Source organism: Nicotiana tabacum, chromosome 23 (genome assembly GCF_000715075.1).
Source record: "Nicotiana tabacum cultivar K326 chromosome 23, ASM71507v2, whole genome shotgun sequence".
Classification (NCBI taxonomy): domain Eukaryota; kingdom Viridiplantae; phylum Streptophyta; class Magnoliopsida; order Solanales; family Solanaceae; genus Nicotiana; species Nicotiana tabacum.
The window spans coordinates 14,869,786-14,939,811 of NC_134102.1; the positions used below are offsets into that span (position 1 = coordinate 14,869,786).

The following is a 70,026-nucleotide window of genomic DNA, read 5'->3' on the forward strand; positions in this document are numbered from 1 at the left end:
TAATTAGTGCTGACTTTTAGTAACGGCTGTGAACGGTTAAAGTTGTGACTTTTTAAGTTTTAAACATTTTTATTGAATTGTGTATAAAAGATGAGGGAAAATGACAAAAAATGAGAAAAAAAGATAAACACATTTCTTGACTTTAGATAGTATCACCTCACCTAGACCAAGACCTGCTTTATATTAATATATAGATATAGATAATTGTATCCAAAAGGATTGCTAAAATCAATATTTTTGCCAATTCACTAATTCTTGGCAAATTGGGCAAGTTGGGATACCACCTCGCATTACATCATAAAAGTATTAAGTTGATAAATAACTGGGAGAGAAAATTGTAGGAAAGAAATTTTTATTAATTTATACTTAAAGAGAAAGGACACGAAAAAGGTAAAGCAATAATTTAGAAGAATAAAATATATCGAGAATTAATAAAGTAAAATGAATGAACTCATTTTCTTTTTTAGTCCATTTCTAAAAGAATGATCTCTTCCTAAATTTAAAAATAATGTAACTTTAAACTTTAAATTACCCTTAATGAGATGATTTATAGCTACATAAATATACTTATGGCTTGTTTTAAATCATAAGTTTCAAAAGTTTTCTATTCTTTATTAAACACCGTACAAAATCAAATAAATTCATATTCATAAGTGAAACGGAGGAAGTATGATATATATATATATATATATATATATATATATATATATATATATATATATATATATATATATATATATATATATCGCCCGAAGGCTTGGGGGTGGCGTCGCATCCCCTCTTTCCTTAATAAATTCGTTCAATTATTATAATGGTTGTTCATGACCTTAGAGAAAAGTTTAGCAGGATTCTAATTTTAGAATTGCTGGAAAAGAACAAGTTTTTAGTTGTATTAAAGTTCTAGATATTAGATAAAAATTTAAATCTAAAATTAAAGCTATCTAATTCTAGATCAACTTGTAAGCATGCAAATCTTGTTGGATTTTAAACCACAAATTATTTGGACTATATTAAATTCAAGACAAATTATTAGTCCGAGTAAATATTGCATCTAATATAATTGAGTTAGTCATTTAAATCCAAATATACTGGGCTAGTCCATTTAATTGAGCTACAAAAATGAACCTATTTTACTAGCCCAAGGTTCAAATGGTTAGTAGCACATCTTAAAGGTCAGGCTCATACCACGTGTCGGGTGATATGGCAATCAAAGCCAAATAAATGTGCCAATAAAATCATGACACGTGTCAAGTGATGTGGAATCCAAGTCAAAAGAACGAGCCAACAAAATCATGCCACGTATCAAGTGATATGTCAATCCATGCAAAATAAATTAGCCAATTAAATCATGCGATGTGTAAAAAGGGGGTGGCATACCAAGTCAAATCAACAACCAATAGAGTTATGCCAAGTGTTCAGATGGTATTGGTTAGTTCAAACGGACCAATCAAATCGTCGAGTCACACCACTCCCTACAACTATAATAGAGATCTTCATAAAGCTTGAAGACATCACAAGTGATAACAAGAAGCAAGCGGAGAGCTCGTAGATCAAACACTACAGATTTCTCTACAAGCTACAAGTTCAAGCACTGAAACTACAAGTTCAAGTTTAAGATCAAGAATGAAGGCAAATCAAATACCAAGGCGTTCGAGATCAAATTACTTGTTCATGTACAAATCCAAATCCAAGTTCAAGAAGGAGATTCAAAACCAAGCTTTACAAGCCCTTGATTCAAAATCAAAATCAAGTTCATTAAGATAGTTTACGTTCTTGAAGAATCAAAGAAATACATAGAGATTTTAACACTAATTATTTATTGGATCAAATATTACATTTGTTACGTAATTTTTTAGTCTTGATTATTTATTTACTCGACGCGAAGATTTATTGCTACACAACTACAATGTTAGAATCCACAATTAGTATTTGATAGCGTTTAGTCGGGCTCCCATGTGATAATTTAAGTTTCTTTTTAACTTTCGATTTGTTTATTTTCTCAAATAATATTGTTTTAATTAAGTTCAATTGTCAATTCTAGAAATTGTTTTCTTTAATTAAGTCAGAAATTTCAGTTTTTGAGTTAGGGCATATATGGTCAAAAGAATATTTTTTGAGACTTCTCGAAAACATTATTTGCGAGGGTTTCTCTCCTCGTAAAAAAAATATTTTTAAATCATACTTCCTCCTTATAAATTATATGAACTTATTCGACTCAGCACAAAATTTAAGAAAGAAAGATTTTTGAAGTTTATGATCTTAAACATGTCATAACAATTATGTCTATAAGAGTTTTGAATCTTGTGATTTTAAAGATGCATAACATTTGCGCAGCTAAAAAGTTTCTCTTTACTGGTAAAATGAAAGTTTGCAAAAAAAAATTCAAATTTAAGAATAAGTTACATGAATTGAACCAAAGGGAGTACGTTCTATCTCCTTTATCTTCACAATCTTGTTTTTCCTTTTCCAAATAAAAATAGAAGAAAAAAACTAAATTGAGATGAAGTACACCCTAGTATAAATTAAAGCCTTGTCCTCATTATTTAACTTCCGTTTTATAATCCCATATTCAAATGATCATATTATTAAGTGATGTTACTGTAGGGTCGACACGATATGCTGTTATTTAGGAATTAGTCAGCGTTCTGAATTTTAGTTTTTCAGTTTTCAGGACAAAAATATTCTGAAGTTATGATTTTTAGTTTAAAATTCATGACAAAATATATATTGGCTAATCTCTAAATAACATCCCTGAAAATGACTGTATATGCACTTTCCACTACTATAGGTCTATATATATAATTATTTTGACCCGCCAAAGTTTGACCCAACTCACCCATTTGTAACCCGTTAATTCCAATGGTATGGTACTTACAAGTACCAGCTAATAAACATACAGTTGCGAGTTGAGTTGACGAAATAAGTAACACAAACGCAGTTGTTGTGTTCAGAATCTTCCTCAATTCTTATTATATATGAGCTTTTCCTTCGCATATTTCCATTGTCTATGTGCATTTATTTCTGGGTCCTTAAATTTCTTCCAACCATGGTATGCTTTAAGTGTTTGTACAGTTTTCTTGTTCTCTTCAGTATTAGTTTCTCTTTGTTTCATTTTGTTCTCAATGTAGGATTTTTAGTTGCTAAGTCCTGAGTATTAAAAGGGCAGCTCGATTCACGAAAGCATTGTAATTACTTCGGTTAATACTCTAAATTTTGATAGAACTAATATTAAGAGATTACTTGGTTGGGAAACAAGTTATCCCAGAATTAGTTATCCCGCGATTGTTATTCCACCCTCCCCACGGATAGAAATAACACTACAATCTCGGGATACTGAATTAGTTATACTGCAATTTTATCTCAACAAAATTGGGATAAATTCATATCAAATTTAATCCCGGGATTAATTATCCCTTATTCCTCGTACCAAACGAAACCTAAGAGTTCAGAGTCAACTCTAAATTAACTATTTCAAAATCCTAGTCCGTGGACGGGCCCCACCCCAAAGGGGTGTAATGTAGGCAGCCTACCCGACACGAGCATCAGTGGCGTATTCGAGCTCTTGCAAATAAAATCAGGAGTATGATGTGTATATTTAATTATCACCAATTTTGGGCTTTCAGGAATTTATTTAGTTTTATACCACCAGGTTCATCACAGAGAAGGAAAATGTGTGTTCTCTTCATTGACAGTTATGAAAGAACTTTTTACTTGTGATTTGTTGTTTCGCGATATGCTGATTAAACAAAGGCGGAGCAAGAAATTTACATGAGGGGATTAAAAAAAAAGTACTAGAATGTCATAGTTGGGAGTTGAACTTGTGATATAAATCAACTTTTAAACCCTTTTTACCACTACACTAGAATTTTCCCTTGTATCAAGGGGATTTAACAAATTGTATATACTAAAAAAATTTATTTTAGCCCTATTTGCTCAGTGTAATTTCTTTGCTTGTTATAGTTTGTGGATTGTGAAATTGTTTGGATAAAATAGGAATTTTCGTGCATAGATGTGGTTTAATTGTGTATGAATTGTTTCAATGTGTTAATAGGTCTTATGTACATTAAGAACAATCATTAACCTGGTTGTAATTGCATAAAAGCCAAGCATAGCGCAAAGTTTGGCTGGATTAACTTACTAGTGAATCCACGTGTCCAAAACTCTACTTGCAATCACCTTAACCAGCAATGGCAAGAAAGAAAGAACGGTGCTAATTAAAAGCTGTCTTTCAACGATGTGAAGCTAGGGGTTCTTGCTTCATGAGCAAAGCCATGCGCCTCAGAGAAGTTTGTGTTTCAAACAGTGATCCAAATGAGAATTGGTTGGTTCTTTGAATATCAACATTCAAGAATTGAATTAATATCGTCATTATTGTATATTAGATCGAAATTAGTATTTTAATTGCAATTTGATTGTTATAGTGCAAAATTCATATATGTTTGGCATTTATTACTTTTTCTCGAAATGTGTGCTTTACTTCAAAGAAGTGTGCGCTTCCCTTCTCACTTTTTGTTTTAAGCTCCATAGACCTTGTTGCTTTTTTGCGCTTTTCACTTTTAAAAACATTCAGAAAGACTATCTGCAAGGTGAACTTAGCCTACTCAATATCGAACTAGAAGCACAGTATGCAATACAAACGAAGAAAGAAATTCTAGTTAGGCGGAAGCTACCCACTAGTTGTATATTGCTTTGCATATAACTGTATTTTAATACTTATTTCGCCATGTTCTGCAGGCGACAATATGTCTACAGTGTGGTGACAAAGGATTCTCTAACGCCTTTGTTTTCTGTGTAGAATGTTTAGAAGTTGCTGTGCATCGGTAAGTTGACATGCTACTAAATGTCTTCTTAAAGTTCAATGATTTTACTGTCTCTTATTAGCTTTTGTTTTTTGCGTTTTTGTTCTCTCTTGTGTGAAAATTTCTGGTTTACCGTTTTGCATTAGTTGATGATGGCTTGAACATACATTAGTTGTCTTTAAATACTGACAAAGATTTTAGGTTAATCTTTCAGATGCCTTTCTCTGGTTTTCTAATCCTCCGTTTTCTTTTATCTCTTCAGATACTGCCTCAATAAAATTCCGGAAACATTTGATGAATATGTATGTTGGGTTTGTGATGATTGTGAGGCGAAGGTGCCGAAACATATCGAGAAATGTCCCGAGATTGATTTTGTAGAGCATAGTCTTTTAGGAGGTGATAGCGAAGGTAGGAAGATTAGCGAGAAGGAGAAATGTGATCCTACTTATGTGATAGATAAGAAAGATGTAACAGCACGAGTAATTAGCTCTTCGGAGCAATTACAAGCAAGAACTGATTGCATTGAACGAACTCAATTAACTGATCTTTCTCCCTTGCCAACTGGGATTGATTGCTCACCTGCCGAGATGGTTGGGCAAAGACTTCAACCTTGTATTTCCGAGCAACCTCGTGAGGCAAATACTCAGCTCGACGCAATGGGTGATTGTTCTGTCATCACTGAAAAGGGGAGTATATTTTCGTCTAATGATTGTCATGGAAGGGAATCAAAAAGAGATAGGAGATCGACACCTGAAAATAGAACTGCTCTAAATGGAGACGCTTCTCAATCTTTGAAAGGCGAACTGCCAAAAGATTTTATACATGGTGTCCATGAACAAGCACAGCCTGTTTATGATCCTATTTGGAGGTCAGGAGATATTTCACGTATTATTCGCTTGGGAGATTATTTATCAGTATGGACCTGTTTTATTGTGAATGAAATTTCTTGTTTTCTTGCATTTTTTTGGCAGGGGTGGTTTTAATATATGGAACAAAAAATATGAAAAATTTGGCGGACTTGTAGCTCACCTATCAGTCAAAGCATGCCAAAAGGTTTTTGAAGAAGCAAAATTATTTCCTCCTTTGCTTCGCCTGGAAATGCTTCCGAAATCTGATATATGGCCTAAGAGTTTCAATACATCAGAACCCTCTGATGATAACATTGCAATGTATTTCTTTCCTTTGGATGCGAGGTAATTACTCTATATTTTCACTATTTTACACTTTGTTTTTCATTAGATTGAAGGGGAGCCTTGGAGTAACGGTCAAGTTGTCTCCATGTGACCTATAGGTTACGCGTTCGAGCCATGGAATCAGCCACTAATGCTTGTATTAGGGTAGACTTCCTACATCATACCCCCTTAGGGTTCGGCCCTTTCCCGGACCCTGCGTAAACGTGGGATGCTTTGTGCACCGGCTGACCTTTTTTTCCCATCATATTCGCTTGTTGTCATTATATATTTTCTCAGTACAGACATGTGGGGGATTTTGATCATTTGGTTGAGGAGATGATTGGCGAACAACTTGCTCTCCGAGCAGTTGTGACAAATGCGGAGCTGTTGGTTTTCACTTCCACGGAACTGCCCCTGCTTCACTGGAGTAAGTTTTTATTTGATATTAGATAAACACTGCATCACTGGAATTTCTATTAAGTTGCTTGAGAAAACTGGTTGGCAGGATTCCAAGGCAAACACTATTTGTGGGGCATTTTTAGAGCAAAGCAGGATTCTAGTAGCTCTCAAATGGTATCGAATGGGATTAAATCTATGATGCTTCAAACTCCAGGGAATGTTTTGGATGTCAGAGATAAGATAAACCTTGTGAAAGCCAAAAATTGGGGTGCAGAGAGTCCTATGAGCCCTTTAAGCAATAGCGCAAGCCTTGCGTCTAGCAATTCCTGAAGCATCTGAACTCCGAGCTTTTCAATAGATATACCTCGGTTATATTTCATCTCTTCAAGGTTTCTTCTAATGGTAGGCCTGGGCCTCTATTCCTGCTTTTCGGGTACCTCTTCATCTAGTATCAGACGATTCGTTAGACAATTCTTCTCGGTGCAAAACAAAGGTTTGAAAACCTAGGAGTTTAATAATGAGCATAACGGCCTGCTCGTTTTTGTACTATTTGACCGAAATGAAATTTTGAGGCCTAATGAATGCATTCAAGGGCTGTTGGTAAGTAACCCGGTGAATAAAGCAAGGAAGCTGACTCACAGGGCTTTGGTCTAGTGGTAAGAATGCAGCGTGTGATGTGTGGGTTAGACGCATGTCATGAGTTCAAACCTTGCCGCACACAAATGCTTGGTACTTAAGTGGAGAAAGGTAGAGGACCAGGCTCATTATCCACCGAGTTTGAATCGTGCATTGCTGCCCCTCGTGAATTTCTCAGTTATCAAAAAATAAAAATTTAAAAAAAAAAAAGGGGGGGGGGGGGGAGCAGCTTCTAGTAATGTCCTGTGAAATGCAACCATAAGGTTGGTTGTATTTGGAAACGATGTAGATATTAGGCAGTAGGTATTGCTATTAGGCAGTAGGCATTGCAATTTGCAGGAGGTCAGGAGCAAGATTTGTATTTTTATCTGATAGTTTTTCTTTTTCTTCTTTGATAATCGTAGAAATTGAGCCAACTTGCGCGTATCTTGATTCTTTTCACAGGGTACTACCTACTACTTCCCAACAGCACATGTACCGAGTAACTCTGTCCATAAAGACTTGGACAGATATGAAGAAATTACCTTTGAGACGTTATAGTTTTCAACACATTTCATTGACCACTATGAGCTTGAATGAAAGAGGGATATTTTGACATTTTACTTATGTAGCTGAGGTTTAATTCTTTAAAATTTATATTCCGATTCAAGAATAAAGTATAAAAATTTATTGAAATTACTTGAAAGATAATGTCCCGCATACCCATATACCAATATTGATCATAACAAGTTGCTTCTTGTAAACCATGAGCTACTTAAGGGTGGACTCGCTTCTATAATTATTCATATATATAGAGGAAATAATTAAGTTATAGATTAGATTTGCTAAATGTTAAAAGTAATCAACTAGAAGAAATTTTTCTTTCTTTTTCTGTTTATGTAATACTCTTATCTGCGATATCCTTGAAAGATTGACACAATTTCATTGATATCATTATTACATTAACTTTCACAACTTACTTTATTACTTAATAATCGTAGAATAGCTTAATAGATTATTATATTTGCACCATGTTCAATATGACTCCACAAGATCTAGTTTCGTTCAAGTAATGGATTCTAGCCAACCGAGAGGATCTTCTGATCAATCCAGAGATCATTTGAATTTCATTAGTAATGAGAATTCGAAATATCACATATTGATTAATCAAAGAGAGATTCAACAATGAAAAGAAAGATCGATTCTTTGGGATCCTTACTTTCTTCAAAAGGAACGAAAGAGATAGAATCAAGTCGATTTTTGAAATGTCTTTCTGAATATTCCTCAACGTCCCGGCTATTCAAACGTGAGAAGTAGATGATTAATCATCTATTTCGAAGAAATCGACGAATTTCTTAGAAATCCTACAAGATCCGTTCGTTCTTTTTTTTTCTGATAGATGGTTAGAACTTTATCTGGTTTCGAATCCTACTGAGAGGTCCACTAGGGATCAGAAATTATTGAAGAAATAACAAGATTTTTTCTTTTGTCCCTTCCAAGTTCCAACCGATGGAAAAATAAAGAAATAGTTAATATATTCCAGATAATTTTGTATTTACAAAATAAATATTACAACTTACATTGATAATTGGCTATTTTGATTTTAAAAAGTAATGCTAAAACCAGAAAATTAATTAACCAAAAAATAAATTGCAATCCCCATATTGAATATTGCAAAAAGATTCAATATAAGGTCCTGCAATTAAAGTGTTCCCCAAGACACCAAAACAATCTCTTCATCAGCAAAGTATACCGGAAAATATCGAATCATTTTCTAATCAGTTTACGATGTCGGTAAGTTCTTCTTTTTCTTCTTCATCTGATGTGCACAAATGCTTAATTTTGTGCTTAATAACTGTTGTAAACCTAGCTCTCATGCATCGAATATGAAAATTTATAATACTTATTTCTGAAAATTTGGTAAATTTATGAACAGATCTTCGAGTACAATGGAAGTGCTTTAGTGGCTATGGTTGGGAAAAACTGTTTCGCTATTGCCAGTGACCGGCGGCTTGGTGTACAGCTGCAAACGATTGCTACTGATTTCCAAAGAATTTATAAAATACATGACAAGCTTTTTATTGGCCTTTCTGGCCTCGGTACTGATGCCCAAACCCTGTAATTTTCAATCCCTCTCTTCTATTTAGTATTATTTTATTACTATTTTCCCCTTCCTGCTTATTGGATTGGGCGTTTTGAACATTTTTAGAGTTCAGATCCTAGCATAAGAAAAACTATTAAGTATTTCTTTCTCATCTGCCTAAGCCTTGGTCGGTAGAGTTACCTGGTACCTGTACTTGGTGGGAGATAACGGGTACCTAGTCGGTTGAGTTACCACGTACATGTACTTGGTGAGAGTATCTAGTTAGAATAATCGAGGTGCGCATAAGCTGTCCAAACACCACATTGTCAATAAAAGGGAACCCTTTTTTTTGCACCTAAGGGAATAGCTTAGTGGTCATGAAGCGTGAAGAGAACCATGAAGTCTTAAGTTCAAATATTGCAGAGGCAAAAAAACACTAAGTGGTTTCTTTCAATCTGCTTAAAATGTGGGCTGAGTTACCCGGTAGTTGTGCTAATGGGAGGTAGCAGGTACCTGGTGCAATAGTGATGTGCGTCTCCCGCTGGGCTAAACACCACCGTCATCCAAAAAAGAATATAGAAAATTATATTGCTGTAGAAATTTTAAGCATGGAAATTGACTGGTGCTTGGAGTTAGTGATAACTGACTAAGATGCTTCATCCAGGTTGGGGATGTGGGGGGTGCGAAATAAAGGGTGGAACTGTTTTTTTATCTTTCTCTTATTTGGTGCTGCTTTCTTGTTGATTGTGGGATGATGAGGGGGTGCATCAAAATCTGTTTATTAGCATGATTTCTTTGGATTTTGCACACTGATTTGTGTTTTTGATTACGGTTTTTTAGGTATCAAAGGCTTGTCTTCCGTCACAAGCTATATGAGCTTAGAGAAGAGAGGGATATGAAGCCTGAAACTTTTGCCAGCCTTGTATCTGCTATTCTTTATGAGAAAAGGTTGGTAAACTAGTTATATGTTCTGTGGCATTAACGTTTATTTCCTGAAGATTACCCACGGTTATGGGTGCTCAAGGAAAACCAGAAGACCAAATCAGATTTAAAAACTGTATAAAACTGACTTCAAAAAAACTGACATGTATTTGGTTTGGTATTGAATAAGAAAATACTGCACCAAACAAACATATAAATATATTTATTTTTATAGATGTTTATAATTTTATATGAAGTTTCTTTATATGCCTATCATATCTTTAACAAAATATTTAGAAACATTAGAACAGCTTCACCAAATTTCTGGTGAAGGACTTCAATATGCCACGTAATTTTATAGGATTCCTGGATTTTATTCCTTGATAAAGTTAAAAACGAACTGTTGCTGGCAAAAGGGAAAAAGGGCTCGCTTTTTAACTTGTTTCATGTTCCACCAAATACCTATTGGAAACTCCTTGGTTAAGGGTTTCTGATGATCCCATTTTGCCTTCCATGCGGAGCTTGAGCTGCAGGTTGCCCATGATTATTGGAGGATTCCCCACTTTAAATGTAACTAATTCCTGCCAATACAACATCTGAAGAAATATCTATCTTAAGGTTCTGTTGTTTCTTTATTGGTCAATGTGTTCTAGTCTTGGCAAATCATTTAACCTTGATCCTTAGTTTCGTTTACAAAGACATCATTATGGACAATTGAGTAGCAGTGAAGTGCTATTGTACACTTACTGTTGTATATTCTATCTGTCCGCTTAGTTGCGAGATATCGCTGGAACCTAGTTGTAGAGGCATTATACCTCTTGGTGTATATAATACTTCCTGATATATGTTGGGGGGCGGGGGGGATGAAATAAGTTGCAAGTCATTGAAGCACATTTAAAGCTGTGAAAGATTTTTCTCCTCATGTTCTTCGTATCTTGTGGTTTTTAGTTCTAGATTTGAGTAGATAGATGAAGAAAATATTTGGTCCCAGCACAGTGTTATTTATTTTCTGATTCTTATAAATCTGTGTTAGCCCCAATCTTTCTTTTAGCAGTAATCCAAACAAATTAAGCTGAACTCCATAAAGTTTTGGTTAAATCAAATGTATGTACTAACTTTGAAAGTCAAGCTCAAATATGACATGAACTAATGCTTGGTTTTGAGCAAAAGTTTGCAATTAATCCATTGGATCTTAGTTTTAAGTTGACTTCAGCTCTTGAGTGGGGTAAGGCATCATTTGCCATTTAATAGATTAGATCTGAGATCTATTATCTATTGGATTAATGAAAAGAGAGAAGATATGGGAAGATTGAAGAATGATTAGCAACAAATCAGACGAGAGCAGAAAGTACTCTTTAGCGTGAAAATGTTTCCTAAATCGTATGTAAAGGCTACTCGAGATAGGAGGATGTACCTGGAAGAAAAGAAGGATCAAATTCTAATGTCGGTAAAAAACACATCAGATGATGTGTTCTTACTTCCCATTAGTTTTTCCAACTGAATTCTATAATAAAATTCTAACCCGAGAATTTGTCAATATGTCTTGGCAATCCTCATGCAGACATGTTAAACATCCCACACAATGAATTTACGGGTATGACCCATATTAAGTGATAAATTAAAATCAAGCCGAGCTCTCGAACTTCCTTGTCGAACATCTCCTCGTTCATATTTTAGCTCAAAAATTCACCGAGCCAAGAATTTGAAATTAACAAGCTTGATAACAATTGTTCACTCCAAATAGATGTTTTGTTGGAAAAAACCTATCAAAATTCGAGTCGGGGGTGTTTGTCTGGTCATCCATGATTGATGCTTCTTCAACTTGTAATAACTGCATTATCCATTTGCTTTTATCTAGGTTTGGTCCATACTTTTGCCAACCTGTAATTGCTGGATTAGGAGACGATGACAAACCTTTTATTTGCACAATGGATGCTATCGGAGCAAAGTATGTTGAGTTTCTTCCTACTGCATCAAGTTTTAAATTATCGAGACTTTTGTACTCTGCCGGGGTCTCCATGCATTGAATGCTTACAATATTGTTACTTGGATGTTATTCTTGTCGTGCAGGGAGCTTGCAAAAGATTTTGTTGTTGCTGGCACTGCATCTGAATCACTATATGGTGCCTGTGAGGCCATGTTCAAACCTGACCTGGTTTGTTACCGCTCTTGCTTTTATTTTTTTATAATTACATAATCTCTAGATTGACTGACATATATTACATGTCAATTTTTTCTTCCCTAATGGAGATAATCATCCTAGAGTTGCTGAGGTGCTGCTTTTATTCGATGCTTATTTCAGCTGGCATTTGAGGATTAGTATATTTGGTAGACACGTTTAGAGAAAAAACGTGGAGTCTTTGTAGTCACCATTCTGTGTGTTGATTTAGTAAAACTGCCAGCAGGTTTCTCTTTCTAGAAGATGCTGCTTTATGGGTGAAAAATCAGTTTTATTAGATCTGCATTGGTGTTTTTATGTAATGAGTGGTATAAGGATACAAATCACATCGTTTTATGTTGTCAGCTCACAACACAGTTGTGGAATCTTGCACTTTTTTAGTTGATCTGACTTTGATGATGCTGATGAGGCGGCAAAGATATCACCTGTTAGAAAACACAGAGAATTGACTAGTAGGACAAAGCCGCATGAAAAAGTAAACCACCATGCGTTTTTTGGTCTATTTGGATAGAGAGCAAGAGATTAAGCCGTAGTAGTGCAAAGATGTTTCTTAAGATATTTTCATATCACATATTCTTTTGATTGTAGAGGAAGGAACACAGTGTGTGTATAGATGATTAGATAGCCAGATAGAGTATGGTGGTTGAGCCACTCACATGTTTTAAAATAGTTTCTGACACCAGCTTGGTGTGTTGTCACTGAAATGATTTTTGACTAATAAATAAGATTAAATTTATGTTAATTATTAGAGCAGGTATTTAAGTTCGCTCGAGGTTCAGATCTTCCTATCCAACATTACATGTACATGCTTTAGAATTTTTCTATCTGGTACTTCCTTGCAATGCTTCTGGTGTTTGTCATGCATTTATTTCTCATTTTTATTGGCTTTAAGGCTTTTTATTGCATGGTAACATTTCAGGAACCAGAAGAATTGTTTGAGACCATCTCTCAGGCACTTTTGTCATCAGTGGACCGTGACTGTTTAAGTGGTTGGGGAGGACATGTTTATGTTGTGTAAGTATTCAGTTGCTTTCATATGCTCATTTTATTAATCATTTCTCCTTAGTAATATCTACCGTAGTCCCTGTACGAAACAAAATTACTCTATGATAATCATCCATGTTTAGAGGATTAGGTAATATTTGGGAAAATGCCCTCCTAAAAACAGAAATAGAAAAAGATGAGCCTAAAGTATGGTACACATTATTGGGCATGGGGAGGTGGCTGGGTGGGAGTGATGAAATGATCGCCCTTCAAATGTTGGAGATATGGGTTCTTACTTGAGGCTCAGGAACGGGGAGAACTGGGTTCTGGAAGATGACGAGCTGGGAGCCTAAGCAATAGTGGAGAGAAGGGGCTCTGGCGGAGGGATGGTTGGTTGGAGGCAATAGTTATGACCTTTTGTAGTTCTCCCCCAAAGCGTGAGCTGTAAGGGATTATTATTGCACTTCTATTTTTCCAAAGATCGAGGACTTTGGTTGTCATTAACTCTTTATGTGACGCATTTCCCAGCTCCAAGTAGAGTACTAAACTTTAACATGCTCTCTTTATGCATCTCTCTCGTTTTCCTTCCTTTTTCCTTTTATGTTATTTGGTCCTTAGGGGTGGAATGGGAGCATATTTCATGATATCATATTAGTTGAAGCAAGTAATCTTTTTTCGGTACTCCCATCTTATTTGGTCCAATCTGTGTGTGGTTGCAGTACACCAACTGAAGTGACAGAGAAGATCTTGAAGGGAAGGATGGACTAAACACTTGTAGGTGCTATACTTGTTCAACATTGCACTCACTGGGAGGACATTTCACTTTCATTGATGAATACTCCACATTTCAGATTTGATACTATCGTATTCGCTTCTCTCCAGGATTGTTATTTATATATTCAGTGGTTGGTCACTAATGAATGTGAACATTCTAGTTAGTTGACAATTAGCTATTTGAGCTTTCTAACGGATTTACTTTACATTGTGCCGGCGTAGCGTGTGTCAGTTGGGCCGGTGGGGAGGATTCGCCACCCAAATGGTCAACCTTCTACATCCTGTCCCACTCGACCACCAAAATATGGTGTGACGAGGATAGATTTAGTTCTCTATAGAGCACTTACTCTGCCTTCCTACTGTTGGAATTAATTTTTATTTTTATTTTTTTGGTCGACCTTTTCTGATAAAATTTCACCAATAAAATCTTACAGCGATGTTCCTGAGTCCTGACATTACATAGTTGGTCAGTGTGGTAAATCAAATCATCTCTCACCGAGTACTAAATAAATGGCAGACTTTGGAAAGACGTTATGAACAAACAAATAGAGTTTTAAGTAGAAGGAGATCAACTTCTAGATACCGTGTTTTTGTTGGGGGTATTTGTGTTACAAAGCATGGTCTCTCAAATACAGAGCTATGGCTCAATCTGTGTTGAAATATTGGTCTTAAGATTGCTACTCGAACTGCAAATTATGTTGTTAAAACCAATTGCTCTTCATGTTGCTTGCTTCTAATCCAGTATTTCAGAAGAACCAAACACATTGAGATTAATTGTCATTTAGATTGTTAAAAGATTCATCAGAAAATTATCTCAAATCAAGATTGTAAAACAGTTAGGAGAATCTTTGTTAAAGCACTGATGGAGCTCGAGTGGAGTATATATTTCGATGATTATTGAAGGAATTTGTATCCCTAGTTGCTGAGAAATTAAGGGAAGACTATATAAATATGTCACCCTCCATTCAATTAAAAGTGTGAAATAAAGTCAACTTTTATTACAAAAACCTTTTAACAGTTGCTTATAAATCCACGCCACTCACAACCATATGTCCTTAACATTTGTATCCCATTTCATGTAAAGAAATAACAATGCTAATACCATCACTTTAAGGAAAAGGCATGCACTTCTATTTATCCTTAAAGTAATGCTTTGCAGAAGGTTAAGCTATACTAGGGGTGTCAAATGGGCGAGTTGAGTCGATTTTGGACGGGTCAAAATGAGCCGAGTCAATAAATAGGCGGGTCAAATGACCCACCCAAAAGGTACTTGGACTGAGATGGATTGGGTCAAGATGGGCTAAAATTTGGGTTATAACCCAACCCGCCCAACTCTTACGAAGCTTTAATCAGTCAAACCTCTCTATAACATCGTTTGTTCCGATATCTTTTGGCTTTTATAGCGAATGACTGTTATACACCTATAACAACATTTGACGTTCAAATATTTTTTGGCCGTTATAAATAAAACTTATCCAAAAATTAATTATTTTTTTTTTTTTTAATGTTACATATAAAAGATAAGAAAATTCTTCAAATTTAAAATCTCAGAAGATATGCATATTTCACCAGGTATATATTGAAGAAAGCTAATACAACATTAATTAATTCATAACTAAACGAACAAAGATTTAAACTATAAGGCACACATTTTAAAGCTACTAGGAAAATAAATTCTTTCAAGATTGATAGAAAAACTTTATAATTATAGTTGTTTCATAGATTTCATTCTCTTACTACTGATACAACGCTTGAATTGGCGAAGATTCGTGTCTAAATTTCGAGCAAAAAGATATCCAATGGAAAATATATCATGTGCAGATCTTCAAATCTTATGTCTTATGCAAGATAGAAACTTTGTTCAATGGAAAAGATTGTGTGCATATTTTTAGAATTATTATTAGTAATCTTAAAGATTCTATATAGCTGTTATAGAGGGATAATTTTACAAAGAGCGTTCTGCTATAGATATGGTTGTTGCTGTTATAGGTAAAAAAAACTGTTATAGAGAGGTAAAATATATCTTAAAAAATCGGTTCTAAGGAAAACTTGGTTTTTATAGTGAATGGTTGTCATACAGGGATATTGTAATAGAGAGGTCTGACTGTATGTGTTATTTTCTTATGAACTTTATAATTATTAAATAAGATTTTTTTTTCTTTTGTTATGGTCATATATCAAACAAAAAAGAATTATTTCTAAGATATTTTTGCAAAATTACTCATAGATCAATTAAGGTTAAAAATTAGCCCAACTTTAAATGGGTTGAGATGGATTGGGTCAAGATGAGCTGAGTTTAATAAATATGCGGGTCAATAACCAAACACAACCTTGGGGCGGTTGGACCGGTCATTTGGGCTTGGGCCAAATTTGATAGCCCTAACTTATACCATCTTCCACCAGATTATATTAGTAAAACGACATAAACTAAAGCTGCTAAAAGAACTTCACCAAAGACTGTTGAACATTCATTTGCTTCTATGTGTTTTAGTGCTTTAGTGCCAAATCGTCTACAACCAGATGCATATTCATATCCACAATTGCACCACATTGGAGCTCAAACTAAATGTCTTCACTCTGTATATGATTAAGCGAAACAAAACACCCTTAGAAGACAAGAAGTTTAAGAAATAAAGCTCCGGGAATGGACTTAATCCCTTTCTTACTCGGCACAAGCTCAACAGTGATGGATATCTGTAATGCCTGGACCAACTTACGTGTAACTCGACTTTTCATCGAGTACCTGCTACTTGCCACTATCACAGGTACCGGATAATTTCCTTCACCAAGATTTATGCAAATGGAAAGAAATCACCTTTTTATTTTTACTCAGCTGGGATTTGAACCCTGATTTCGTAGGTTTGCACTCATTTCATTGACCACTAGGCCACACCTTTGGATGCCAACTATGCGATAACATTTTCAACAACTAGGCCTCTGATCCAATGAACCAAATATGTGAGACTTACTATCCAAGACTAGTGCCAAGGTCTATATTCCCAACTTCCTTTCTGAACTAAGAATGATGGCTCAACCTCCTCTGGAGACCATAGGAAGTTCTTACTGACGCATAAGAAAGCCCAATAATCTCTATTACAAAAAAAGTTCATTTAGCTAACTTTCCATCATCCCAGGATGTCATTATCATGTTGACACCATTTGGTAAAGCCTTAGCCAATAGTGGCTGATTAAAAGTGACAAAGGTTTCTGCGGAACCGATAACATGACAAGGAACAAACTGTATAAGGGCTGCTAGAAAAATTTTAACATAGAACTAAGCATTTTTTTGGAGAGATTGCTTCAACAGTGAGCAGGAGAGTATCAGTGAATCTGAATGCAGTAATAACTGAAAGGAACGACGGAATCAGTAATGAGGGGGGAGATGGGTTAAAATGTTCTTTGTAATTCTAAAACTGCATATATCTGGATAAAATACACATACCAATGACTTTTGCAAGCTGATTTTCATGTGTACATATATTGCAAATGTATATCTGTGCTGGCTTGTATATATCAATTTGGTTGGCAAAGACGGTCATCTATAGATTAGGGATAAGTGTGAGATTTGGAGAACTTATGGTTTTAAAGAACCCCTACTTTGCCTTAAAAGACAAATATTTAGTATTAGAATGAAATGGACCTGAATAGAACAGAATGGATACAGAAGTTATGTAGATAACACCAAATATTTCAGATTGCGGAGTACTTGATTGATTGGAATACTCTTCTAGCTCAATAAAAACCTAAGACTTGGAGACAAGGTTGTGATGCCACTTCGACAAGTTGTGATGCCACTATTAAGTCAGAGAATTACAACACAGGACTCAAATTAAAAAAACTGGGAAAATACCTTTGGTTTTGATCCCAGTAAAAGGCATGAAAAATGATGCCCAGTGAGGGAAAAACAATGAGCTTATGAGTATTTAGGTCGACGGAGCAGTATCAAAGGAATGAAGAATCTGTTCCAACGTATTTCTTCTATCTGGGTCGATAGGACTTTCTAATCCATCAGAGTGTGCAATATTTAACAGATAGAGCTTCCCAGACGCCACAAATGCAGCAGACAATATCCTCTTCATCCCTCCTCTGGTGCTATCAATCTTGTACTCAAACTCATACACTTGAAGACCTCCTTCTCCCGTTCTTTCTGATACTGCAACCACCTCAGCCTCCTTTGTACTCTCCTAAGAGTAAGATGACATAGTATTATTAGTTGCCAATATTGTTGGGCACAAAAGCTAAAATTGTGTATAAGCTCCATGTAGCCGGGAGGCACGGGTTCAAGCCACGGAAACAACCTCTTGCAACAATGCAAGGTAAGGTTGCGTATATAAGACCCAATGTTGCGTACATAAGACTCAATGTGTCCAGCCCTTCCCCAAATCTCATACATAGCAGGAGCTTAGTGCACTGCGCTGCCCTTTACAACAACCATATTTTCCAACACTCATGGAAAACAACAACAACAACAACCCAGTAGAATCCTACTAGTGGGGTCAGGGGAGGGTAGAGTGGACGCAGACCTTACCCCTACCTGAAGGGATAGAGAGGCTGTTTCCAGGAGACCCTCGGCTCAGAGACAATAGATCCGTAACAATAACAGAAATCAGAAAAATAGTATCGGCATCGTAAAATACAGCAAATAAATGGAAAGGCCAAAATGTGAAAGATAGAAAAAAAAAATGTGAAACACAATAAAAACCGCTAGCAGTCCTGGACAAAACACTATCAGACTAGCCGGCGCAGTGAAGAGAAACGCTCGACTACCCCCTAACCTACAACCTTAATGCTCGACCTCCACACCTTCCTATCAAGGGTCATGTCCTCGGAAATCTGAAACCGCATCATGTCCTGCCTGATCACCTCGCCCCAATACTTCTTAGGCCACCCTCTACCTCTTCTTGTACCTGCTAGAGCCAACCGCTCACACCTCCTAACCGGAGCATCTAGGTTCCTCCTGCGCATGTGCCCGAACCATCTAAGTCCCGCTTCCCGCATCTTGTCATTCACGGGAGTCACGCCCACCCTCTCCCGAATATCCTTATTCCTAATTTTATCCATCCTAGTGTGCCCGCACATCCATCTCAACATTCTCATTTCTGCTACTTTCATCTTCTGAGTATGTAAAATCTTGACTGGCCAACACTCAGCCACATACAACATAGTCGGTCTAACCACCGCTCTGTAGAACTTACCTTTAAGTTTCGGTGGCACATTCTTGTCACACAGGACTCCAGACGCTAACCTCAATTTCATCCACCCCACCCCGATACGGTGTGTGACATCCCCGTCGATCTCCCCATCTCCCTGGATAATAGACCCTAGGTACTTGAAACTCTCTCTCTTAGGGATGACTTGTGAGTCAAGCCTCACTTCCACATCCGCTTCTCCCAACACGTCGCTGAACTTACATTCCAAATATTCCGTCTTGGTCCTACTCAACTTGAAACCTTTAGACTCCAGGGTCTGCCTCCATACCTCCAGTCTCTCGTTAACGCCAACTTGCGTCTCATCAATCAGACTATATAGCATGCACCAAGACAAGTGTCAGTGCGTCCAACACTCATGAAAAAGAGTTTAAAAAAATCAGGGATGGGGAATTAATACACATTGCAACATTCAACCCATGTTATCTTTTTGCAAATTCTACTTCTCCAGTGATTTGAAATAATTTTATATTTTTATTATTCTTTTCCACTAGGATCTACAGTCTTAACTTATACATCTTTCTTTTCAATCCCAAAATCTAAAAATCTCACTTGCTGATTGGACTCCTCCTTTACCCTTCTTTAGATTCACAAGTGGATTACACGTTGGCCCCCCCACAACTGCGATATAGTAGAGGGAGAGCTACTCTACTACATACAAATAGTTTGCCCACAAAAAATGACACTGCCAAGGAAATGGAGATTACGAGGACAAAATATGTGAGCAATAACCACTAGACTTTCGACCTCATCAACATTCCTACTTTTTGAGCTCTACCCACGTACTTTGTTATAAACCAATATAAGCTAGTTGAATAATCCCTTGTTAGTAAAATGGAATTACAAAACAGCAACAAAACAGAAACAGAAAGAGAAACAGAAAGAGAAGAACTGCAAAAGTAAAAGGATTCTGACCTTGCGCTTTTCAGCCAGAATTAGCTTATCTGCCACAAATTGTGGAGTCCCGAATTGGCTAAGGGTTGCTATTTTTACAGGGATAACCACAACGCCTACATTGTTGGATCCCTTGTTTGCATCCTGAAACAGGACAGTTGCCCCAGCCTTATCAACCTAAAGAACCCAATATCGCACAATTAATTTCCAAAACCTCCTCATATGATATAACTCTAATGGCGGAGCTTAATAAGAGGAAAGGAGGTTCAATTAAATCCCTTTGTTGAAAAATTATACTGTACAAATAGGATAAATATAAAAAATAAAGAATTGGTTATATGTAACCTATTGTAACATCCTACATATGGTAAAATTCTATTATAGGGGTGTAAAAGTTGCTTTAGATCACAAGTTCAAATTTCAACTATGACATTCTAGTATTTTTTTTAATCTCCTTATATTAATTCAATTTCTAGCTCCACCGCTGACTCTAAAAGTACTTCTATTTCCTTTCCATTTACTATGTGAGTGTGTGTTTCCACATGATAGAGTAAGAATTGTCTCTGTGTGAACTATGGAAGACTCGGGGTGCGACCCTTCCCCAGACCCTGCATGAATGCGGGGATGCCTAGTGTACCAGGCTGCCCAGAATAAGAATTGTCCAACAATGGTCTTGATAACATTTTTGTTATGACTACAACAAATCCGACAAGGCTAATCTTACCAATTAGACTATGCAATAACTAAAACGCACATAGTCAAAGATGACATAAGAAGAAGTAATATTTACAACTGCAAGTTTCAAAAATAGGGGCAAAGAAAGGGGGACGGACCTTAATCCAAGAAGAAGGTCTGAGGAGAGTGAAACCTTCAGTAGAATCAGTGTATCTTTCAAGCTCTAACACCTCACCACCAATGGCTACAGAGAAGGTTGAGAAAGGGTCCCACAATAAGACCGTCAAAATGGATAAATTAAGCACTCGCCTGTTTGAAACAATTGGAACCATTTCTGCCATGGATTTGTTCGTCTCATTATTGTGAGGAATGGAGAGTGATGATACAGTTAAACTTCGCTTTCTCTTTATAATCTGTGGTGGAGTAATGGGCATAGTCATAATAAGGTTTTGGAAGAAGCCATTGTACGCAATTGAGCGAGTTACTGAGCTTAAGGTAGACATTGTTCCCTTATAAATTGAGCGAAAATGAAGGGAAGTGTCATCTTATATTCTTTAGAAGCAGTTAAAATTAGGATATTCTCTTTTGGTGTCATCTTAATACCTTATTAATTCGAATTAATGCCATCTTATTTTGGGAGAAAAAACGCTTTCCATTAAAAGGTGAACTATAAAGTTTGATAGAAAAGAAAGGATAAATTTAAGCTTGAATTCTTATAATTTTTTTAAGTGATATGTAAATATTTAAAAATTATGTAAAAAGTAATCTAAAACATTAATGATTTGTTTATTTTGTTAAGCTTAACGAATCACAAAATTTATGTTTAAAGATATTTTTAAAAAGTAATATGTTTGAGTGGTAGAATTATTATTCTGTTGAAACAAAATGAGCTTCGATGATCTAATCAGTACTATTATAATAGTATTATGATGTTTGTTACTTGTGACTTTACACTCCCTTTAAGAAAAAATAAATAAAATATATATTTTACTTATATGATAACATTTCAAAAAGTCTTTGGAATCATTTGGGAATGAATAGTTAATAATAAAGATAACATAAGAAAAGATTGTATTTTTTTTATTTGCTAAAATGAATAAGTAAAAATAAATATATATTTTTAGTATGATGAACAAATGAATTGAATGGAGGGAGTACTTACAGAAAGAAGATTTTTTTTAAAAAAAGATTTTAACAAAAAGAGAAGGTTAAAAAACTACTCTCCATTTCAATTTGTGTAACCGAATGAAGGATGCGGTTAATATATCTAATTTTTAATGTGATTTTACTACAATTTTTTAATTTTTAAATTAAATTTATATATTTAAAAATTCCATAAAAAGTACTACAAATTTATTTTCAAAAATTATATAAAAAGTATATATATGTAAAAATTACGTAAAAAGTATATAGAAAGTATTGTAAAGTACTATAAATTTTTTAAAAATTAAAATTAAAATTTATATATTTAAAAATTACATAAAAAGTACTACAAATCAATATAATTAGGTTTCTGGAAAATAATATAAAATTTTGTTTTTATTTTTATGTCTTACGTTGCCTTTTAGTGTGTTAAAAATATTAATTTTTATATGTAATAATTATTTTATTCTAACATCTCACCTGTCGTATCTAACACCACAATATTCAAATGCTAATTTCTAAACACATTGTATACTTCTTTTAATTTATTAAGATCACAAGTCACAACTCTCTACTTTCTTTATTTGTCCCACTTAAATTAAGACACAAAAAATCAAATGGATCCAAAAGCTAATTTGGTACCTCCCTTTGGTACACTACTAATGCATTGTTTAGATGGTTGTTACGTATCGTTTGGTAATGTATCGTATCGTATTGTATTGTATTGTACTGTATCGTTTGATAAATATAATATTTGGATATATTGTGCCATTTGACGTCGTTTTATAATATCACAACCAGCAATATGAAGAATAAACTTGTAATATTATAAAAAAAAATTATAATACGGTATATAAAAAGGTAGGGTAAATGATAAAATAAAATTATTTAATAATAATGAAGGGTGAGATTGAGAAAAAAAATAAGGTAACGACGTGACCATACCAAATCGATCGTTATATAAAGTGACACATTTTATCGTTACGTAACGATATATTTATCGATACGATATAATTAAATTTAATTAACAATCAAAATAACAATCGGATGCAATACAAAACAACCGTCAAAACATGTTGCAAAGAAGCTATTGAAAACCTCACTTAATTTCAGTTCTGAGCGGTGGAGAGTTGTGCTACGTGGAAGACAATACGCTCAATGTTCGAACGTGAGCTAAAAAAAGGGACTTGAGACTGAGAGCACATCTCAAACACAAATTGTTCGAATTGGCCATATCCATGTCCATGTCTCTTCGACTTTGTTGCGAACCCTCAATTTCTGTAAGTTATTATAATCTTCATTCCCAAATCTCTATGTCATTTTCGTGAAATTTATGTTTTATCTTATTTTCCGGTAATTCCAATTATCCTTGATGATGCTAAAATTCCAGCACAGTTTGTTAATATCAGTAGCTAATTTTATCTGATGTTAGGACCAAATATTCTTTATTGTGGTTGCCTTTAACATGATTAATGTTTGGTGATACTTATAGAGTTATAACCTTCCAGAGATTTATATGTTTAGAAAATATACAGAACTTCAATTTTTTCTTTTTGATAACGGTGTTATTCTAGCTTGGGCGCACCTCGACTAATTCCATCGGGTACACCAGCTAACTTTGTCCACTAAAGCTTAGACAGATGAGAAGAACTAACCTGCGAGACTTCATAATTCTCCACCCACTTAATTGACCACTAAGCTACATCCTTGGGTGCAAAAAGAAAATATATAAAACTTTATTACTTTTTATTTGCCTAGTATTGGAATGAGACGAGTTTAAATGGAGTAACGTGGTTAGTGAGGATTCATATAACCGACCGGAACTTGGTTGGGATGGATGCGTTGTTGTTGTTGCTGCTGATGCTGTTTTCTAATAAAACTATGGTGATAATGTGTGTGAACTGAATGGGCAGGGCTTAAAGAATAAAAGAGATTTGCTGGGCTTAGATTTGGCAGGTAAGTCTTTGTTCAGGAATAGCAAGTTTGTAATATATATTGTACTAACTTGATTAGCTGGCTCTGATTTTCTAACAATTTGTTTTCTTGTTTACAGCTAATCATTTGAATATCCCAATGAGGAAATGGTTTAGTGGAGTAAAAAAGTTCATTCCCTTTGAGGGATATGTTAAGTTTGTGCAAACAACAGCAAGAATAACATTTCCAAAGATCTCATCAGATTGTAAAGATAATTCCCCATCGAATTTTTTGAGTCACAAAAAGAAGGTTCCTTATTCGGATCCCCCTAGCATGAAAGATGTGGACAGTTTGTATGAATTCTTTGATAGGAGGTAGGAATTGTACTTCTCGTTTTTTGGGGGGGGATTTTGAGCACTTAATTTTTTATCATAATTGATTATTTACTGTTTTTTTAGTATTTAAATAGTTTTAAAGTTTAATCTTGATTTTAGCTTTTGTTTCACTTTTTGTAGGTTATTACTTTAGTGTATTTTCTAAGTTAGAGGTTCTAAACAAATAAATATTGAGTATGTAAGAATATTAATTTTCCTTTTATTTATTATCCTTTTAAAAGAAAAAAAAGAAGAAAAAAAAGCACTTTTTGGCACAAATGGATATAAATTTAGTAACGAACTTTGTCTTACTCAAAATATTCCCTCCACTCACGTCACTCACATGCTCACACACTTTTTATTTTTGCTTTCCAATTCACACTCTCACTCACATTATAAATGAAAACACCTCTATCTCCCTCAAAAGACAGCAGCTTCACCCCCTCAAAACCACCACTAAAGGTCCATTTCTGGCCATGGGAGTAACCTGAAAACTCCAGCTCAAATCCCATAACCAAGTAGCCCCAAAACGAGCTCAAATCCTTCACCAAACTCCAGTGAAAATCAGTCCAAAACAGGAGCTCAAACCCAACGAAAATCCAGCAAAAACGCACCAAATCCGCCACTGCAACAGACCCGAAAAAACCCCAACTTTAGCTACAAAACTCCATTAAACTCCCACAAAAAGCAGCTAAAAGCAGCTTCCAAAATCCCTCCTTAAAAACAATAAATCACCTGAAAAATGCTATTAAAGCAGCCCTTTCTCACAAAAAACACCAATTCCAAAATAGCTCCAGCAATTGAGGATTAGCCAAGGTCGCTTTCGAGGTGCCGATTAGTTCTGCTCGGTTTGAAGGCCCCTGTTTTAGTTTTTTGTTCTGTTCAAATCGTTGTTGCCGGATGTTCTTGTACTCGACATCCCAAGAAGTTCTTATATCTAAAATATTTCAGCCTCTAAAGGTCCATTCCTTTCCTTTACAGAATATTTGAGTTTCACTTGGCTGATTTTATTGATGTGTTTACTATTTGATTGGTGTTCATATTCACTAAGATGATTTGTTCAAAGGTGTAAAAATATCACAGCATATTCATGTTTTAGCATTTTGGTCTCGTTTAGCTACACGATCCCTTACTCTTGATTTGCTTATTTGTTGGAATAGAGTCACATTTCACTTATTGCTAGACTACATTGATATAGATACTCATAAATTCAGTTTGTTGGCATGATATTTATTGATTTGATTTTAAGGTAAGCTCCATTAATCATGTGAGCACTATTCTGTTTTAGTTTGGTTTGGTCAAGTCTATATGTTATCTAGGTAGGCCATTGTGATTTGTCAAATTAAGGATATTCTGCTGGTTGATTTCGTGTTAATTGGATGTTGTTGTATGATTGTTCAAAGTTGCCCTACTAAGAATTGTCTTCTATGGTTAAAAAATAAAAATAATTAGCAAGTCTTTAGTACATAATTGATAAGTTCCAATACCGTATCTTCAATAAGGTTGATAATCAATTCATACCATCTCTTCCCTAATGATTTCATAAATTCTTAGCCTCACAACAAATCTCAAGTAGTTTAGGAAAATTATTCATGAACAATCGTAGTTTGCTTTAGGCGCGATTAATAAAATAAATTATCATGGCTATGGGTATGATTCCCGTGGCATAGCCGTGATACGCAACTCCAAATTCGAATTGCACGTTCGCGTGACTCGACCTACAACTTAGAAGTAATAAAATAAACATGTTGTAAATCGCGGGTACGTTTCACGTGACGTGATTTGCAATATGTACAAAAACAACAAGTGCGCGACATCGCGACTTGTTCAAATAAATTCCATAAATACTGAAAATGGCTCAAAATAAATAAAAGCGGTATAAAAGCAGCAATGCATAAAAGGTTCATAAACACGCAATAATATTAGATAATTAAGCCAAATATTAATTGTCAAGCGACCGTGCTAAAACTAAAACCACGGAACTCGGTAGTGCCTCACACCTTCTCCCGGGTTAACAGAATTCCTTAGCCGGTCTTCTGTGTTCGCGGACCATAAGTAGAGTCAATTTCCTCGATTTGGGATTTTAAAATAAACCGGTGACTTGGGACACCATCATAATTATTCCAAGTGGCGATTCGAATTAAATAAATAATCTTATTTCGAATAATGTCACTTTAATTGTAAAAAACCCCTATCTTCGAAAAAAGGAGGTGTGACACGGATTATAAGTACAAAAAGTGGATGTTTAGCTACTTTTATTGTGCTGGAGAATACTTGATTATCCTAGGTCAACTTGGGTGTCCCTTTAGCTGCACATGAGTTTTAAAATACTTTCTTTCTGATGTGTTTTCTACTGCAAAAGATAACATCTATTACACCAAATCAATTGCTGGCGAGTTTTATTCCAATTGTTTTTGTAGTACCAAGCTTGTTGTATTGACGGGAGCTGGCATGAGCACAGAGAGTGGAATTCCGGATTACAGGAGGTTAGTCAATAATTAGATGAGCAGGCGCAATGTGCTTGAAAGTTTGATCATTCTCTGAAGTTGGTCATCTGAGTTACATTTTTTTAAAAAGGGAACACATTTACTGAAAAGAAAATAAAGTTGTCAATGCTTTACTCTTATGCTATCTGAGTTACATCTCTTTAAAAGGAGTCACATTTTGCTCTAAAGAGAAGAAAGTTTTCGATCTTTAGTTTGTATGCTATTTGGTGCAGTAATACTTTAAATTGATTTTCTTTGTCATTATGATCTCCGGCTTGGGTTTTGAGGCTCTGATTGCTTTGAGTGATTTCATAAAATGTTTTACTGTCTTGGTTATCATCATATCTGAACGACTCCTCTGGTGCTTCATTAAAGAGAAGAACAAAAGACACATCCAGATTGATATGAATATTAAAAAGCCAATTTTTCCGGTGTTGAGCATTTAGCTAAATTGCATGAAGTAAGGATTAATTCTGAAAGTGCAGGCTAGATATCCTGTTCGAAACAATGCATTAAAGTATTGTGAAACATAAATTTATTTATTCTGTTTTGTCTGCACTCTTGGCCTGTTTTTATAGGGTGGTACGTCTTGATTGAGGTTAAAGATGGAGTGGGGAATTTTGGTATTACAGCTTTGTGCTGCTTCGAGATTTTATATTGGGGCTCGAACTTATTTGTATGGTTAGTTAAGTAATACTTATAATTTAGCAACTGGTAATGCTTTTCCCTCTTTTCTTGGCAGCCCAAATGGAGCATATAGTACTGGTTTCAAACCAATTACCCATCAGGTGATCTAAAGGCATGTGCTGTGATTCTTGGTTTCATTAAAGTGTTATTTTTGGCGTCATAAATACCATTTCTCCCATAACTTACAGAGGGAAAAAATGCAACAGTCTGATCCTGAAGGTAGAAAAAAAGCGGCTGCAGTTGCAAAAGAGAAGCTGTGCATATAATATGTTTGCTCGAAAAGCTTGAAAATAATTTAGCATGATCAGGCAATAAATTCTACTGTGTTTAGTTCTATATATATATATATCTTCTCCACAACAAATCCTACATGAATTTAGGTTTTGGTCTTCTCTAAACATGTATGCATATACTTTTTCTTGCAAAAGAGATTTGTCTACTAGAGTTATAAGGAGTTGCTAGAGGACAAGAAGTTTTCAATTAAAGAATTGCATTAATTGAACTGGAAGGGAACTGGCAATCTACTTGGTAATGAGATATTTTTTCCTACAAAAAACAGATCATCTAACCTTACATATACTTCATTAGAGGCCTTTGGATCCCCAATATTCACTCCTATATTGTAATATTTTTTATTGAACATGACTTTAGCATAATATTCATGTAGCAGCGCTCCTCCCTTTCAACCTATCTTATTGTAATTCTATGCATTTCATCTTTTTTCTCGTGAAACCGAAATCACTTCTCTTGAGCCGAGGGTCTTCCAGAAATAGTCTCTCTATCGTCATAAGGTAGGGGTAAGGTCTGCATAAACTTTACCCTCCCCAAACCCCACTTGTGGGATTTCACTGGGTTTTTTGTTGTTGTTGTTGTTGTTGTTCTTGTGAAACCGAAAAGGATAAAAAATAAATCCAACTTATGCCCAAAGAATAAAAAATTTGGAGCAACCATCCTTCAAACTGTTTAATTTTTTTTTATCTGGCTAAGTAATATGTTGAATTTTCAAGCTTCTACTGTTCATGATCTTCTTCCAGTTTCTGATGATTTTTTCGATAGATTTCCTTCCCCATCTCATTACCCTGTTTATTTGATGCCTCTCACAAATTTCTCAATCTGTTATTGAACTAGCATGGCTTCTTCTATTTGTTTAAACAGCCATTCTAGGAACCACCGAACAGTAGTTTGATCTCATCTCCTTCCTTAAATCTGATCATTCTTCTTCACTGCCATAATGACTCTACATTTTTTAGCATCCTTCCTCGACTTGTCAAATGCTGTTTCTTCTCCTTTTTCTTATTTATTCATGCAGTTTATGTATTTCCTTGTTCCTTAAGTTAATCCATGCATGCATAATTTGCCTAAAGATGTGAGTGTCAGTGTGTGCAATCATAGACTTGGTAAAAACAATAGCCTCAAAAGAAAATTAAGTAGATAGTACATGAACTGAAATGCGACTTTACATACTGTCCTTTTTGTCCCTGGATTTTCTGAAGTTAAAATTTTACACTCTTTTGTAGTTTATAACTTTCTTGTGTCAGCATCTACTTAATCGGTGCAGTCAAAAGATGCTTCATCGCATATTATATGCCAGTTATCACTCCGAAATCAGTTTTTCTTTAATCCTCCTGTTCTTCACAGGATTTTCAAAAGCTTAATTCTTCATCTTCCTGACAGGATTTAGAAAAAGTTTTCAGCTTTTTTAAAAATAAAAAAAAATCAGTCTGGGTCAGCACGCGCTCTCTTAGCTATTCCACCCGGTAGGTGCTACTTCCCACCAACACATGTACCGGGTAACTCTGAGATTTGAGCCTTGGTCTTCCATGATTTTATCCCAATTTATTTGCTGCTAAGCCATATCCTTGGGTGCGAGAAAAGTTGTCAGTTTCCTCTTACATTTGCAGTGTTAGCTTCTATTTGGTCTTCCTTCAAGTAACATTTTCTCACATTGCACTTGTTTATCTACACTGCAGACATTTCATATTTTCTGATTAAATTTTTCATTGTTTCCTATTGCAGGAGTTTCTCCGATCAAGCAAGGCTCGAAGGCGTTATTGGACACGGAGTTATGCTGGCTGGAGACGTTTCACTGCAGCTCAACCTAGTACAGGTCATATAGCTCTATCATCTCTTGAGAAAGCAGGCCATATAAGTTTTATGATTACACAGAATGTGGACAGGTGGTTGGCTCATCTTTTCGTTTATCTTTGATTTTATGAGCCTTTTAACACTAACTTATTACATTTCCTCTCAGGCTGCATCATCGGGCTGGCAGCAATCCACTTGAATTGCATGGGACCGTCTACATTGTTGCCTGTACAAATTGTGGTTTTACTCTACCTCGAGAACTGTTTCAAGATCAAGTGAAGGCTCAAAATCCTAAGGTTATCTTTGTTCAATTATCCTATTAATCTACTAATGCTCATATAAGCCCATACACGATATTGAAATCACTTGCTAACTATTGATTTGAGTTATGTGAATTTGACTTGATGAAAGATGAGAGCGAAATTGGTTTCAGCACTGTTCCACGGGGCACTTATGCTAATAGGCACAGGTCCTATAAGTCCTGTAGACATCGATATGCTTTTCATATACTTGGTGTTGTTAAAAGCAAAAAGCACACACAAAAAAAAGACAAGGTCCATGGGGCTTGAAGCGAAAAGTGTGAAGTGAAGCGTGCGCCTCTTTGAAGTGAAGTGCATGGTTTACCGAACCAAACATATATGAATTTAGCAATGTAGTGATCATATGGAAATTAACATAACTAATATATAAATCCAAATCCCAAAGTTGAAATTTGAAATGCTGCTCACTTCTCGTTGAGAGCACTTTGTCCGTCATTGTTTGAAGTGCTCATCCACGAAGCAATATCCTCTTACTTCGCATATCTTCCTCGCTTTAAGTGACAAAGGGATGGCTTGTAATAACACCGCTTATACTTGCCCGGCAAAAAGAAAATGATGGATACTTTGGCCGCCAAATTTTGGCGTGTAGAATGTTATTGATTTCATTGTCACAATGACTTTTCCACTAATTGTTTCATGTGTCAAGGCACGTTGGTGAATCTAGACCTTATTTAGTGCTCGTTTTCTAAGCTTTCTTAGGTGTTTCTATATGTGTTGTTCATACTTCAATTGATTGGGCATAATCTATTCACTGTTTTGGTCCGTTGGCATAAACTGAATTGGAGAAGTTATAGTACTGCAGTGGGCAGCAGCTATCGAAAGTTTGGATTATGACAGCCGATCAGACGAGAGCTTTGGTATGAAGCAAAGGCCTGATGGGGATATTGAGATCGATGAGAAATTCTGGGAGGAGGATTTCTACATTCCTGATTGTGAGAGGTGCCAAGGAGTTCTCAAACCTGACGTAAGTGTTTTTTCTACATATGAGACGCACTAGTCTGTATGAACTTGGAGCAGCCTCTCTTTTCTCTTTCTTTATGTTTTTTTTTCTACTGGAGCTTAAACTAGGTATACCCTCACTGTCTACAAGTTGTGATCACCCTCCTACTAAAAAAGGTTAAACATATAACTAAAACCAATTAAGTGTGAATCCAGAATTTAGATGTAGGTTCTATGTTGATAGAACGAGTTCTGAAGCACTGAGTTTTGTTGAACTTATGAACCTATTGCTAAATACGCCACTGATTAGGCGAATGTAGCATTTCAGCAAATTGCATAAGATGAAAACCTCCCTTGTTATTACGAATATGTTAGAAGAATATTCTGGAATTGAACAACGAGCCTTGCACCATGGAGAACAAGAACAGCCTATAGGTAGAGATTTCAAAATTCTAAGAAGTGCCAATAATTATACACACAATACCATAGGAAAGAAGTTCAAATAATAATGGTTTTCCCATTCTTACATTGGAAAAATCTCAATAGGAAAAAGTCAAGTAATTAGTCTGCTGATTTAAAATGAAACTCATATGTATAGAAAGGAGATATCCCCACAACTGCCAAAAGTTGATTTTTGAAAAACTTTAGTTGTCACTTTATACATCATCTACGGTGCTTCAGTTGCTGAACATCAGTGAATGTACTTCATTTCTCCATAAGTGAGATGGAAGTCCCAGAAGCAGCTCAATATAACTGGAGAGAGGTATTGTTTGGACAGAAGCCCAATGTGCATTTAAGCAACTGCTTATGGAATTGATATACCATTGCCCCTTCCTCGGCGACCTCTGAACATCCTCTCCATATTACAACTTGCTCATAATATAACTAAATATTATAGCAACATTTAAAAGGTTAATCTCTTGCATTGACAGTCTACTATGTAAAAACTTCCCTACCAACTTTATGGTTCAGCCAGTTTCAAGGCGCCATCTTTAAGGATATAATTCGATGGTATCTTCCCACTGTATGTTAAAAATATGAGCAGAATGGCAGGGATCAGAAATATAAATAGAGAGATTATTTGGTTGACAATAAATCAGAGGCCCGTGAAGGAGAGACAAATACAAATGTATGAGAGAGCAGAAGCAAATTATCATTGTTTTCAGGTCTGACCAGATTATATATGTCAATGCAGATGCATAAGATGAATGTTAGATAATACGATTCCCCTGTTTTATGTCACGGTTCCTATTGGTTAATATAAACATATATACTACAACTTCAAGATACTGTAAAGCATACATGAATAATCCCTGAAGCTACTTCAAGAGGTTATCTTGAACTATCACAAAATAATTGATGTTAAGTAGTACCAGTGTTAGTCCGGCTTATAACATATATCAATTCTTGCTCCATGCTGATTATAGCTCTGCATGTTAGAAGGTAGGTTTGATCTTGCAGTTCACACCTAGGAAACTTCAAACTCAATTGCGCTTTAGGATACCAGAATGCTAAAAGTTCCTTGTTATTTTTAATAGTTTGTTTAAAGTTTCTGCTACTTATTACGATATCTAGTCAATGGAATAGTTAACTTCTAAAAGTGCATTAAGAAAAGGAAGAAAAACACCAATCCACCTTTGCCTAGCAATTTTATAAATGGTTATTTGATTAATTAATTTTCCACTAAATTTATGGCTGTACCGGTAGTAGTATATTGGTATTGTCATTGATCTGGTATAATTGCAGGTTGTCTTCTTTGGGGATAATGTCCCTAAAGCTAGAGCTGATGTTGCCATGGAAGCTGCAAAGGGATGTGATGCCTTCCTTGTACTTGGTTCATCTATGATGACCATGTCTGCTTTCCGGCTTATCAAGTAAGAAATGCATTGGTTCATTCTTCCATTCTTTTAAAAGAAGCTCTAGTCTACTTGGAAAGTTTTACCTTGTTTGCTCATTGGTTCTTGTCTAAGTGCGTCATTCATGAATTGGTCCCATAAGAAATGCATTGGTTCATTCTTACATTCTTTTAAAGAAAGCTCTGGTGTACTTGAAAAGTTTTACCTTGTTTGCTCATTTGGTTCTTGTCTAAGTGCGTAATTCATGAATTGGTCCCAGAGCAAGCATAAGTTTTCGACTGGGATTGCGGTGCGTAACCTGAGGGTCCCATTTGTGAGAGTGGACCTTTCTGGTTTATTTTCTTTTGTCCTTTTCAAAAGGATTTCTGATGGTTTAGGAAACTTAACATCTTTTCTCTCTTAGCATAAAACTGTTTGATTTTCAGCATCATGACATCCATCTTTCTGTTGGTGTTTTTTTTTCACTTCCCCCTGTTTTGGGTAACTTATATCAACACCAGGAGAATAATCCATTAAATTGCTTTGCACAGAGCTGCGCACGAGGCAGGCGCTGCGACTGCAATTGTAAATATTGGGGTGACACGAGCTGACGATCTTGTACCTTTGAAAATTAATGCTCGAGTTGGAGAGGTTAGTTTTTGTATAGCAAGAGAAAAACAAGATGGGGAACTCGAACTTCCAAATACCATACTGTGGGAATTACACTAGTCTGATATACAAAATACTATATCTAAATATCGCCAAGAAAGTAAAAAAGGGAAAATGAGCTAAGTGAATTCCCCCAATATGGAATATAGGAAGTTCTAGTTTTCTCTTTAGCCATCCTCGCATTTATTTTTGCAATGCAACGCCAATGGAACTGTAGCTTTTACAATACAATTATGGTGCAGATACTCCCAAGATTGCTCGATGTTGGATCCTTGAGTATCCCTGCTCTCTAGTTCCAGATACAGAACTGTGTTATTAGTATCCAATTCTTGCTCATCAGTTGCTGCAACGGATTGTTCACTTGGCTGGGACATGCAAGCTTGCTGCATTTAACGTGTTGCGCAATCACTACCACCTTGATGTTGTTGTAGCTCTTAAAAATGAACTGCTCAAATACCCCCACACACTCGATCGATTGGCACCTTTACGTGTAGATATATCTGTATTTCAACACAGTTCGACTATTTAGAAATGGATATTGGGCTTTCCTTATTAGTGAATTGAAGCTGAAAGTCGAGCACAAACGATATTGCTTGGAATTAGCAAATCTTTAAAGGTTTCTGCTTGTATAGTTAGGATTCTATATGAACCAAGTTGAATACCGATTTCTTTTATAAGATCAACTCATAGATCTTTCGCCAAGCTTTGGAATATTGAAAACAATATCTTTTAACCCAAAATTATGATTCCTGTTGAAGTAGTTTTCTGCTTTTGGGTAAAAAGCTACAGAGAAGAAAAACAAGAGAATTAATTTTTGCATGACGTAATTTTATTTACTAAACTACTATTCCTTTTGAAGATCAAAAGGAAATTTAACCATTAAATCATTGAGTCCTCATCTATTCCTTCACCATATTTTTTCTCCATTATTCTAAAGTTCATACTGTGGAATTGTCTAATCTTATGATGGTCCCTTGCACTTTTAAGGTTTCTGCTTCTATAAGCTTTTATGTGGACGAAGTCGAATGTCAAATTACCGTTTCTGTGTGTATTTTTTTAATTATTTGGTAATCGAAATCAACTAGCTCAATTAATTCAGGCAGCCATGTAGGACTCATTATGGTGAAAATAGTACCGGTTAGTAAGTTTTTGGACTGTTAATTGAAAAATAGTCCGCGTTTGTAAAGTCATTAAAAAATAACTACTATTTTATTGAAACACGGAAAGTTCCAGCGTAATATGCGAGAGTATGGAGCTCCTGCGTATAAACTTTCAGCATATTATGTTGGAACTCTATCACATGGAAAGTTTCAGCATAATATGCTGGATTATGGAGCTTATGCGTATAAACTTTCAACATATTATATAGGAATTCCAACATATTATGAAATTCCAGCACATTATCCTCAGAGGCGGATCCAGGATTTAAATCCTGTAGGTTCAACTTTTAATTTTTTTAGCATTGAACCCATTATATTTTAAAGTTATGGGTTCATCTCAACTAATTTTTGCAATTTTAATAAATTTTTACATGTAAATTTTTACTCCGCCTCAAAAGTTATGGGTTCAATTGAACCCGCAGAGTATACGCTAGGTCCGCCCCTGATTATGCTAGAATTTCATATGTAAAAAAATTCGAATTTCATCATATTATGCTGAAATTTTTCCGGATTATCAAGCGTGTTTTTATTCAGATTTTATCTTTACATAAACAAAATAACTAAATTCGATTACTTTTGAAATAGTGTTATTTTTATTTACCAATTGTAAATCAGGCATTTCTGATTTATTTTGTTTTCCCTCGTTATGATACCAGATTTAGAACTCGAAATATCTTATTTTTTTTATTTTTTTATAAACATATTACCCAAACCATTTTAGCAATAAGAAGCTTCGAGGGGTGGGGTCCACAAACATAATCTCATGGAGCACGTAATAATGTGGTCAACACTTCACATCATCTGAGCTGTCTTATGAAAATGGAAAAATTCAGCAGTTTTTAGTTTTTTTATTTTATTTTAAATTTCTTGCTTGGTGGCCTAAAGTGCTTTAATTTCTAGTCAAAGGGTTATTAGCCTTTTGAATTCATTGTCCTTTGCCAGGTTTTAGCACCTGCTTGTCCTTTTTTAGATTTGACCAATTTCATTTAATTTTATTGGTTGTTAAATTTGCTTTTTCTGGGTTTGTTTTATCTAGAGAAAATCAGAAAATCAATTCTCATGGTACTTCATCTGTTCCATTTTAGGTACTAATATTTTTTTTCATTTTTAATATATTTTAAAAAATATTATATATTTTTATAATGAGAAATAATTTCAAGTTTAAACTTTTTATTTTTTTCATTAGTGACATGAATGTATAGCCAACGAAATGTCATAGCATTTCTAAAATCACTAGTATCAATTTTTTTTTTAAACTTTATACCTATTCAAATAACTTGACATAAATACGAATATTTGTGGAGTCTGTCTTGAAACTGTTAATCATCTATTTTTCCCTTGTGTGTTCTCTCAGAGTAAGTGGTAAAGTTGTTGTCGTGTGACCTGAAGGTCACGGCTTCAAGCCATGGAAATAGTTTCTTCCAAAAATACAGAGTAAAGTTGCGTACAATAGACCAGTGGCGGAGTCAGGATTTTCATTAAGGGGAGTCAAAATATAAGAAATAAATTCACCAAGAAGTCAAGGGGTGTCATTGTATAGTATATATACATATTTTAAAAAAAATTACCGAGCTAAACAGTGTAATTTTCTAACGAAAGGGTGTCGGTTGACACCCCGTGGGTGCATGTGGTTTCGCCGCTACAATAGACCCTTGTGGTCCGACGCTTCTATATTGAGAGTTTTTCAAGCTATATTTATTATCTGGCAAGAACGAAATTTGAGAGTTTTCCAAGCTAAACAGAGATGTCCTGAAATACTCGTACTTTTGATAATTCAAGAAGCAGTGTTTAGAGGAAGTTTGAAGCCAAAATTAACTAGTCTTGGGCTAAGAATTTCAAATTTTTATCCTTATAATGTCTTGGGTGTATAGTTGATAAGGAGTTGTAGTTTGAATATCTGCTACTACTTGGGACTATATCCAAGTTTAGTTGGCTATAGCTTGTACATATTTTGCAATTGATAAATAATATTTTGTAATTACCAAAAAAAGAATAGGGAGAAAGTAAAAAAAAGAACAAAAATAAAAACAGATCACACTTAAGGGTCGTTAGGTATGATGGATAAGTAAAAATAATTATGGATTAAAAATTTATTACCATCTTATCTCTTGATTTAGTTACTAATCCCAGGATAAACTATCTCATAATTAAAAATAGTACCGGGATAACTATACCTGCAAGATGCTGGAATAGTAATCCCATAAGAAGTTATCCTAAGATAAAACGATAAAATTGACAATACTAGAATTAATACAACATACCAAACAATCAATAAAAATAATACTCCTAATACTTAACTAATCTCAACATAATTAATCTCAATATAATTAATTCCAATATAATTAATTTTTGTATAACTTCTTTAAACCCAACGAACTCTTAGTACTCGAGTTTTACGTAAGTCATGGTGTAATAAGAAGATAGTAGAATGAAACTAGTTAAAGTTTTGACCCATGAGCAAACTAGTTTAATATTCTTCTAATATCCTTTTGACTGTATTGAGGTGGGCAGCGCACGAGTGGTCGCGTTTGTCCTTTTCAGACAGATATAACAATGACCAAGTTCATTTTATTTTACTGGTTGTTGAATTTGCTTTTTTATGGGTAGGGTATATTTGGTGACTGGCTTTAGTTTTATCTAGAGATGTCAATATTTGTGCTTTGGAGGTATTGGCTTGTATTCACATTTTGCAGGAGCTGTATATATACAACAATTGTTATTACAGATTTTGCTTCATTTCATGTGGCACCTATTCTCTTTAATTAATCTATTTATTCTTACCATTTTGCTCTTAATGATGTAATTTTTATATACAAAAATGTCACTGTATTTTAATTAGACTATATATTTTGAATTTTTTTCTTTCTTAAACTATGTATTCACTGTTTAAACACATGAATTGGAGGTAAAGATTACAACAGATCATACGTAATTCGAATACGTAAGAAATCATGGCATATTAAGGAGATAGTACATGCATTAGAGTAAGAAAATAAGAAGAGTTCAGACGCATGGAACAAGGGAGGATCCAATACATTAGTATCGAGTTCAATTGAACTCATAACTTTCAACGCAGAGTATGAATTTATATGTAAAACTAAACTAAAATTACAACAAATAATACATATGAACTCGTAACTTTAAAAATATAATAGTTATTAAGGAGATAGTACATGCATTAGAATAAGAAATAAGAAGAGCTCGGACGCATGAAACAAGAGGGGATCCAATACAATAGTATCAGGTTCAATTGAACTCGTAACTTTTAACGCGGAGCATTAATTTATATGTAAAATTAGATTAAAATGATAACAAATAATATATATGAACTCATAACTTTAAAAATATAATAGTTCAATACTAAAAATATTAAAAATTAAATATTAGTTTAAATTCTAAATGTGTGTCCGCATAAAATATTAGAAATGAGTAAAAGTTTTGAGTAAAAAAAAACTAATTAAGATTTTGAGCCATGAACGAGCAAAGTTAATTAATTATCCTAAGAATATCCTTTTCACTGTATTGATGGTGGGCGCAACACACGAGTGAGTCTCGTTTGTCGTTACTCTACCAGTATACTCCAGCTGCCGTTGAATCCTGCTTTTTCTTTATTACAGTATTATTATATTACTTTTGTTTTAACAGCCGACCTTTTTCTTTCTCTTTTTTCACCTTTAACAGCCGACTATTGACACGAGAGAATTTTTCACCTTTAACACCCGACTATTGACGCGAGAGAATAGACTGATTCAGAATTTAAGGTTTATGTTCAATCTGTAAGGCAATAAATTTTAAATTTATTATATTTTAAAGTTATGCATCTATATTTATAATTTATTGTAGATTTTATTAAATTTTTATATATAAATTGTATTTTACGTTATAAGTATCTGGTTTAAATGAATATGATACTGCAAAGCTTCATCAGTCCTTGTGGGTAGGATCAGTGTTTTAAAAGGCGTTTTTAGGATGATTCGTAGGGTGAGAAATACCAAAAATGCCATGAGGGGATGATGTGGGCGAAAGTCTCAAGAGGCGTACGACCAACAATTCGGGGCGTTTGAAGCGCGTTTTTTAGTGAGGCATAAGCCCCAAATACTTTTTCAAATTAAAATAAAATTTGTTGAATAAGTATTTCATATAATACCCAAATTCTCAAAAGTCAGCTTGTTAATTACTCAAAAACTTTAAAAAGGAACTAAAATATATTAAATTTAAAAGTTAAGACCTTTTTATTGATTGAAGCCCTAATTTATGGTCTTTCCCAATTCTTTATCTTGTCCGTTAGTCTGCTAATATCTCTTAAAAGCAACAAATATTTAATTTTTTTTACAAATACAAAGAGAACTACATTCTCCTTCATAGAAGCAAGTTCAAAGTTCAAATTACAGGTTAATTATTCTTTTTGTTCCTCCATGTAGAAAATTTTATTCTCTTCGACTCAAGTTACTCGTGCTTCTAAGTAACGTATAATAGATTGTTATGACTAGTTTTTTGTGGGGATGAAGTATATATATATTTCACATATTTATAGTTTTATTCATTTTTTATGAAATTTTACCAGTTTATAAATTTTTACTGTAATTATATTATTTTATAAAATATTAAAAATTAAATACATATGGGGCGTACGCCCGGAGCTTACGCCTTGTTGAGGCATATGTAAAACGTTTCGCCTTACACCCACACCTTTTAAAACACTGGGTAAGATCCCTTCATCTGTAAAAAAAGAATTCAAGTTTAAGCATATAATTTTTTTGATAAAATACTCCTTTTAACCGGATCCAAAGCACATCTGAACACGATAAATACTTATTCATACTAGATGCTTACAATAAATCGTATTAACTTACAATAGTTAAGTAATTTAATAAAATAATAATGCATACTAATTAATGATAATTAAGTGGTAGAATTTTTTGTGCAAACACATGATATGTATTTATTGATTTAGTATAAATATATAACTACCATGATTTGTGCAAACACATGATCGAGGATGTCACACACCGTATTGGAGTGGGGTGGATGAAGTGGAGGTTAGCATGCGGAGTCTTGTGTGATAAGAGAGTGTCATTGATACTCAAAGGTAAGTTTTACAAAGCGGTGGTTAGATCGACCATGATATATGGGGTTGAGTGTTGGCCTGTTAAGAGCTCACATATCCAGAAGATGAAAGTAGCAGAAATGAGGGTGTTGAGATGGATGTGCGGACACACTAGGATGGATAAGATTATGAATGAAGATATTCGGGAGAAGGTGGGTGTTGCTCCCATTGATGACAAGATGCGGGAAGCGAGACTTAGATGTTTCGGACACGTACAAAGGAGAAGCCCAGATACTCCGGTAAGGAGGTTTGAGCGGATGGCTTTGGAGGGCACGAGAAGAGGTAGAGAACGGCCTGAAAAGTATTGGGGAGAGGTGATAAGGCATGACATGGCGAGGCTACAGATTTTCGAGGACATGGCTTTTGATAGGAAGTTTGTGGAGGTCGAGTATTAGGGTTGTAGGTTAGGAGGTAGTTGAGTCTCTCTTAATTCGTACATTTGTGAGGCTAGTCTGATAGGGTTTTGTCGATGTCAGCTAGTGGCTATGTTGTGTCTTACTACTCTTTTGTTTACCATAGTACCGGGTCTATGTATTGTCTATCGCGTTTGCTTTGCATCTACTTCCTCATTTTCATGATGTTATTATTCCTATGGTTTCGATTGGTGATACTAATATTGTCTCTTTTCGTTTTCTTGAGCTGGAGGTCTTTCAAAAATAGCATCTCTACTCTTTTGGGATAGGAGTAAAATTTGCGTACACATTAACTTTCTCATACCCCATTAGTGAAATTTTACTGGATCGTCGTTGTTGTTATATATACTACCATAAATACTTGAAAGGGAGAGAATCCGTCCATAGAGGGTGACGAGAGCAGTGACAAAAACATAGTGTCACGTGGGGGACAATGTTCCACGTTACATCTTACTATTGGACAGCGCTCTTTCTTCTTGGTCTATGGCTGCGGTCAGCCTATAACCCAAAACCCCACACCCCCACTAGACGACTCTTGCTCACCAAGCAACTTTCTGAAAAGTACTTCTTATCCCCACTCCCTACGACTTTAATAATTTGTGTAGAGTAACACTGAAAGGTTAGTATTTGATTTTTCGTCACAAAAATAACCGAGATATTTAATTAATGTTTGGATATAGATTTGATTAAAATTTAAAGAAGAAAAGAAATTTGCGATGCAAAACATCATTTAAAAGTTGAAATTGTATTTGTACATGTATTTCACTTAGTTTTTTTTTAAATTTTATGAGTAAAAAACTTCAAAAATTTGAAAAACTAGTATAGACCACTTTTTGAAACTATTCATCTTCATAAACGGCCCAAAATTGGTCACTTTTTATAACCAAATAATGTTTTTATTTTTTTTTAAAATAAAAATATATGGCTAAACGGGAGCTTAATTTGAAATATAAAAAGTCAAAGTATTTACATATTCCAAAAGTTTTTCTCGTTTAACCAATAACAACAAACCCAGTATATTTCTACGAAAGTCAAAGTATTAACATATTCTAACAATTTCTTTAAAGAATCATTCGATGTTCGAAGCTCATTTAACCACCATCACCACCACCACCAACAAAACTAGCGTATTCCACAAATGGAATATGAGGAAGGTAGTGTAAACACAAACTTTACCCCTACCTTCAAAAGGTAGAGAGACTGTTTCCGATAAACTCTCTCGTTTAATCACAATAATTAATTTGAAATATAAAATGTCTAAGTATTTTTATCGTTAAATACTAAGTAGTTATTTTTTTAACCATACGATATTTAAAACTCACTGACGTATGCATGATTTATTTCTTTACAAACCGTAGACGAAAGTATTCTCATAGTAAATATGTTATTAGTATAAGAATTACTGCAGAATAAAATATAACTTATACATAGACTTGTTTCTTTAATTCTAACGAACATTAAAATTAACTTATGAAACGGCTTAGATATTTTAAAATATATTTTTACTTATAAAATAAGAAACAAATAAAAAATATCTGTCGACATGAATATGTCCCACTCTACAGCACGTTTCAGTTTTATTATTACACATACGACCAGTTTCAATCCACCACGTGCAATTTGGTCCCCTCTTTTTTACCTATATATACACTCACACCCACAAAACCCACAAAATACTCTACGGTCAAAGCAACTAAAACAAACAAGCCATATACAGCAGTTCTCAAAAAGCAGAGAAGCAGAAATTTAAGAGAAAAAAGGAAAGGGAAATCGGAGTTAAAGGAAATTAGAAGAGTGAGATTTGAAGGAAATGATCAAAGGCGTACTCAGAAATCAGCAGCAATTGGAATTACCAGCGGGATTTAGATTCCATCCAACGGATGACGAATTAGTTCAACACTATCTCTGCCGTAAATGCGCAGGACAGCCTATCTCTGTTTCAATTATAGCTGAAATTGATCTTTACAAGTTTGATCCTTGGCAATTACCTGGTAATTTTGTCCTCTCGTTTCTCTCCTTCTTTCAAATTTTAGGTATAAAAAAATAGAACAGATTAATGAGCTTTTTAGGAAGTGGGTCAAATTTAAGGTGAAAGTTGAGAGTGATTTTGTGGTTAGAAAAATTAGTTTGATGTTTTTTACTGCAATTATTATATTGTAAGTTGAGTGACCTTCTGTATAATTTATTATGTTTTTTTGGTAACCGATTATCTCTCTTGAAGAATTTCTAGTGGTTGTGATTTGTGAATAAAATAGTTTTCTTTCAAAATTTGTTCTGCAATTTTAAATATTTTAAAGGAAAATTCAGTTTTTACTGAATTATATTATGGTAGATTCAATTTCATGGTAGATTCACTATTTTCTTTTTTCGAACTGGTATGCATAAATTATATTAACTATTCATAATTATACACATATTATTTATAGATTATACATATATTATATATCATTCGGCTATTATTTAGGTTAATTATTCTTTCCTAAACAAATTGTATTTGATAAATGCAGAGAAGGCTTTGCACGGCGAAAAGGAATGGTACTTTTTCTCACCAAGAGATAGAAAATATCCGAACGGTTCACGGCCGAACAGAGCGGCCGGAACCGGTTACTGGAAGGCAACCGGAGCTGATAAGCCAGTGGGAAAGCCCAAGACTTTAGGGATAAAAAAGGCGTTAGTGTTCTATGCAGGAAAAGCACCTAGAGGAATCAAAACCAATTGGATAATGCACGAATATCGACTCGCTAATGTGGACCGGTCTGCTGGCAAGAGCAATAATAACGGGTAAGCACTTTAGGACTAGAATTTAAACTTTATAATTTCGAATCTAAAATTTTATTATTATAATCAAAATTTTCTTATTTGTACTCATTTAGCGAACTTTTTGCAGCTTGATGATTGGGTATTGTGTCGAATATACAACAAGAAGGGCACACTAGAGAAGTATTACAATGTGGATAACAAGGAGCATTTGGGCTTCGAAGAAGTTGAGGAAGAAGAGGAAAAACCAAAAATTTTACCATTTTCACAAAGTAATGAGTTGATAGCACGACTAGCACCAACGCCGATGCCATCGCGGCCACAATCGATGCCGGGGAGTGACTACTTTCACTTCGAAACGTCTGAGTCGATGACTCGAATGCATACAACAAACTCGAGCTCTGAGTGTTTTGTCGTCGTGTGACAAGGAGGTCCAAAGTGCTCCCAAATGGGACGATCTCGACAAGGCCCTTGATTTCCAGCTAAATTATTTGGACAACTTCCAATATGACCCTTTCGAGGCCCAAATGCAGCTGCAAAATTGCAACACTGATCAGTTCAATTCTTTCCAAGACATGTTCGTATACATGCAGAAACCTTATTATTCCGGTGCGAATCAGAATTAGTCAAAGCTCCGAATTTCAAATTTCTCCCTTACTAATTGTAATCATTGGATTTAACTGAATGTGATCCAAGGCCCTCCTCTTAGTTCTTTCAACTTTATTCTTTGGGGTAGGTCAACTTCTTATTTTGGGGGTTGGGGGTGGGGGAGGGATGGGGGTGGTGAAATATAGAAAATGCAAGTCAAATTTGGTGGGCTATAGCTCAAGTGAGCCTTGACAAGCATAGCCAGAGGACTATATAGAAGGCTTATCACTTATGGTAGGTACATGTAAAATAAATGAAAATTTGTTAATATCAAGTTATCATTCTTCAAATCCCAGAGATTACGATTTTTGCACAAGTTTATCTCAGATTACTAAGGGCAGTATGATAAAAAAACTAATTATATAGGAATATAACACATGTATTGTTATAAAGTGAACAATCTAACACTTGAAATTTTATGTATGAGTTGCAATACCAAACATATGAATTTTTTTATGCGTGTATTCACATACAAAAAATTATGTGCTATTCTAATCCTCGTACTTCAAATACTTTCAATTAACATAAATTAAACAAACCTTTAAAAGTTGTATGATGGATATGATCTCTTTATAATTAATCAGAAGTTTCGAATTCAAGATGAGAATAAAAAATATTAATAGACGGATCCAAATTAATTGAGACGAGAGAGTAGTATTGGAACTGAACGAAAATAAAAAAAAATAAAAAAAACATAAATTGGAATAGAGAGTTCTCATGTTGAACGGCCAAACAAATACGTAAGTTTCCACTTTCGACCCATTCTACACATATATTTATTTTTTAAATTAAACTCTTTTTGTTTCGATTATGTGGAGTGTTTGAATTTTGAGTGTAGGAAGCATATTTTTTTACCCTAATTTTTTTAAATCAACTTTTAAATATTTTTAAATTATTAACTATTACAAAGTTTTTGTAAATTCTATTTCGATTTTTTTTTAAAATTCTATATTCAAATATATGATGGAAGTTAAAAAGTTTGCCTTTAAAAGCAAAATAAAAAAAAAATCATATAAATCGGGATCGATTTAGTAATAAAATAATGCACTTAGGCAATTGGTTCCTATTTTCGTGAGGATACGTTGTAATCTATCTCTGAGTCTATATTCTCCCGGAATATCTCGTAACATAGTTTTGTTCTTTTTCTTTGATCATAAGCAGTAAAACTGATTTTCGATTGGAAGAAATAATCACTTAGATCAGAATTGAGATATGGACTCTGCTGATTGGCGCACTCAACTTCTACCCGATTCTCGTCAAAGGATTGTCAACAACATGTAATTTCCCTTTTCCTTGTTTTTCTTTTTATCAATGATTTTGGATTCCGACTTATAGTGTTCCTTTGTGTTTATCTGTTTCTGAAAATGATCGTTTAGGCAGAAGTTTTGACAAGTCAACTCGGGGACTTGTTTTTGTTCTGCTTTCCAGTTTATGAAAACTCACTTGTCCAGGTGAATTGGAAGTGTATGCCATAGAATTTTCCAGTATTGGTAATCACTCAATGCCACTGCTTCTTTTCTTTAATCGAGGGTCTAACTGAAATAGCTTCTCCACCCTCCCAGGGTAGGGGTGAGGTCCGCCTCCTCACACCCCACTTATGGGAATCTACTGGGTTTGTTGTTGTTGTTTGTAATCACTCAAGGAATTGGTTCAAGTGAAAAAACTAGTTTTTTTTATGACGGTGGTGTCCGGGCCAGGTTGGACTATTCCGTTGGATCCTAGCGGCACAAGTACTAGGGCTTAGGGAGATGAGAATAAATGACCTAGCATTTTTTACCTTCTGCAGGTATTTGAGCCTGAAACCTCATAGTTCTCCTTCCATTTCATTGATCACTGAGCCGCACCCTTGGGTTTAACTCTATAGTGGCTTATATTTTATTTTAGACAAGTCAAAAATTCTCTTTCAAAAAAGATATGTCAAAAATGACAGGTTGCAGCGCGAGTTATTAATTGGATGATAACTGAATAGAGGCGGATTCATGATTTGAACTTATGGGTTTGGAATTCTAGGACAGATTGCTACTTCAAGCGCTAAAAACTGGGTTTAAAATTTAATATTTGTTCAAATTTCTTGATTCTTAGCACATATATAGTTTGAGTCAAACCTACTGCGTTTAATTGAATCCATATATTACACTCTACTGAGTTAAACTGATATTGTTAAGGGAAAACAGGTTTTTGGCTTTCGAAGCAGGGTGTAATCTCAATTATATCTTATCTTTAAAAGGCATTTATATAGATTATGCTCTTTTGAACCCGTTAAGCTGAATTCTTGCTGATATGGCTGTGTAGAACCGAGACCTTAAAGAGGCATCTTTCTGTCACTAGGGAAGGAGGAGTTCAGGAGCTCAAGAAAATTGCAGCGGGGTTTGAGGAAAAGATCTATACTGCTGCTACAAGTCAAGTATGCAATCTAAACTTGCTTCTATTTGTTTGAATAATGCAATTGTTTTCGACCTGGTTGATGTTATTCTTGCTTGTATTAATGTGCATTTACATTTCAAGTAATTTTGACATGTTGTATGCATTTTTGAATTTTATCTCTAATTTATCATTTGTTGCAGCAAGATTATCTACGAAAAATATCTCTAAAGATGCTTACTATGGAGACAAAATCTCAAAATCCTATGACCAATTCGAGCAATGCTGCAAGTAGTGGTCAGAATGCCCATGACCCAGGTGAGGAATGAAAGTTCCTGTGCTGTATTTCACATTAACAAATCATTTGTCCAACAGGATTACTTAGTTATGATGTTGGAAAAGCCTGCTCTCTATGGCTACAAAGTGTAGAGGACAGTGTTCAGTCTCCCCTTTCTCGTCAATGTTCCTTTCTCACCACTGAAAATTCTCAGTTGCCGTCCGATTTCTGTACCTACCTTGACATTACAAGCCCCACCCTCTTCATCCCATCATTTACATCACCTTTGAAACATCATCTAAAGTTTTATTTTTTTCTGATCCTTTTTTTCTCTGAGGGGAAGAAAAACTTTTAGCTGCATAAAGAAGTGTCAGATTTAGCTGTCTAACGAAGAGGCTTTTGAAAGGAAATGCATATTTTGGGAGTGAAGGTACCGCCCCAGCTGGAGCTGCAGTCGGAGTTCTGGATGCCGCTGATTGGCGGATTCAACTTCTACCTGATTCTCGTCAAAGCATTGTCAACAAGATGTAATTTTCTTTTTCTTTTCTTGCAACTTGTACTTTTTTTTTTTCTTTTGTCAAGGATGTTGGATTTCGACTTTAGGTTTCCTTTGTGTTTATCAGCTTCTGAGAATAACCATTTAGGCAGAAGTTTGACAAGTCTCATGGATACCTGTTTTTCGTCTTTCCTTTAATGAAAACACACTTCTCTAAGTGAATTGAGTAATCCTATTATTGGGTGGATTAATTGGAAATTGATGCCCTAGATATTTCCAATTCTGGTAATCACTCAAGGAACTAGTCCGAGTGGAAAACCTACTTTAACTCTCTGTGGCTTACATATGTCGAAATGACAAGTAGCAGCGCAAGTTAATTGGATAATAATACTAACTAATATTGTCACGAGAAAACAGATCTTAGGCTTAATAAGGCTTTCACTGCAGGGCGTAATGTCAAAACATTTTCATCGTTAAAAATCGTCTTATCTAGATGTGCTCTTATCAACCCGTTAAGCTGAAGTTTTGCTGATATGACTGTATAGAACCGAGACCTTAAAGAGACATCTTTCTGTCACTAGACAAGAAGGAGTTCAGGAGCTTATGAAAATTGCTGTGGGGTTTGAGGAAAAGATCTATACTGCTGCTACAAGTCAGGTATGCAGCCTAAACTTGCTTCTATTTGTTTGAATAATGCAATTGTTTTCCACCTGGTTGACGTTATTCCTGCTTGTATTAATGTGCATTTACGTTTCAAGTCATTTGACATGCTGTATGCATTTTTGAATTTAACTTTAATTTATCTAATGTTGCAGCCAGATTATCAACGGAAAATATCTCTAAAGATGCTGACTATGGAGACAAAATCTCAAAATCCTATGACCAATTCGGCCAATGCTGCAAGTAGTGGTCAGAATGCCCATGACCCAGGTGAGCAATGAAAGTTCATGTGCTGTATTTCACATTAACAAATCATTTGTTTGACAGGACGCTTTGTATAAACCTAATGACTTAGTTATGATGTTGGAAAAGCTTGCTCTCTATGGCTACAAAGTGTACAGGAAAGTGTTCACTCTCCCCTCTCTCGCAATGTTCCTTTCTCCCCGCTGAAAATTCTCAGTTGCCCTCCGAATTCCATACCTACCTTGACATTACAAGCCCCACCCTCTGCCTCTCATCATTGACATCACCTTTGAACATCATCTAAGTTTTTTTTCTTCTGATTGTTTTATGTTCTGAGGGGAAGAAAAACGTTTATCTGCTTAAAGAAGTGTCAGATTTAGTTGTCTAACGAAGAAGCTTTTGAAATGAGATGCATATTTTGGGGAGTGAAGGTACCACCCCAGCTGGAACTGCAGCCGGAGCTATGGACGCCGTGGATTGGCGGACTCAACTTCTACCTGATTCTCGTCAAAGGATTGTCAACAAGATGTAATTTTCTTTTTATTTTCTTGCAGCTTGTTCTTTTTTTTTTTTTATGTCAAGGATTTTGGATTTCGACTTTAGGTTTCCTTTGTGTTTATCAGCTTCTGAGAATAACCATTTAGGCAGAAGTTTGACAAGTCTAATGGATACCTGTTTTTCGGCTTTCCTTTAATGAAAACACACTTCTCTAAGCGAATTGAGTAATCCTATTATTGGGTGGGTTAATTGGAAGTTGATGCCCTAGATATTTCCAATTCTGGTAATCACTCAAGGAACTAGTCCGAGTGGAAAACCTACTTTAACTCTCTGTGGCTTACATTTTGTTCTAGATATGTCGAAATGACAGGTAGCAATGCGAGTTAATTGGATAATAATACTGATTAATATTGTCACAAGAAAACAGGTCTTAGGCTTTTCACTGCAGGGCGTAATGTCAAAACATTTTCATTGTTAAAAAATATTTTATCTAGATTCTACTCTTATCAACCCGTTAAGCTGATTTTTTGTTGATATGACTGTATAGAACCGAGACCTTAAAACGGCATCTTCCTGTCACTGGAGAAGAAGGAGTTCAGGAGCTCAAGAAAATTGCAGTGAGGTTTGAGGAAAAGATCTATACTGCTGCTATAAGTCAGGTATGCAGTGTAAACCTGCTTCTATTTGTTTGAATAATGCAATTGTTTTCCTCCTGGTTGACACTATTCCTGTTTGTATTAATGTGCATTTACGTTTCAAGTCATTTTAACTTGTATGCCACTTGTGGGATTATACTGGGTTGTTGTTGTTGTTGTTGTATGCATTTCTGAAGTTAGCTCAAATTTATCTTATATTGCAGCCAGATTATCTACGAAAAATATCTCTAAAGATGCTGACTATGGAGACAAAATCTCAACATCCTATGACCAATTCGACCAATGCTGCAAGTAGTGGTCAGAATGCCCTTGGTCCAGGTGAATAATCAAAGTTCATGTTCTATATATTTCACATTAGCAAGACGCCTTCTATAACCTAGTTACTTAGATCTGCTGTTGAAAAAGCTTGCTCTCTGCATCTACATAGTGTACAGGAAATTTAGATGCTTGAACCAATGTACTAGTCGTTTGCCATTGGAAATCCTAATTTGGAGAAGAGACAATGATATATTAATGCAAATGAGATATATGTCCAAATAAGCAGCCAAGTCAGCAGAAAATATAATATTTTAAGCCTTTTTCATCCCAGTTGGAGTTCCGTTAATGAGGAGGGTATTTTGCATTTCTTGGCTAACGGCGAGGGCAAGATTGGTCCTAAATTGAAACAGAGGGTAAAATTGCACAATATTGAATAGTTCAGGGGCAAATTTAACCATTTCCCGTTCTATTTATGTTTGAGCAAATAACATGCCCCTTATCTATAATATTTTAGGTGACTACTGTTAGTAAGTACTGATTTGTGCTCTAGGTCATAGTCCTAGCCCCTTAAAGTGTTGCTTATCTACTTTCTGACCATCCTTTTTTCTTTGTATTAGAAAATCCCAGACGAAAAAAGAACAAAAGAAAAGCAGATCATTTAAGACTCTATCCAGTGTAGTCTGTTTGTCTAATAATAAAAACTTAGCTAGCTTTTGGCCATAGATTCCCAAATTTGTTTTGAAAAATCTGATTTGGGTGAAGTTTGGTTTGAAGATGAAAATATGTTTGGACATCAGTTTTCAAAACATATTTCACTTTTGTTTTTGAAAAAACATGAAACATGACTTATACCCACAAGTTCTAAAAACTATCACAAATACCCTACAATACCTTCATCAATAACATTCACTATATTATCGCAAGCCATAGTCCTGAACATAAATAATTTTGGTACAAAATTATCATTTTTATGATGAACTACATAATACACTATCACATGACCGAGAAGACGAAGCAACATTGTTACAAAATAATAAATAGTGGGCTCTTTTATAAAATACAAAAGTTTGGGGCAATTTTTAAATAATGTAATAGTAATATTTTGGGAGCTGGTTTTGGGATTTGGGTTTTGGGAATTTTCCAAAATATGGATAAAATTTATGAACAAACATGTATTTGCCAAAAAAAATCCAAATAAATTTTGGCAAAATCTATGGTCAAACGGGTCCTTAGTCAAAGTTCTCATTTGGGAATCAGTTTTCACAATGCAATGGTTTATGATTCTCGTACCTGTTAGTACTAGAATTGGATGCCCCTGCTAACAGTTTGATGTAGAATGTAATATTATTCATTTACACAGTATGCTAACTTTACCAGACAAAATACTAGTATTTGAGTATCTACCAAATAGTGAATGTCCGAGTATGTTTATATAGAATAGTTTTCCATCATATCAATGACCCTTGTGATATGTCTATAGAAGTGTAAAGTGCTCCAAAAACTTTCTAAGCGAAGCAAGTATTTGATAAACTAGTTTTCACGAATACCTTAATATGGTTAACCAACTCATAAAAGGTAAACAAACTTCAAAAAGATAAAGGGAAGCTTTAGAAACTCCCTTATAAAAGGAGAACAATGGAAACAAGAACCAAAGTATGAAAGGCAAAAAATATTAATCAGTTCTAATGTGTCTGAGGACAACAAAGCAAGTAAGATAAGTCAAACAATCCATAACTGTTGAAGATCACCATCTGTCCTAAATCTTGTCCTGCAAGTTGACACATATGCAGTAATCAAACATTCGGCAATCTTAAGTATGAAAACTAAGCTTCAAATTATGGAAACACATCCAATCACTTTCCAAATATCATTTCTTCAGGAAAGAATGAGTAGAGTACAAAGCAACTCCTATTGCGTACCTAAATCTTTTGTTCCCTCACTGGGACTTCAATTAACTTGTATCTTGATGCTATGATCAGCCGTATGAAATTCAAATTTTAAAAAGGATTAGAATAGATAGGATCTTTTCAGAGATAAGTTAGGGATAATCCATCAATAGCTCCGATTACTAATTCATACAGAAAAGGATAAGAATCAATAGTTATCCTATGAATTCGAGTTTTTATTCCAAGAACGCAAGGGCATGTTGCTTGAATAAGTAACTGCAGCGTTCTCTTTTGCTTCCTCAATAGATGTAAGCTTTGAAATGGACCAAATTCAGGATTTTAATCCTAAATGGGTTTATCTCGTGAATGTCCTTGATTTCGAGCTAAATTATACAATGGACGGTTTCCAAGATGACCCTTTTGGACCCCAAATGCAGCAGCAAAACTGCAACATTGACCCGTTCAATCCTTTCCTACCAAAATTGTGTAAATTATTGGATCTAATTAATTATGATCCTTGACTTCTTATTCGTTCTTTGGTGTATGTCAACTTTTTAGGTCATGGGGGTAGAGGCGAGAAGTAAAGTGGAGGATGGTTAGAAAATAGAAAAGTCAAGTCAAATATGGTGGGCTATAGCTCAAATTAGCCTCGACAAGCATAGCGAGAGTACTATATAGAAGGCTTGTGATAGAAAATTTGTTAATCTCAAGTTATCATTCTCGAAATCACATTGATTACAACTATTTGGCACAATTTAAAAGGAAAATAATCAAAATTAGCGGATATGTTTTAGACACTAGTCTTTGAGTATGCACGGTGTGGGATACATGTACAAAAAATCTAAAAAATCACATAAATATTAAAGAAAATAAAATAAAAAGTAAAAAAAAGTGTAAGTTTCTGTAAATGATTAACATTTATCCTATTTAGTTAAATGGATAACAATCTCTTGTGTCTCTCTAGTACAAGTATTTGCTTGTCATGAAGTTATATTTGTTGCTTAACTGCTATAGAGAATTGTATACTTCTGTTTGAATAAAGCAATTAGAAGAAAGTTGCGCCCATAAATTTCTATGTGATTTTTCGACAAGTGTGGGCTTATTGGTTTTGGCTTACTGCATTTTTGGAAGGAACTGTAATTATATTACATAGTTTAAATAAGTACAGGATTTTGTATAAGGCAAAATCTCAAATTGATTTTAAAATCCAAAATATTAGGGTTTCCTAGTACAAATAAAGAAAGATCTAATAAGCAAGATTTTAGTTGATTTCAAATTTCTAAATATTAGGAGCATAATTCTTCATAAAAATATTAGGAAAATATATTGAAATATATTTTTAAAAGGTAACAGAGTTGATCAACATTTCGTGTTGGTGCTTCGTGCTTTTTCTTTCTAATAGTTAAAATATAGATTTTTTGATTGTTTATAATAGATTAGATATAGATTCCTGCCAGGAAAGGGAAATTACTCAAGGAAGCATGAAGAGAAAGAGAGAAAACTCGGGAGATAATGTTGAAGAGCATAATGATCAAATTCTACCAACATTTACATGTGAAATATGCACTGAAGTTGTTCCAATAACCATGAAATTCAACAATTTCCATAGTTGCAATCATTCTTTTTGCTCAAAATGCATAGAGAGGCACGTCGAAGTGAAAATCCAACTAAGGATTGCTGATATACAGTGCCCATATGTAGATTGTGGGAAACTTTTGGACCCTCTAGTATGTAGAACGATGATTCCCTTATCGATTTTCGAGGAGTGGTGTGACCTTCTCTGCAGGCAGGCTCATTTAGGATTCGAGAAATGTTACTGTCCTTATCAAGATTGTGGAGAAGTCATTGTTAAAGAGTGTGAAGATGTTGTTGGAAAATCGGAGTGTCCTAACTGCAGAAGATTGATTTGCTTTCAGTGTGGGCTTCCATGGAATGTCTGTGAAGAAAATGGATGTTCAAAGGTGAATGATACTTTGTTCAAAGAACTTGTGGAGCAAAAGCAATGGACTAAATGTCCTAGCTGTAATATGTATGTCGAACGAATTGCAGGCTGCAATCATATGCAATGCAGGTTGTCTCTCTCTCTCTCTCTCTCTCTCTCTCTTTTGTTACATATGGGTTTAACTTATACATTGATATAAAGAATTTTTGCACTATCGATAAATTTTAACCTGTTGTAGCAGGATATCTGCCTTATTTTTCGAATTATTAATCTCACTTATTATGGAGAGCCACTTGTAGTATCTTTTAGATAACTTGATAGTAGAAAAAAACTCTTATACATCAGTTAAAAAGTAAATTCATGCACATAATTGTTTATCCTATGGCTGGCATGACGGTGAAATTACTCTATTATACACACATGTTTCTACCTACATATGACCACGATCAGTGTTCCTTTTCGAAACAACTAATAAGGGAGGAGACACTTTTCACATCCCTTCTCACTTAATTATCTAACATCTCAGCCACCTAATAATATGTCCATAATAAAATGTATGCTCTGTAATGAGTCTTCTTCCACTGTTTCGTGGAAATTCAACTATCACTCATAGTTATCACTTTGAAGTTGATAGTAGCTGGAATGATAATTTTGATGGGAGTGCCGGGGTGGCCAGGCAAACACAACCTCTTATCGATGAAAAGTTGAGGTTGGCAGTTTAAGTTGTTGCTTCCCCAACAACTCCCATCCCCCCACCCCCACCCCCCATCCCACCCACCCGTTCCAAATCTTTTTTTCCACTTATATGCATTGACAATCTAAAGAATGTAATTTAACGTCTTGTAATAGGTTGTATGTCTTATTTTTCAAGTTATTAATTCTAGTTATTATGAACAACTACATGCAATTATCTTTTTAGGCGATATGATAGTGGGAACAATTTTCTTACTGTCAATGTACAAAAGTTAAACCAAGGAAAAAAGTCCCATATGCTGTATGTTTTCAATTTCTTCCTTTAGTTTTACTCCTACATAGAAATCTGAATTACATAGATTGTTGAAACTACATATTTACTGGATGAAACAACTCGAATCCTCATTAAGCTTTTAAGGTTTCAGATGTGCAGATGAGTAACTCAGTAAATTTCTATTTGCAGATGCAATTTCTGTTTCTGCTACAAATGCGGGAAAAGCCCTACTGCTCAGAGGCGCTGGTGCAGGTGCAAATAAGATTGAAGATCCTCATTTTGCACTTGTTAGGTTCACCTTTTTTCATGATAAAAGGTTGTATATATAATAAAATAACTATAAATGGTTTGATTTATATACACTGACGTTGTTAAAAATAATTGCGCTATCAAAATGTTGCCTGCTATTTATCTGCTTTATATGTTAAATGTTAAGGATCCACAAATCATAGATATATACATATAATTATCATGTAAATGACTTGGTATAGATGGTGCAATTATTTTCACTGTTCTTGAGCGGAGAGTCTTTCGGAAACAGTCTTCTACCTCCATAAGGTAGGGGTAAGGTCGTACACATTACCCTTCTCAGACCTCACAACTGAATTTGTTGTTGTTGACTTGGTAGTTTGATTATCTTTTTTGTTATGTCAGTGTATATATCAGTTAAACTCAAAATGGATTGGCAGTAACCTATACACATGTCTAACATGACATAAAAAATTTAACCTTGTTTGAAAATGCTTGTAGGAGTCGTTTGATTTAAGGGATGTGATGAAATGATCATGGTATATATTTTGGTATTGCCATGGTTTGTATTTTGAATCATGTATAGCTAATCTTGGTATAATTTAGAGCCCGTTTGGACATACAATTTTTTTCCTTTTTTCCAATTTTTTTTTTGAAACCAATGTTTGGTTATCCCATTCTTACCAAATTTTCCAATTTCAGTTGAAAATCCATTTTCAAATTTGAAAAACTGGTTCTGACCAGTTTTTCAATTGAAAATGGGAATTTGCTAGTTTTTAGTGTTACAATTTTACCCTGTATTTTTAAAATTTATAAAATAACCCCAGCAGTTGTTCATATTTATGTTGTTTTTGGCTTAAATTCCTTCTCTGTGTATTAGTAGAATTAGAAAATGTGATATTGATTTTGCATCTTCTGTGTATTGCAGTAAAGCAGAATATGATAACAGTTAAACAATAGTATTTTGATTGTTTATTTCAAGTAGGATAATCAAATTGGGGTAGTTTTGATATTATTTATAAGTTGTGGGTATAAATCATGTTTTATGGTTTTGAAAAAAAAGACATCCAAATATGTTGCAAAAATTATAACCAAACGCAACTTCATCTTCAATTGAAATTTTAGTGAAATTCCAAATTCCAAAAAAAAAATTGGAATGCATGTCCAAACGCCTACTTAATATACCAATTGGTGTTTTATTTTATACCTTATAACATGGAATAGTAATACATGGATTAAACACCAAAAGATAAAATTACCTGTAATCGCTCCCTGAAATCCATTATCAACACCCTTAATTTTATGAAGTTTAAAAACTATTTTAAACTTTACCCTATTACCCCATCTTTCGTATAAGAAACCAAACGTATAATTAATTAATTGTTGCATTACAATCCCACATTATAAAGTCCATGTATTACAAACGACCCCTTAGTAAAAATTATAGATTTCCTTTTGTCTTTTCAGATTTGCTTCGTTAGATTGCAGAACTTTACTGTTTGCTTTTGTCCAAACCTTCATTTTGTTAAGGAAAATATCATTCACTTTAATTAAATTAGAAGTAAAATAAACAAGTTGACTAAACCAGAACCAAATTCCTTCTAAGAGACTGAAAATCACATATATGATATTTGGAGATGAATTTTCTTTTATATATCGGGGAATAATAAAAAATGAGAAATTAAGTAGCTTTTAGTTTGTAATGCCAAATGTGAAGCTATTGATTGCACTGGAAATATGTAAAAGCAAAAGTATGTTCAATTTTGTGCGAAAGTTTTTAGATTATTTTATATCCTTTTACTTTAATTTTGGTACTTCCAATTGGAAGCTTTTAAATTTAATCAATTCTCAAGGCTGTTATTCTTGTCAGAAAAAAAAGATGGTACTCTTTGCTTGTGAGGGTCAGCCAAATTTAAGTTTGATGAAATTCAACTTTCGAGCAAAAGTTAAAATGTGTTGTTATATTTGACATGTGTTTTTGAATTCGTAAAATTTATTACTATTTTAAATAAGGTAATAATTGTCTTAGATTAATTACCTTTTAACTCTTGACGCATACAAGAAGAAAAATATATTTAAGGCCACAACAAATATCTACTTATCGTTAGCAAAACAACAAATACAAGAGGTCATATATACCGCTTGATTATTTTGTGGCTAGGCTTACGATATGTTTAAGTTACGACTAAATGTAAATTACATGCCACAAAAGTGGCTATAGTTTAAATAGGAGTAAATGAAAAGTGTTAGAAGAGACATCAGACATTACATATTTTTAGCACAAACCAAAAAAACTTGCGACCTACAACGTATCCCTTTTCTCAACTAATTCCTCGAAAAGCGCGCGAAAACAGTTGGAAAAAATTCTTCTCTTTGTTTTTCTTCCTTATTTTCTTTATATTTATATAGCAAAATTCGTTTTTGTCTTTCCCTTTTATAGTTTCTCTATTTCTCTATTCATATAAACAAATAATGTGATTTTGAGAATTGGTTCCTCTTTTTTTGATTTTCAATAGGGAAAGAGGTATTAATTAGATCAAAATTGAGATGGATGGGAATAACTGGAAGGCTCAGGCCCGGGCTCGGGCTCGGGCTCGAGGTGGTGGTGGTGGTGGTGGTGGTGGTGAAGGTACCGGCCTATCAGCTCCCGCCGGCGGATTGAAATGTAATTTCCTTTATCGCTTGCAACTTGTACTTGTTTTTCTTTTGTCAATGATTTAATACTACTATATACTTTTGTTTATTTGTCTTGTAAATGTAAAAGACGTAGCCAAAGTTCTCATTTAGTAATTCCGAATCAGTTTTGGCAGAGCAATGGTTTGAGAATTGTAGGTTTAATTGAAATTACAAAGCAAAATGGAATTTGTACTGGAAATCTAGTTCCACCTTCCATTTGAGAAAGAAGATACCCGTAGCATTCATTAAAATTTTTTTAAAAAATTCAATACAATAATATTGACGGCACAGAATCTAAGGAAGTGGCAAGTTGTTTGTGTTAGTTGGTGTTTCATGTACAAGGAAAGGGGGTGGGGGTGGGGTGAAGATGTCAATCATTTCCTTTAAAATTGTCTCGTCGCCTCGAGGTTATAGTGGGAAATTCTGATAGGAGTTTTGGGCCTTGGAAGAGTATTAGTTAGTGGGCTCTCTTTTATGTGTAGTTACAGTTAGCCCAGAAATATAGTTATCATATTTACATATTAAGTCCGTTATTTCTTTTTATTTCTAGTCGGTATGAGAAGTTTGTTATGCCAGCTCAGCCACCTTCTCGTTATATACTTTGTAGCACAGCTCTAGGAGCATCATTGGGAGAGTTAATACAATTTCTGCTTTTGTTAGCTTCTTTTCTTCTCTGCACTTTGATTCTTTCTATCAGTGGTATCAGAGCACTTTCCTGCTCAGGGGTATTCTGCCATGGGAGGCGAGATGTTGGAGGTTCTGAATCGTCTTGACCGCATAGCTTTGCGACAAGACCAACTCGAATCAGTGCATGAGAGTATATTCCGTGAGTTGAAAAAAACTATTGGTAACAATCATATCATGGGTAAAGACAAGCAGCAAGCATCGCCGATGGGAGGGTCGAAGGAGCTCTATTCTCCGACCACCGGACCTGGGGGTTTGTTAGGTACTCACAATGCTTCTTCCCTACAACAATCCTCCAATATTAGTAATTCAATTCAACCTCCAGAAACTCTAGTTCAACAAACCTCAAAGCCAAATCTAGATCCCATTAATCTGTCGCCTTTAACCTTCCCATTTCCCAATTCCCAGACTTCATCTAATGCCATCTTAATTCACTCTCCCCAATTTGCCCAATCGTTCATTCCAGAGACCAACCCCTACCCAGATCCCTAGTTCTCAGCCAGTCTACAATCCAATCTCAGCTCCCATGCATAGTCCTTATTTTACCCACAAGCTACCACCATATACCTCACCCTTCCTGAACCCCTATTCTTCATACCCACAAAATCCGACCTATCAGTATAACCCAGTTCAATATAACCCATATTCATTGTATCAACCTAACCCCTCTCATCATTATTACCACTCAACTCCATATAACACTCTTCCACCTCTACCAAATAACCAGACCCTTACCAGATTGTCACGAATAGAGTTTTCGAAGTTTGATGGGAAGGGATTCCAAGGATGGTGGTATAAGGTGGAGCAATATTTTTCGTTAGATGAGGTCCCACCTCATCTAAAAGTCACTGTGGCATCTATACACTTTGATGATCTTGCGCTTCAGTGGCATCAAGCATATATGAGGAGTAAAGCACATCTTCCATTTCCTACTTGGGAGGAGTATCTCTTTGCTATGGCTGATCGATTTGGGGCAGAATATGATGATCCAATGACAGAACTGGTGAAACTGAAGCAAATAGGGGGTGTCAAGGAATTTCAAGAGGTGTTTGATAGAGCTATGACTAGGTTGAACTTGGATCCTAACCATGCTATAAGTATATTTTTGAATGGGTTGAAGCCAGAATTAGGGTATGCAGTCAGAATTCATAACCCCTTCTCTTTACCCCAGGCTTACCATTTGACGAGGTTGCAGGAATCCATATTTCTTAAGCAATCAAGAGCTATGAAGCATTCAGCTGTTTACACCAGTTCTACTGCTACAGCCAATCCCACTTATGTTCAAACTAAACCCATCACCTACCCAGAAATACATCTACCTAAGCCAGTAGATACCAAGGTAAGGAGGAGAAGATTGTCCCCTGCAGAGTTGAGTGAGAAAAGAGCTAAGGGTTTATGTTATGCCTGTGATGAGAAATTTGAACCAGGACATGTGTGTAAAGCCAAGGCACACTTGTTCTTGTTGGAACTAGAAGAGGAGAGTACATAAGGAATTATTATAGAGGATGTCTTGGAACCGGATGAATCAGCTGAGGCATGTGAAATATCCCTTCAAGCACTTAATGGCTCTAAGAAGTACAAAATCTTGAGGGTTACTGGTTATTGCCATAAAAGATAACTTAACATCCTAATTGATAGTGGGTATACACATAATTTCCTTGATTATGACTTGGTGGAGAGCATGGGGTGGCAGATTGATCAATGCCCACCCACGGAAGTTAGCTTAGCTGATGGCAATTCAATACAGGTTCACAAGGTCTGCAAGGGACTTGAATGGCTTTGCAAGGCAATGTGTTTAAAGCAGACTTCCTCTTATTACCATTAGGAAGTTGTGACATGGTATTGGGCATCCAACGGCTTAGTGACTTGGGAGATATTATGTTTAACTTCAAAAAATTAACTATGAAGTTTGAGTATCAAGGGAGATTGGTGGCATTACAGGGAATGGCACCACAGTTGAAGATGGTTGACTCGGAGTCCTTACAAAATATCAAAGGGGGAGATGTTCGGTTGTTTATGATTAAAGCAGTTCCAATGGAGAATGATAGTTCAAATGTGAAAGGGGAAACTTCTCAAACCCAAGAAACTGCAGAAATCCAAGCAGTTTTGTTGGAGCATGCAGAACTCTTTGGAGAGCCCCAGGAACTTCCTCCTTCCAGGGCATTGTTTGACCATAAGATACCATTGCAGGAGGGAGCCAAGGCTGTGAATAGCAGACCTTACAGGTATTCTCCATGCAAAAAGATGTTATAGAAAAAGTGGTAGCTGAACTACTGGATCAGGGGTTAATTCAACATAGTTGTAGCCCTTTTGCTTCCCTAGTGGTTTTGGTAGGGAAAAAGGATGGGAGTTGGAGGATGTGTGTGGATTATAGGGCATTAAACCAAATCACAATTAAGGATAAGTTTCCAATACCTATTATTGAGGAGCTGCTAAGTGAATTAGGCGATTCTCAAATTTATTCTAAGATTGATTTAAGGTCAGGGTACCATCAAATTAGGATGGCCCCTAATGATATTCACAAAACAGCTTTTAGAACACATTCTGGTCATTTTGAGTATCTAGTCATGCCCTTTGGACTGACTAATGCCCCTTCTAGCTTTCAGAGTTTGATGAACCACATTTTCAGGGAGCAACTTAGAAAGTTCATCTTGGTTTTCTTTGGCGATATATTAGTTTACAGTAGAAGTGTGGAGGAAGATGTGCAACACCTCAGGGTAACTTTCACAATACTTAGGCAACATCAACTATATGCTAGGAATTCTAAGTGTGTATTTGCTGCGACAAATGTGGAATATTTGGGTCACTATATCTCGGCTGAAGGGGTTTCTACAGATCCCAAGAAAGTCAAGGTTGTGGCAGAGTGGCCACTACCCAGCAATATCAAACAATTAAGGGGATTCCTGGGGTTGGCTGGGTACTATAGGAGGTTTATCAGGGGTTATGGGGTGATAAGCAAAGCATTGACTGACCTCTTAAAGAAGGATAGTTTCAAATGGACTGAAAAGTCTACTCAAGCATTTGAAAGGTTGAAGAAGGCTCTTACCACAGCACGTGTGCTGGCTATGCTTGATTTTTCTATCACTTTTGTGGTGGAAACTGATGCTTGTGATGTGGGGATTGGTGCTGTCTTGATGCAAAATGGGAGGCCAATTGCCTACTTAAGTAAAGGGTTATCAGTTAGGCATCAGTCATTATCAGTATACGATAAAGAGCTACTGGCTTTGGTACTAGCAGTGACCAAGTGGAGTCAATATCTGATATGCAGACACTTCCTTGTTAGAACAGACCAAAAGGCTTTGAAATTTTTGTTGGAACAAAAATTACACACGGCGTCTCAGTTGAAATGGGTGACAAAGTTGATGCAGTTTGACTTCGAGATTGAATATAAAAAGGGGAAGGAAAACAAAGTTGCTGATGCCTTATCTAGACTACCTGTTGCTGAATTATCCGCTATAACTCTTTCCACAGTAAGGACTGAATTGTTGCATGATATTATGAAGAGTTGGGAAAATGATCCTGACACTCAGGGACTAATCAAACAGTTGCAGCAGCCTGGATCAGAGGTTAAAGGGTACACTTACATACACAAACAGCTCAGAAGACATGGTAAACTGGTAGTTGGACCAAATGTGGCTCTGAGAAAAGAAATACTCCAATTGTGGCATGATTCACCTCATGGAGGACACTCGGGGATAGATAGTACTTATAGAAGGATGTCTGCACTCTTCTACTGGAAGGGTATGAGAGAAGATGTAGCAGCTCATGTGAAGGTATGTGATGTATGTCAAAGGAACAAGTATGAGACCATTGCTTACCCAGGTCTGCTTCAGCCATTGCAGGTTCCTTCAATTGCATGGGCAAGTATTTGCATGGATTTCATCAAAGGGTTACCTAAGTCTCGGGGCAAGTCACTGATATGGGTGGTGGTAGACACACTTACAAAATATGCACACTTCATGGCCATCTCTCATCCATATACAGCTAATGATATAGCTAAGTTGTTTATGGAACATATCTTCAAATTACATGGGATGCCAGAGGAAATTATAAGTGACAGGGATCCAATTTTTACTAGCAAGGTTTGGAGAGAGGTGTTTGCAATACAAGGAGTAACCTTGAACACCTCTACAGCTTACCATCCACAATCCGATGGCCAAACAGAGGTGGTCAACAGGTGTTTGGAGACTTATTTAAGGTGTTACAGCTCCGACTCGCCAACAGATTGGGTACAATACTTGGTTTTTGCAGAATGGTGGTATAGCACCAACTTTCATTCTTCCATTCACACCACTCCTTATGAGGCATTGTATGGGCAGCCTCCCCCCTTGCATCTCCCTTACATAGCTGGAGACTCTGAAGTGGAAGAAGTGGATAGGAGCTTGGTCACTCGAGAATTCAAGTTCCAGTTGCTCAAGTATCATCTAACTAGAGCTCAACAGAGGATGACAAATCAGGCCAATAAACATAGAACATATAGACAGTTCAAGGTAGGGGATTGGGTCTATTTGAAGATTCAACCATACCGGCAGGTTACCATGTCTCAACATCATTTCAACAAACTGTCTGCCAAGTATTATGGTCCGTATATGGTGGAGCAGAAGGTGGGGTCAGTTGCCTACAAGTTAACTCTTCCAGCTGAGCTTATGCTGCATCCAACATTCCATGTGTCGTTGCTCAAACCTTGTCATGAAATTCCAGCTCACATTTCTCATCCTCCAGTGCTTAACCTTGCTAGTCCCTATTGCCCTCACCCTCATAAAGTGTTGGAAAGGAGATTGATACAGAAGGGAAATAAGGCTGTGGCTCAATGGTTGATTCATTGGGATCAAATGTCAGAAGACCAGGCAACGTGGGAAGATGCTAACACGATCAAGATCAGGTTCCCAGACTTCCTTCCTTGAGGACAAGGAAGTTGTCGACAGGGGATTACTGATACGAGTTTTGGGCCTTGGAAGAGTATTAGTTAGTGGGCTCTCTTTTATGTGTAGTTACAGTTAGCCCAGAAATATAGTTATCATATTTACATATTAAGTCCGTTATTTCTTTTTATTTCTAGTCGGTATGAGAAGTTTGTTATGCCAGCTCAGCCACCTTCACGTGGACTGAGCTGTGAGAATGATTTCCTTGTTATATACTCTGTAGCACAGCTCTAGGAGCATCATTGGGAGAGTTAATACAATTTCTGCTTTTGTTAGCTTCTTTTCTTCTCTGCACTTTGATTCTTTCTATCAGTGGTATCAGGTTCGGAGTACAATGGGTGATGTCAAGCACAGTAAAGGGAGCATTGTATAGTTGGCTTTCAGGAAAAGGAAGAGAAGGCCCAAGGAATGGGTTGTTGCCTTACAAGCACTTATGTGGGTTATTTGGAGAGAAATAAATATGAGAGCTTTTGAAGGGATAGATATGAATATTGTTAAGTTGAGGAGTAGCCTCTCCTTATTTTCTTTTGGTGCACCCATGAAATTCTTGTTGTATAGAAGATTGGGTGTCTTTCATGGAAAATCATGTCTTTTTGTAGGTTTTCTACTTTTTTGGTATACTTCTTGTATACGGGCGCATTTTGGCTCAAAACATTATTGAAATTTATTTAATTTATCATAAAAAGATCACTCATTCTAACCAATCAAAGAAAAAAAAATTCACTCTCTTTCTAGGATTATAAGAAAATAATGAAGCTCCCAAGTCCTTGGTCTAGTGGTAAGAGCGAACTTGTGATGTGTAGATTAGGCGCACGTTGCAGACTCGAACCCGATGTAGACAAAATCTTGGTATTTAAGTGGAGAACGACCTATTATCCATCAAGTTTCGAACTGTGCGCCATTGGCTTTGGGGATTTCTCGGTAATAAAGAAAGGGAGTAAGAAAAAAGTGAAAGTTTAAAAGTTAATTGTAATTACAGTTTTATCCAACACAAAATGCACTTTCAAAAGGTAATCAAAATTTGTGTTGGAGATTCGTACTTTTATAATTGTATAGATTAAAGATATAACTGTTAGTATGTTTTCTATGTGGGAAACTTAACTTTCTTAGACAAGTACATTTGGATGGAAATTAAAATGAATTAATATACCTGAAACATCAAACATTGTCCCAAAGTTTGCCTGAAATTTTAATGCAGTAAGGACTCACGTTCTTTAATATTTGTGCTATCCTCAATTTTTGTTTTTTTTATCTGTAGATCCTACAGCTCAGACGAGAAATGCAAATGGAGCTGGTTGGTAGGAGGAGGTTTACCAAAAGGTATTGTTTGCAATGGTATTTTTATTTGCACAAGATTTTGAAAACTGAGGAAAGTACAGGTGACTTGCTGGCAATTGATGTTTTGGCAATTGAAAAGTGATGTGAAATTTTGATAAACTGGCTGGTTATAACAATATGAGAAATAGCTGAATGTTCTGAAATTTTTCCTGTGATTGATGGAGTAATGGAGGAGGTTTACCAAAATAAGTGTTCAGCTAAATTCATGGTCATATCCCTTTCGGCAAGGTACTTTATGTATTGGTGTTCGTAGAGGAAATAGAAAATCGAGCATGTTAACTGGTAGCTTGTTAGAGACTGATATATTCTCAATTGAGAAGTACTAGTACAACAACTACACCTCAACCCCAAGCAAGTTGGGGTCGGCTATATACCCCGTCGCGGTCCAATATTAAAAAGAAAATTTAGTTTCACAAGCACTAGAAGTTCTTTATATTTTCTACTGGCATAATTGAGAAGTGAAGTATTTTTTGATACGATTGATTGGTTACAAAACACTAGTAGTTGAATGCTGTGATCTATTATCTTAATTCATGAGGTAATATGTCTGTAAGTTCGTGTCAAAGTTTTCATGGCATGTTCCCAATTTTGCTTTAGTTCCCGACAACTAAGATTTCTTTATTGCTATTTTGAAGGGTAAACCTATTCATGCAAGAAGTATATACCTGAATATATGGTTATAAGAAGATGTTATCTGAGAAAAGACATCTGTTCATCTATTTTAATTGGTATACTTCTTCAATATTTTTTCTATAATCTAGAAATTTGATGCTTCTGGCTTCGAAACTTGGTCGATAATAGGTCGCGCCCCTCTATCCTTCTCTAAAATCCCCGTCTTGGTTCACCAGCCATGAATAAGTTGGTATTTTGAGTTCTCCAAGAACAAACATATATATCATCAACATGTTCTATATACTCTATACCATCATTTTTTACTTGTCAAGCCTACTATATCCTTATTTCCATTGTTTACCCTCGTTTTGCTTCATTTATTATAAAGGTGTAAACTGGAATATTTGGGAAAAATTAAAAAAAATGATGCTTGCTATTTAGACCATATTATATCTCCCAAACTAGCTATGGAAAAAAAATATATATTCTAATCTACCCTATGTTTTTCCTGGCTGGGCTGGTCTCTGATCACATTATGGAACTTGTCCCCTTGATGCGAGCCGAAATGTGTACCACGAAGCTAAAGGAAGTACAGCTCAGTTACTTATTTTACCATTCACATGCTGAATCCTGCAAAATGTATTGGTTAATCAGTTGTATTCTTCCTCTTCTACTTCAATTTTAACCTTTTCATCTGAAGGTTCTTTACTAAGATTCTCTAGTTTGTTCTCTACTGCATAGTACAGTTGATCTAATTATTACTTATCCACACGGGATTGTAGTCCTGATACTTATATCGTCGACTTAATGAAAATTGTAATGCAGATCAAGTCTATGAAGGAGATGTATTTACCAAAACTCAATGATCTATACCATAAAGTTGCTTCTGAAATGCAGCAGGTGTGTCATCAGCGTTTTATTACCATTATTATCATTTCTGGAGGAAATTCTACCAGCTGTGTGGTGCATCATTCTGGATTTTCTAAATTTTGATATAATTGTAGATGTGCATAGTTCTATTCACTCCCAACTTCAATCCCAACTTGTCGAGGCTATACAAATCATTTATATCCACTCGGTTATATTTAGGCGCATTTCATTCGAATAGTATAGACAAATTACAGGTTCTCAAAATTTCAATATATCCTCACCAAGCATACAAGTCTAACTGAAATAAAGGAACTCTTGGCAAACAGCTAACCCAATGTAACTGTGACAACAACAATCAAGCCTTATTCCTGACTAGTTGGTATCGCTTATATGAATATTTTATATATTTTGTTCCCTTTTTTAGCCAAGTTTTCATTGATGCCAAGAGAAATTTGGTCTAGTTACCCTTAATGGATTTTAAGTCGAAATCATCTCTTTTACTACCTTCAATCATCATACAGTGTTTTATGGGGATAATACTCGCAATGCCTTTCTTTCTTATATTGAAACCATTGCCCTCTAAGTGCTTCACTGTAGTTTCAGATTTTGACCGACTCACTCGCAAATTTCGTCAATTAACACACTGTCATTTGCAAGTAGCATGCACCATGGTACTGCATCTTAAATTCTGTTGGTTTGCTCATCCATAATTAGGTAAAGGAGTACTGATGTCAAATTCCTTGGATAAACCTACCGTTATTGGAAATTCCTCTGTATGTCTTTCCATTTTTCTCATGCCTATGATTGTTCATTGTACATATTTTTTATGGCACTTATATATTTGGTGTACAAACTTCTAAAGATGCCCTTAGTTAATCTTAGAACATTATCTAACTGAGAATTGCTGCAGAAAGATCAAAACTCTAAATTCTCATTTTTGCATCCTTGTTCCTTCCCTGTCATCTTGAGAAAAAGTATTTCCATTGTTGGAATACAGTGTAGTGCGCTTAGTTTGTCTTCATTTTTTACACAGGGGCAGATGCAAATGGGTGGATGACACCGCTTCGCCGGAAAAAAATACTGAATGTTCGTACTAATATTCTGCAAAAACGATACAATATATAGTAATGACACCACTTCCTAGCAAAGAGTATTTCATGATCCACTGGCCAAGCTCATATTTGGGTTTGTAAAGTTCGTAGGCTCGAGGCTGGACCTAGACATTCTATTTTTTGAACATCTTTGAGCGAGCATTTTTGTTAAAAATTTGAGGCTACGGAAAATTGAACCTATACATACCTCCCTTTGCAATAATATTCAACTAAACCATTGGGTCATGACTTTCAACTTGTAGGAAAATGATATTAAATAATATTTATTTATTTTATTTATATAAATACGACACTGCTTACAAAAAGTTCTGCGTACGCCCGTGTTCTTACATCTTTGTCATTTGACAGCTTTGAAGTATTGTGTATGATTGTGAAGTAGAGGTGGTGGTGGGCAGCGTGAAAGGAGTTATTTGCACATATCTAGGTAGTTACTGTGGTATAGATGTGATTTTGATGTTAGTCTCTTTTCCTTTAAGGGAAGAGATCAAGGCCTCCCTAGTTCTGTGGACACTGGACAAGGGTTTGATATATCTGAGTTTTAAAAAGCACTTATATCAACATTTTATTAAAACATAGAGTGTTGGCTAGTTAACTCTGTTATTTGTCTCTTTATGCCATTTCTTAAGTTTTCCTCCCTTTCTGTTTTTCTGCATGATTCTCTTCCTCAGTGTCCCCAACATGAGAAAATTGAAAAGTTCAAGGTGTTCAAGGTAAAGCTGGAATACTTTGTGCTATTATTGCAGCTTAACAAGCACGATCCAACTTTCGAAACTGCTTTCGGTTGAGAAGCACATAAATTTCTTTCTTATATCCAATAATCCTCCCCAGCCTGATTCGTCTCCGCTGCAAGGGCAACTTCCTCAGCCTCCTGTGCATACAAGTCAGGTATGCAGTCAATTGTTTCTATTTGTTTGAATAATTCAATTGTTTTCCACCTTCTCGTTGTTATTCCTGCTTGTGTTAACATGCATCTACATTTTTTGGGTTGTGATTATTCTCCCAATATATATCTCTTAAGTTACGGATGACAAAGGTGGAGTTAAGATTTAAACTTTATGAGTTCTAAATATTAGGGTAGTAACCTCAAGCGTTAGTAACTAGGTTCTAAATTCATTTTTTGTACATATCTTATGGTTTTTCTTAACATAAATATAGGATTTGAACCCAAACCCGTACGACGTACCTTACCATCTAGCTCCGTCCCTGACGAATGATCTCTCGTGTGTTTTATATAAATCCCTTCTGCTTTTTTCTAAAATCTCATGTGTTATGATCTTTTGCAATTTATAAATCTCTCGAGTTACTAATGATCTCTCGTGTTTTATATAAATGATCTCTTTGGTTTTGTTCTAATATTTTCTATGTTTAATGCTAATGATCTCTTGCAATTTATGCTCTTAAGTTACTAATTATCTCTTGCACGTCAGACACCTATGATGGGTTCTGATTGGCAAGATACTGCTTCTCATTTTGATGGGTTAGATGACAGTTTTGGTGGATTGGGTTCGACACAGAATAGTTTTGGTATTGCTACTTCTGGTTTTGATAGGCTGGGTTCTAGTTTTGGTGGATTGAGTTCTGGTGCTAAACTTGATGAGCGTTTAACACATGTTGAGGAACGACTAGAGAAAATTGAGGCTCATTCGAAAAAGGCAGAGGCATTGTTGACTGATATTAACAAAAAACTGAATTATTATCCAGTGAAAATACGGTATGTTAAAGTTTCTAGGGACATTAGATGTTCAGCTAAGTACATGAGCTGTCATTTTCGACCAAAGAGGAAACATAGAGTAGCTGAGATGATAAGGCAGTCGTGCAAACATCGACGATTGAGAAGAGGTGTAGTAGAAGTAGTTTTTCGGTTGGTTCGTATGATGATTGTGCCGACGATGACCAAAGGAAGCTAGATGAAGAGCAAAAAAGTTGATACTAATAACTTATGATTTCTTTTCCTTTGTCTAAGATTTCCTACGAATAAAGTAAATTATCTCTTGCAATTTACAAAAGAGTTGATAATAACTTATGATTTTTTTTCCTTTGTCTAATTTTTTATTCTCATTCAATTTATAAATCTTTTCAGTTATTAACCATTTTCTTGAATAAATTTATCTCTTTTGCTTTGTTCTAAGATCTTCAATGTCCAAAGTAAATGATCCTTAGCAATTTATTACTAGTTTTTTGGGTTACTAATAATCTCGTGCTTTACATAAATATTCTCTTTTGTTTTTTTCTAAGATAATCTCGCTCTTTATATAAATATTCTCTTTTCTTTTGTTCTAAGATCTCTTGTGTTTAAAGTTAATTATCTTTTGTAACTTATAAATCATCTTAGGTTACTTATATTTAATAAATTTAGAAGTGTAAATAAAATTCTTCTTTAATATTTAAAAAAAGGACACTTTATCAGACCTCCCCGGAGGTTTTTACGTGTAACAGATCTCTCTGTGATTTTAAATATTAGCCAGGCTTCCCTTCTTTAATATTTGAGGTAAACAAAACTATATTTTAACCTAACATGGATAAATGTGCCCCGTATATGATAATTTTATGTTCAAGAATTATCTCATATATCTATGACAAAAATTAGCATCGTGATGTTCGAAAATTAATCATGCACAATAAAAACGAAGAGACATTTAAAATATTGATGTTAACTAATCCAGCAGTACTGTTGTAGTTAAATATAAACACCATTTAAAAATATACCGTTGAGGTTTTAAGTAGAAAGAAACAAAAATGTTTTGATACATCATATATACATTAATTTTTGTTGTTTTTCTTTCGAGTATGATTTATGGTCTTAATTCTTAAACTTCATAAAGCTGCATATAACATGTGAAAGATTATGTTTAGCATGTTTTGATTATAGTCCTCCTTAATCAAACATAAGATTGAGCAAAAAAAAAAAAAGATGACTTCAAATTCCAATTTCGGGAATTCTTAAATTTAATTCCATGATTATGTGTTATACGGCAAAACAAACATAAAAATACTAATTGCGAGTGGTTGGAAAAAAAGAAAAAAAAGGTAATGAGGCCAACAAAGACAAAAAGTTCTAGCAACAATAAAATGAAAATAACTTTTATGTTAGGATGTGTAAATTACTAGTATACATTTGCCTATTAATCTATTAGGAATAGATATAAGTACTATATAACTCTTTGTGCTTTGCACCAAAATGAACCCATTAAATGATTCAGTCAATCAAATTTATTTCAAAGATTTCAACTATTCTGTCTTGTCGTTGCGAACTACTGCAACTAAAGCAACTAAAGAAGTAAAAACAATTGTCTTGTAGACATTCAAAAGATTTCTCTTCTTCTTAGAGGGCAGTTGTCTGATTGTTTGGTGACACAAAAGATTGTTTGGTTAGCAAGCACTACCTACTTTAAATTTAATGTTTGTATATATTTATTACTTAGATTATATTATTTTTATAGTGTAAAATTTATAGGCCAACTTTCTCGAAACTTTAGAATTGTGTCGAGTGATTCTGATGTGTTTGTTATCATTAAATCGTAACCTATTTCCATAAAAATAGGCTCTTAATCATTTAACATAATATCATTTTCAGAGTATCAACAAGAATTTATATTTTCTTCCATTATTGCATCAAAATAAATGTAGAACTCATCTTCTAAAAAGTTACGGATAATATCACAATCACCGTACTTTGACTTCGGGTTCATGGTAATATAATACATGCAAAATTCATGATGTGCAAACTTGTAGATGTCGGCAACAACTCTTTGTACTTGCATGTCCATACGATATGATGTAGAAGTCATCACTATCAAAAATGCACTCATATATAGCTTCTTGGAAAAATATATAGTTTAACGAGTTATTATTTTCCGAGTTAACAATAACGAATGCAATTGGGACTCTTTGCTACTGTCGGCAACATTCATGAGTCGCTATTTACTTGAGACTACGGAACGGTATTTCGAGAGATTCTCTTGCACATTTACGTTTGGGACTACGAGACGGTATCTCGGGAGATTCCCTGTTGTTATCTCTGTGTATTGAGCTGTTACCTTCTATGAAATCTTTCTTGTTAAATTTCAGTCTTAATTTTAC

General features: G+C 35.1%; 7 protein-coding genes across 34 annotated transcripts in view; 6 read left to right on the forward strand and 1 right to left on the reverse strand.

Annotated features, from left to right (window-relative positions):
- Positions 1-2,856: 2,856 nt before the first annotated feature.
- LOC107776801 (PHD finger-containing protein 1-like) lies at positions 2,857-7,420 on the forward strand. Its single transcript, XM_075246896.1, has 6 exons — positions 2,857-3,049; positions 4,735-4,820; positions 5,062-5,667; positions 5,771-5,992; positions 6,274-6,398; positions 6,477-7,420. The coding sequence occupies exons 1-6, from the start codon at positions 3,008-3,010 to the stop codon at positions 6,698-6,700; spliced, it is 1,305 nt and encodes a 434-aa protein (XP_075102997.1). The 5' UTR covers positions 2,857-3,007; the 3' UTR covers positions 6,701-7,420.
- A 1,201-nt stretch (positions 7,421-8,621) lies between these two features.
- Positions 8,622-14,310, forward strand: LOC107776809 (proteasome subunit beta type-3-A). Its single transcript, XM_016596738.2, has 7 exons — positions 8,622-8,779; positions 8,922-9,103; positions 9,909-10,016; positions 11,848-11,937; positions 12,060-12,144; positions 13,088-13,182; positions 13,872-14,310. Exons 1-7 carry the CDS (start codon positions 8,774-8,776, stop codon positions 13,918-13,920), a joined length of 615 nt encoding a protein of 204 aa, XP_016452224.1. The 5' UTR covers positions 8,622-8,773; the 3' UTR covers positions 13,921-14,310.
- A 3,285-nt stretch (positions 14,311-17,595) lies between these two features.
- Positions 17,596-21,238, reverse strand: LOC107776818 (psbP domain-containing protein 2, chloroplastic-like). Of its 2 annotated transcripts, none has more exons than XM_016596754.2 (3): positions 20,861-21,238; positions 20,049-20,171; positions 17,596-18,110 (listed from the first exon to the last, which is right to left on the reverse strand). In XM_016596754.2, exons 1-3 carry the CDS (start codon positions 21,203-21,205, stop codon positions 17,850-17,852), a joined length of 729 nt encoding a protein of 242 aa, XP_016452240.1. In that variant the 5' UTR covers positions 21,206-21,238; the 3' UTR covers positions 17,596-17,849. The 2 variants fall into 2 exon arrangements, with proteins under 2 accessions (XP_016452240.1, XP_016452234.1); XM_016596748.2 differs by having other exon boundaries at positions 20,049-20,204; positions 20,861-21,236.
- Positions 21,239-22,899: 1,661 nt separating this feature from the next.
- Positions 22,900-33,856, forward strand: LOC107776829 (NAD-dependent protein deacylase SRT2). The gene is made up of 11 exons (XM_016596767.2): positions 22,900-23,125; positions 23,759-23,801; positions 23,899-24,133; positions 26,554-26,619; positions 27,362-27,407; positions 29,323-29,483; positions 29,558-29,687; positions 30,514-30,675; positions 32,397-32,524; positions 33,037-33,136; positions 33,397-33,856. The coding sequence occupies exons 1-11, from the start codon at positions 23,084-23,086 to the stop codon at positions 33,445-33,447; spliced, it is 1,164 nt and encodes a 387-aa protein (XP_016452253.2). The 5' UTR covers positions 22,900-23,083; the 3' UTR covers positions 33,448-33,856.
- A 7,654-nt stretch (positions 33,857-41,510) lies between these two features.
- LOC107776836 (protein ATAF2-like) lies at positions 41,511-42,721 on the forward strand. Its single transcript, XM_075246897.1, has 2 exons — positions 41,511-41,825; positions 42,342-42,721. Exons 1-2 carry the CDS (start codon positions 41,645-41,647, stop codon positions 42,617-42,619), a joined length of 459 nt encoding a protein of 152 aa, XP_075102998.1. The 5' UTR covers positions 41,511-41,644; the 3' UTR covers positions 42,620-42,721.
- Positions 42,722-44,280: 1,559 nt separating this feature from the next.
- Positions 44,281-53,878, forward strand: LOC107776844 (uncharacterized). Of its 12 annotated transcripts, none has more exons than XM_016596818.2 (12): positions 44,281-44,516; positions 44,616-44,729; positions 45,568-45,643; positions 45,804-45,918; positions 46,284-46,404; positions 46,919-47,030; positions 47,189-47,303; positions 47,708-47,804; positions 48,322-48,433; positions 48,634-48,748; positions 52,021-52,645; positions 53,673-53,878. In XM_016596818.2, exons 4-12 carry the CDS (start codon positions 45,834-45,836, stop codon positions 53,743-53,745), a joined length of 1,455 nt encoding a protein of 484 aa, XP_016452304.1. In that variant the 5' UTR covers positions 44,281-44,516; positions 44,616-44,729; positions 45,568-45,643; positions 45,804-45,833; the 3' UTR covers positions 53,746-53,878. The 12 variants fall into 12 exon arrangements, 9 of the variants coding, with proteins under 9 accessions (XP_016452304.1, XP_016452271.1, XP_075103002.1 ...); XM_016596811.2 differs by having other exon boundaries at positions 44,379-44,516; positions 45,532-45,643; XR_001646068.2 differs by lacking the exon at positions 44,616-44,729 and having other exon boundaries at positions 44,284-44,516; positions 45,532-45,643; positions 52,032-52,645.
- Positions 53,879-55,974: 2,096 nt separating this feature from the next.
- LOC107776888 (uncharacterized) overlaps positions 55,975-70,026 on the forward strand; it is a 14,342-nt gene continuing 290 nt past the window's right edge. The window contains exons 1-7 of one of the 16 annotated variants that reach the window (XR_012706209.1): positions 55,975-56,397; positions 63,273-63,334; positions 64,790-64,864; positions 65,868-65,920; positions 66,295-66,370; positions 66,615-66,656; positions 66,775-68,029. Coding sequence is in view for 6 of the 16 variants with exons in the window: in XM_075246902.1 (XP_075103003.1) it covers positions 64,799-64,864; positions 66,615-66,656; positions 66,775-66,831; positions 67,374-67,853 (645 nt within the window). In the remaining 10 variants the exon portion in view is untranslated. The other 15 variants (XR_012706207.1, XM_075246904.1, XM_075246906.1 and 12 more) reach the window with 15 other exon arrangements.

Excerpts from the sequence above, each read along its gene's own strand:
- LOC107776818 (XM_016596748.2), bottom strand. The coding sequence starts at position 21,205 with ATGTCTACCTTAAGCTCAGTAACTCGCTCAATTGCGTACAATGGCTTC. Across the intron at positions 20,205-20,860 it reads GACCTTCTTCTTGGATTAAG|GTTGATAAGGCTGGGGCAAC; the intron begins GTCCGTCCCCCT and ends TGGGTTCTTTAG. Across the intron at positions 18,111-20,048 it reads TTCTGGCTGAAAAGCGCAAG|GAGAGTACAAAGGAGGCTGA; the intron begins GTCAGAATCCTT and ends TCTTACTCTTAG.
- LOC107776836 (XM_075246897.1), top strand. The coding sequence starts at position 41,645 with ATGATCAAAGGCGTACTCAGAAATCAGCAGCAATTGGAATTACCAGCG. Across the intron at positions 41,826-42,341 it reads TGATCCTTGGCAATTACCTG|AGAAGGCTTTGCACGGCGAA; the intron begins GTAATTTTGTCC and ends TGATAAATGCAG.
- LOC107776801 (XM_075246896.1), top strand. The coding sequence starts at position 3,008 with ATGTGCATTTATTTCTGGGTCCTTAAATTTCTTCCAACCATG. Across the intron at positions 4,821-5,061 it reads TTAGAAGTTGCTGTGCATCG|ATACTGCCTCAATAAAATTC; the intron begins GTAAGTTGACAT and ends TTATCTCTTCAG. Across the intron at positions 5,668-5,770 it reads GTTTATGATCCTATTTGGAG|GGGTGGTTTTAATATATGGA; the intron begins GTCAGGAGATAT and ends TTTTTTTGGCAG.
- LOC107776829 (XM_016596767.2), top strand. The coding sequence starts at position 23,084 with ATGTCCATGTCTCTTCGACTTTGTTGCGAACCCTCAATTTCT. Across the intron at positions 29,688-30,513 it reads TGAAGGCTCAAAATCCTAAG|TGGGCAGCAGCTATCGAAAG; the intron begins GTTATCTTTGTT and ends ATAGTACTGCAG. Across the intron at positions 30,676-32,396 it reads AAGGAGTTCTCAAACCTGAC|GTTGTCTTCTTTGGGGATAA; the intron begins GTAAGTGTTTTT and ends GTATAATTGCAG.
- LOC107776844 (XM_016596785.2), top strand. The coding sequence starts at position 44,452 with ATGGACTCTGCTGATTGGCGCACTCAACTTCTACCCGATTCTCGTCAA. Across the intron at positions 47,304-47,707 it reads TCAGAATGCCCATGACCCAG|GTACCACCCCAGCTGGAACT; the intron begins GTGAGCAATGAA and ends TGGGGAGTGAAG. Across the intron at positions 48,434-48,633 it reads ATACTGCTGCTATAAGTCAG|CCAGATTATCTACGAAAAAT; the intron begins GTATGCAGTGTA and ends CTTATATTGCAG.
- LOC107776809 (XM_016596738.2), top strand. Across the intron at positions 9,104-9,908 it reads GGTACTGATGCCCAAACCCT|GTATCAAAGGCTTGTCTTCC; the intron begins GTAATTTTCAAT and ends ACGGTTTTTTAG. Across the intron at positions 13,183-13,871 it reads GGAGGACATGTTTATGTTGT|TACACCAACTGAAGTGACAG; the intron begins GTAAGTATTCAG and ends GTGTGGTTGCAG.